Genomic DNA, 72,089 nt, shown 5'->3' with positions numbered 1-72,089 from the left:
TATGGTTAGGCATTGAAAGTTACGTATAAGCGCGCTCTCAGAACACGCTAGTTTGAATTTCATAGTTTTCGACTTTTGAGCTACTTCGACTTAGTACCGGAAAAATTTCGAACTCACCTCAAGCGAAAAGAGTCTTTGAATATGGTAAGGCATTGAAAGTTACGTATAAGCGCGCTCTCCGAACACGCTAGTTTGAATTTTATAATTTTCGACTTTTGAGCTACTTCGACTTAGTACCGGAAAAATTTCGAACTCACCTCAAGCGAAAAGAGTCTTTGAATATGGTTAGGCATTGAAAGTTTCGTAAAAGCGCGCTCTCAGAACACGCTAGTTTGAATTTCATAGTTTTCGACTTTTGAGCTACTTCGACTTAGTACCGGAAAATTTTCGAACTCACCTCAAGCGAAAAGAGTCTTTGAATATGGTTAGGCATTGAAAGTTACGTAAAAGCGCGCTCTCAGTACACGCTAGTTTGAATTTCATAATTTTCGACTTTTGAGCTACTTCGACTTAGTACCGGAAAAATTTCGAACTCACCTCAAGCGAAAAGAGTCTTTGAATATGGTTAGGCATTGAAAGTTACGTATAAGCGCGCTCTCAGAACACGCTAGTTTGAATTTTATAATTTTCGACTTTTGAGCTACTTCGACTTAGTACCGGAAAAATTTCGAACTCACCTCAAGCGAAAAGAGTCTTTGAATATGGTTAGGCATTGAAAGTTACGTATAAGCGCGCTCTCCGAACACGCTAGTTTGAATTTCATAGTTTTCGACTTTTGAGCTACTTCGACTTAGTACCGGAAAAATTTCGAACTCACCTCAAGCGAAAAGAGTCTTTGAATATGGTAAGGCATTGAAAGTTACGTATAAGCGCGCTCTCCGAACACGCTAGTTTGAATTTTATAATTTTCGACTTTTGAGCTACTTCGACTTAGTACCGGAAAAATTTCGAACTCACCTCAAGCGAAAAGAGTCTTTGAATATGGTTAGGCATTGAAAGTTTCGTAAAAGCGCGCTCTCCGAACACGCTAGTTTGAATTTCATAGTTTTCGACTTTTGAGCTACTTCGACTTAGTACCGGAAAAATTTCGAACTCACCTCAAGCGAAAAGAGTCTTTGAATATGGTTAGGCATTGAAAGTTACGTAAAAGCGCGCTCTCAGTACACGCTAGTTTGAATTTCATAATTTTCGACTTTTGAGCTACTTCGACTTAGTATCGGAAAAATTTCGAACTCACCTCAAGCGAAAAGAGTCTTTGAATATGGTTAGGCATTGAAAGTTACGTATAAGCGCGCTCTCAGAACACGCTAGTTTGAATTTTATAATTTTCGACTTTTGAGCTACTTCGACTTAGTACCGGAAAAATTTCGAACTCACCTCAAGCGAAAAGAGTCTTTGAATATGGTTAGGCATTGAAAGTTTCGTAAAAGCGCGCTCTCCGAACACGCTAGTTTGAATTTCATAGTTTTCGACTTTTGAGCTACTTCGACTTAGTACCGGAAAATTTTTGAACTCACCTCAAGCGAAAAGAGTCTTTGAATATGGTTAGGCATTGAAAGTTTCGTAAAAGCGCGCTCTCCGAACACGCTAGTTTGAATTTTATAATTTTCGACTTTTGAGCTACTTCGACTTAGTACCGGAAAAATTTCGAACTCACCTCAAGCGAAAAGAGTCTTTGAATATGGTTAGGCATTGAAAGTTACGTAAAAGCGCGCTCTCAGTACACGCTAGTTTGAATTTCATAATTTTCGACTTTTGAGCTACTTCGACTTAGTATCGGTAAAATTTCGAACTCACCTCAAGCGAAAAGAGTCTTTGAATATGGTTAGGCATTGAAAGTTACGTAAAAGCGCGCTCTCAGTACACGCTAGTTTGAATTTCATAATTTTCGACTTTTGAGCTACTTCGACTTAGTATCGGTAAAATTTCGAACTCACCTCAAGCGAAAAGAGTCTTTGAATATGGTTAGGCATTGAAAGTTACGTATAAGCGCGCTCTCAGAACACGCTAGTTTGAATTTTATAATTTTCGATTTTTGAGCTACTTCGACTTAGTACCGGAAAAATTTCGAACTCACCTCAAGCGAAAAGAGTCTTTGAATATGGTTAGGCATTGAAAGTTTCGTAAAAGCGCGCTCTCAGAACACGCTAGTTTGAATTTCATAGTTTTCGACTTTTGAGCTACTTCGACTTAGCACCGGAAAAATTTCGAACTCACCTCAAGCGAAAAGAGTCTTTGAATATGGTTAGGCATTGAAAGTTACGTAAAATAGCGCTCTCAGAACACGCTAGTTTGAATTTCATAATTTTCGACTTTTGAGCTACTTCGACTTAGTACCGGAAATATTTCGAACTCACCTCAAGCGGAAAGAGTCTTTGAATATGGTTAGGCATTGAAAGTTACGTATAAGCGCGCTCTCAGAACACGCTAGTTTGAATTTCATAGTTTTCGACTTTTGAGCTACTTCGACTTAGTACCGGAAAAATTTCGAACTCACCTCAAGCGAAAAGAGTCTTTGAATATGGTTAGGCATTGAAAGTTATGTAAAAGCGCGCTCTCAGAACACGCTAGTTTGAATTTCATAGTTTTCGACTTTTGAGCTACTTCGACTTAGCACCGGAAAAATTTCGAACTCACCTCAAGCGAAAAGAGTCTTTGAATATGGTTAGGCATTGAAAGTTACGTAAAATAGCGCTCTCAGAACACGCTAGTTTGAATTTCATAATTTTCGACTTTTGAGCTACTTCGACTTAGTATCGGAAAAATTTCGAACTCACCTCAAGCGAAAAGAGTCTTTGAATATGGTTAGGCATTGAAAGTTACGTATAAGCGCGCTCTCAGAACACGCTAGTTTGAATTTTATAATTTTCGATTTTTGAGCTACTTCGACTTAGTACCGGAAAAATTTCGAACTCACCTCAAGCGAAAAGAGTCTTTGAATATGGTTAGGCATTAAAAGTTACGTAAAAGCGCGCTCTCAGAACACGCTAGTTTGAATTTCATAGTTTTCGACTTTTGAGCTACTTCGACTTAGTACCGGAAAAATTTCGAACTCACCTCAAGCGAAAAGAGTCTTTGAATATGGTAAGGCATTGAAAGTTACGTATAAGCGCGCTTTCAGAACACGCTAGTTTGAATTTTATAATTTTCGACTACTGAGCTACTTCGACTTAGTACCGGAAAAATTTCGAACTCACCTCAAGCGAAAAGAGTCTTTGAATATGGTTAGGCATTGAAAGTTTCGTAAAAGCGCGCTCTCAGAACACGCTAGTTTGAATTTCATAGTTTTCGACTTTTGAGCTACTTCGACTTAGTACCGGAAAAATTTCGAACTCACCTCAAGCGAAAAGAGTCTTTGAATATGGTTAGGCATTGAAAGTTTCGTAAAAGCGCGCTCTCAGAACACGCTAGTTTGAATTTCATAGTTTTCGACTTTTGAGCTACTTCGACTTAGCACCGGAAAAATTTCGAACTCACCTCAAGCGAAAAGAGTCTTTGAATATGGTTAGGCATTGAAAGTTACGTAAAATAGCGCTCTCAGAACACGCTAGTTTGAATTTCATAATTTTCGACTTTTGAGCTACTTCGACTTAGTACCGGAAATATTTCGAACTCACCTCAAGCGGAAAGAGTCTTTGAATATGGTTAGGCATTGAAAGTTACGTATAAGCGCGCTCTCAGAACACGCTAGTTTGAATTTCATAGTTTTCGACTTTTGAGCTACTTCGACTTAGTACCGGAAAAATTTCGAACTCACCTCAAGCGAAAAGAGTCTTTGAATATGGTTAGGCATTGAAAGTTATGTAAAAGCGCGCTCTCAGAACACGCTAGTTTGAATTTCATAGTTTTCGACTTTTGAGCTACTTCGACTTAGCACCGGAAAAATTTCGAACTCACCTCAAGCGAAAAGAGTCTTTGAATATGGTTAGGCATTGAAAGTTACGTAAAATAGCGCTCTCAGAACACGCTAGTTTGAATTTCATAATTTTCGACTTTTGAGCTACTTCGACTTAGTACCGGAAATATTTCGAACTCACCTCAAGCGGAAAGAGTCTTTGAATATGGTTAGGCATTGAAAGTTACGTATAAGCGCGCTCTCAGAACACGCTAGTTTGAATTTCATAGTTTTCGACTTTTGAGCTACTTTGACTTAGTACCGGAAAAATTTCGAACTCACCTCAAGCGAAAAGAGTCTTTGAATATGGTTAGGCATTGAAAGTTACGTAAAAGCGCGCTCTCAGAACACGCTAGTTTGAATTTTATAATTTTCGACTTTTGAGCTACTTCGACTTAGTACCGGAAAAATTTCGAACTCACCTCAAGCGAAAAGAGTCTTTGAATATGGTTAGGCATTGAAAGTTACGTAAAATAGCGCTCTCAGAACACGCTAGTTTGAATTTCATAATTTTCGACTTTTGAGCTACTTCGACTTAGTACCGGAAAAATTTCGAACTCACCTCAAGCGAAAAGAGTCTTTGAATATGGTTAGGCATTGAAAGTTACGTATAAGCGCGCTTTCAGAACACGCTAGTTTGAATTTTATAATTTTCGACTACTGAGCTACTTCGACTTAGTACCGGAAAAATTTCGAACTCACCTCAAGCGAAAAGAGTCTTTGAATATGGTTAGGCATTGAAAGTTACGTATAAGCGCGCTCTCCGAACACGCTAGTTTGAATTTTATAATTTTCGATTTTTGAGCTACTTCGACTTAGTACCGGAAAAATTTCGAACTCACCTCAAGCGAAAAGAGTCTTTGAATATGGTTAGGCATTAAAAGTTACGTAAAAGCGCGCTCTCAGAACACGCTAGTTTGAATTTCATAGTTTTCGACTTTTGAGCTACTTCGACTTAGTACCGGAAAAATTTCGAACTCACCTCAAGCGAAAAGAGTCTTTGAATATGGTAAGGCATTGAAAGTTACGTATAAGCGCGTGCTCCGAACACGCTAGTTTGAATTTTATGATTTTCGACTTTTGAGCGACTTCGACTTAGTACCGGAAAAATTTCGAACTCACCTCAAGCGAAAAGAGTCTTTGAATATGGTTAGGCATTGAAAGTTTCGTAAAAGCGCGCTCTCCGAACACGCTAGTTTAAATTTTATAATTTTCGACTTTTGAGCGACTTCGACTTAGTACCGGAAAAATTTCGAACTCACCTCAAGCGAAAAGAGTCTTTGAATATGGTTAGGCATTAAAAGTTACGTAAAAGCGCGCTCTCAGAACACGCTAGTTTGAATTTCATAGTTTTCGACTTTTGAGCTACTTCGACTTAGCACCGGAAAAATTTCGAACTCACCTCAAGCGAAAAGAGTCTTTGAATATGGTTAGGCATTGAAAGTTACGTAAAATAGCGCTCTCAGAACACGCTAGTTTAAATTTTATAATTTTCGACTTTTGAGCGACTTCGACTTAGTACCGGAAAAATTTCGAACTCACCTCAAGCGAAAAGAGTCTTTGAATATGGTTAGGCATTAAAAGTTACGTAAAAGCGCGCTCTCAGAACACGCTAGTTTGAATTTCATAATTTTCGACTTTTGAGCTACTTCGACTTAGTACCGGAAAAATTTCGAACTCACCTCAAGCGAAAAGAGTCTTTGAATATGGTTAGGCATTGAAAGTTACGTATAAGCGCGCTTTCAGAACACGCTAGTTTGAATTTTATAATTTTCGACTACTGAGCTACTTCGACTTAGTACCGGAAAAATTTCGAACTCACCTCAAGCGAAAAGAGTCTTTGAATATGGTTAGGCATTGAAAGTTTCGTAAAAGCGCGCTCTCCGAACACGCTAGTTTAAATTTTATAATTTTCGACTTTTGAGCGACTTCGACTTAGTACCGGAAAAATTTCGAACTCACCTCAAGCGAAAAGAGTCTTTGAATATGGTTAGGCATTAAAAGTTACGTAAAAGCGCGCTCTCAGAACACGCTAGTTTGAATTTCATAGTTTTCGACTTTTGAGCTACTTCGACTTAGCACCGGAAAAATTTCGAACTCACCTCAAGCGAAAAGAGTCTTTGAATATGGATAGGCATTGAAAGTTACGTAAAATAGCGCTCTCAGAACACGCTAGTTTGAATTTCATAATTTTCGACTTTTGAGCTACTTCGACTTAGTACCGGAAAAATTTCGAACTCACCTCAAGCGAAAAGAGTCTTTGAATATGGTTAGGCATTGAAAGTTACGTATAAGCGCGCTTTCAGAACACGCTAGTTTGAATTTTATAATTTTCGACTACTGAGCTACTTCGACTTAGTACCGGAAAAATTTCGAACTCACCTCAAGCGAAAAGAGTCTTTGAATATGGTTAGGCATTGAAAGTTACGTATAAGCGCGCTCTCCGAACACGCTAGTTTGAATTTCATAGTTTTCGACTTTTGAGCTACTTCGACTTAGTACCGGAAAAATTTCGAACTCACCTCAAGCGAAAAGAGTCTTTGAATATGGTTAGGCATTGCAAGTTTCGTAAAAGCGCGCTCTCCGAACACGCTAGTTTGAATTTTATAATTTTCGACTTTTGAGCGACTTCGACTTAGTACCGGAAAAATTTCGAACTCACCTCAAGCGAAAAGAGTCTTTGAATATGGTTAGGCATTGAAAGTTTCGTAAAAGCGCGCTCTCCGAACACGCTAGTTTGAATTTCATAGTTTTCGACTTTTGAGCTACTTCGACTTAGTACCGGAAAAATTTCGAACTCACCTCAAGCGAAAAGAGTCTTTGAATATGGTTAGGCATTGAAAGTTTCGTAAAAGCGCGCTCTCCGAACACGCTAGTTTGAATTTTATAATTTTCGACTTTTGAGCGACTTCGACTTAGTACCGGAAAAATTTCGAACTCACCTCAAGCGAAAAGAGTCTTTGAATATGGTTAGGCATTGAAAGTTACGTATAAGCGCGCTCTCAGAACACGCTAGTTTGAATTTCATAGTTTTCGACTTTTGAGCTACTTCGACTTAAATATTGGATAGAAGCAGGCGTTACTTTGCGGAAGTTCATCATGATTATATAATTATTTATTTATTTTGCTATCATCCGCGAAAAGTCGACGAACCCATGCGACAACGTCACCCAGGTCCGGCAAAATACTCTCTACGTACGTTTCACCCCGAAACCGGAGCATCCTCAGGAGATGTTGACTCTACAACGTGCAATTGCAAAGTGTCGTTTTCGACCTTTGCTTCGTCTTTTATAGACCAAATGGTAGGTGGGGCAAGAGGTGGGCGTTGCCAAGATATTCATAATATAAGCGATTTATCTCGCATCGAATTCAAACATTTTTATTAGTGGTGACTTCGATAACTCTATTTGTTCATTTAATAAGGTAATTCCTGACTTATTATGTTTTATTATCTCTAATTGTTCCAAAACGCATATTCGTAGGCCTTTATTGCAAGTGTGTAAAATGTCATACATATGATTATCTGCCAGCTTATGACCAGTATCTAGGAGATGTTTTGCAAAGTGCGACCTTTGTGGACGGTCATTTCGAACAGCGGATATGTGCTCTTTGTAACGTGTATCAAAGTTCCGACCGGTTTGACCAATATATGTTGCATTACATTCAGAACATTGCAATTTATAGACTCCCGATTTATGTTGCTTTTCTAGTTTATCTTTACCATTGCAAATATTTTTAAGAGAGTTATTTGTTCTGAAAGCCACATTTATATCATGTGTTCTAAGTGTTTTTGCAATACGTTCCGATACTGGACCAAAGTATGTTAGACTAGCTTTAAATTTTTTAAGTTTTTCTAATGGAATTCCATAAAGTTCTTTTCTAACCAACACCAATTGTTTCTTATTGATTATTCTGTTTACAATATTCGGGTTGTATCCATTCGAAATGGCCATGCGATATATTATATTTAATTCTTTGTTATACTGATCCCTAGTTAGAGGAATTGACATCAGTCTATGAACATAACTATGGAAAGCTGCTAATTTATGTTGCCATGGATGACAAGATGAAGCTGGTATGGTTATATCTGTATAAGTTGGCTTACGATAAATCCCAAAGTGATGTCTATTATTAACTCTGGTTATTGTTACATCAAGGAAATTCAAAGAATTATTCTGTTCTATTTCTAATTTAAATTTAATTTTTGGGTGCAAATTGTTTAATTTTTCTACAAATACATCCAATTGTCTGTCCGTTCCAGTCCAGCATATAATTATATCGTCTACATATCGATAGTAATATAAAATATGATTATTTTTAACAATATTTTTATGTTCAAAGTCATCCATAAATATGTCAGCCATTAAGGGACTCAAAGGTGAACCCATAGCTAGCCCTTCCTTTTGCTGGTAGTATTCATTATTAAATCTAAAATAATTTTGTTCCATACATATATGTGTTAACTCAATCAACTCAGCCATTTCAGTAGGATGCGTTTTATTTATTTCTAACAATTTCTTTAAAATATCCAGTGTTTCGTTTACTGGAACATTAGTAAATAAGCTATCGACATCTAATGATATTAATTTACAACAGTTAAGTAAATCTATATCCTTGATTTTGGTTACTAGTTGAACAGTGTTTTTAAGCGCAAATACTGGCCGAAAAGAGGTTTTTAGTTTAATTATATTATTTAATTGCTTTGCTAGTTCATATGCTGGCGCTCCAATATAGGAGACAACTGGACGCATTGGGATGTTATCCTTGTGAATTATTGGAGCGCCAGCATATGAACAAATGAATGAACAAATAGATACACGCTAGTTTGAATTTCATAGTTTTCGACTTTTGAGCTACTTCGACTTAGTACCGGAAAAATTTCGAACTCACCTCAAGCGAAAAGAGTCTTTGAATATGGTAAGGCATTGAAAGTTACGTATAAGCGCGTGCTCCGAACACGCTAGTTTGAATTTTATAATTTTCGACTTTTGAGCGACTTCGACTTAGTACCGGAAAAATTTCGAACTCACCTCAAGCGAAAAGAGTCTTTGAATATGTTTAGGCATTGAAAGTTATGTAAAAGCGCGCTCTCAGAACACGCTAGTTTGAATTTCATAGTTTTCGACTGTTGAGCTACTTCGACTTAGTACCGGAAAAATTTCGAACTCACCTCAAGCGAAAAGAGTCTTTGAATATGGTTAGGCATTAAAAGTTACATAAAAGCGCGCTCTCAGAACACGCTAGTTTGAATTTCATAGTTTTCGACTTTTGAGCTACTTCGACTTAGTACCGGAAAAATTTCGAACTCACCTCAAGCGAAAAGAGTCTTTGAATATGGTAAGGCATTGAAAGTTACGTATAAGCGCGTGCTCCGAACACGCTAGTTTGAATTTTATAATTTTCGACTTTTGAGCGACTTCGACTTAGTACCGGAAAAATTTCGAACTCACCTCAAGCGAAAAGAGTCTTTGAATATGGTAAGGCATTGAAAGTTACGTATAAGCGCGTGCTCCGAACACGCTAGTTTGAATTTTATAATTTTCGACTTTTGAGCGACTTCGACTGAGTACCGGAAAAATTTCGAACTCACCTCAAGCGAAAAGAGTCTTTGAATATGGTTAGGCATTGAAAGTTACGTAAAATAGCGCTCTCAGAACACGCTAGTTTGAATTTCATAGTTTTCGACTTTTGAGCTACTTCGACTTAGTACCGGAAAAATTTCGAACTCACCTCAAGCGAAAAGAGTCTTTGAATATGGTAAGGCATTGAAAGTTACGTAAAAGCGCGCTCTCCGAACACGCTAGTTTGAATTTTATAATTTTCGACTTTTGAGCGACTTCGACTTAGTACCGGAAAAATTTCGAACTCACCTCAAGCGAAAAGAGTCTTTGAATATGGTTAGGCATTGAAAGTTATGTAAAAGCGCGCTCTCAGAACACGCTAGTTTGAATTTCATAGTTTTCGACTTTTGAGCTACTTCGACTTAGTACCGGAAAAATTTCGAACTCACCTCAAGCGAAAAGAGTCTTTGAATATGGTAAGGCATTGAAAGTTACGTATAAGCGCGCTCTCCGAACACGCTAGTTTGAATTTTATAATTTTCGACTTTTGAGCTACTTCGACTTAGTACCGGAAAAATTTCGAACTCACCTCAAGCGAAAAGAGTCTTTGAATATAGTTAGGCATTGAAAGTTATGTAAAAGCGCGCTCTCAGAACACGCTAGTTTGAATTTCATAGTTTTCGACTTTTGAGCTACTTCGACTTAGTACCGGAAAAATTTCGAACTCACCTCAAGCGAAAAGAGTCTTTGAATATGGTTAGGCATTGAAAGTTATGTAAAAGCGCGCTCTCAGAACACGCTAGTTTGAATTTCATAGTTTTCGACTTTTGAGCTACTTCGACTTAGTACCGGAAAAATTTCGAACTCACCTCAAGCGAAAAGAGTCTTTGAATATGGTAAGGCATTGAAAGTTACGTATAAGCGCGCTCTCCGAACACGCTAGTTTGAATTTTATAATTTTCGACTTTTGAGCTACTTCGACTTAGTACCGGAAAAATTTCGAACTCACCTCAAGCGAAAAGAGTCTTTGAATATAGTTAGGCATTGAAAGTTATGTAAAAGCGCGCTCTCAGAACACGCTAGTTTGAATTTCATAGTTTTCGACTTTTGAGCTACTTCGACTTAGTACCGGAAAAATTTCGAACTCACCTCAAGCGAAAAGAGTCTTTGAATATGGTTAGGCATTAAAAGTTACGTAAAAGCGCGCTCTCAGAACACGCTAGTTTGAATTTCATAGTTTTCGACTTTTGAGCTACTTCGACTTAGTACCGGAAAAATTTCGAACTCACCTCAAGCGAAAAGAGTCTTTGAATATGGTAAGGCATTGAAAGTTACGTATAAGCGCGTGCTCCGAACACGCTAGTTTGAATTTTATAATTTTCGACTTTTGAGCGACTTCGACATAGTACCGGAAAAATTTCGAACTCACCTCAAGCGAAAAGAGTCTTTGAATATGGTTAGGCATTGAAAGTTTCGTAAAAGCGCGCTCTCCGAACACGCTAGTTTGAATTTCATAATTTTCGACTTTTGAGCGACTTCGACTTAGTACCGGAAAAATTTCGAACTCACCTCAAGCGAAAAGAGTCTTTGAATATGGTTAGGCATTGAAAGTTACGTATAAGCGCGCTTTCAGAACACGCTAGTTTGAATTTTATAATTTTCGACTACTGAGCTACTTCGACTTAGTACCGGAAAAATTTCGAACTCACCTCAAGCGAAAAGAGTCTTTGAATATGGTTAGGCATTGAAAGTTACGTATAAGCGCGCTCTCCGAACACGCTAGTTTGAATTTCATAGTTTTCGACTTTTGAGCTACTTCGACTTAGTACCGGAAAAATTTCGAACTCACCTCAAGCGAAAAGAGTCTTTGAATATGGTTAGGCATTGCAAGTTTCGTAAAAGCGCGCTCTCCGAACACGCTAGTTTGAATTTTATAATTTTCGACTTTTGAGCGACTTCGACTTAGTACCGGAAAAATTTCGAACTCACCTCAAGCGAAAAGAGTCTTTGAATATGGTTAGGCATTGAAAGTTTCGTAAAAGCGCGCTCTCCGAACACGCTAGTTTGAATTTCATAGTTTTCGACTTTTGAGCTACTTCGACTTAGTACCGGAAAAATTTCGAACTCACCTCAAGCGAAAAGAGTCTTTGAATATGGTTAGGCATTGAAAGTTTCGTAAAAGCGCGCTCTCCGAACACGCTAGTTTGAATTTTATAATTTTCGACTTTTGAGCGACTTCGACTTAGTACCGGAAAAATTTCGAACTCACCTCAAGCGAAAAGAGTCTTTGAATATGGTTAGGCATTGAAAGTTACGTATAAGCGCGCTCTCAGAACACGCTAGTTTGAATTTCATAGTTTTCGACTTTTGAGCTACTTCGACTTAAATATTGGATAGAAGCAGGCGTTACTTTGCGGAAGTTCATCATGATTATATAATTATTTATTTATTTTGCTATCATCCGCGAAAAGTCGACGAACCCATGCGACAACGTCACCCAGGTCCGGCAAAATACTCTCTACGTACGTTTCACCCCGAAACCGGAGCATCCTCAGGAGATGTTGACTCTACAACGTGCAATTGCAAAGTGTCGTTTTTGACCTTTGCTTCGTCTTTTATAGACCAAATGGTAGGTGGGGCAAGAGGTGGGCGTTGCCAAGATATTCATAATATAAGCGATTTATCTCGCATCGAATTCAAACATTTTTATTAGTGGTGACTTCGATAACTCTATTTGTTCATTTAATAAGGTAATTCCTGACTTATTATGTTTTATTATCTCTAATTGTTCCAAAACGCATAGTCGTAGGCCTTTATTGCAAGTGTGTAAAATGTCATACATATGATTATCTGCCAGCTTATGACCAGTATCTAGGAGATGCTTTGCAAAGTGCGACCTTTGTGGACGGTCATTTCGAACAGCGGATATGTGCTCTTTGTAACGTGTATCAAAGTTCCGACCGGTTTGACCAATATATGTTGCATTACATTCAGAACATTGCAATTTATAGACTCCCGATTTATGTTGCTTTTCTAGTTTATCTTTACCATTGCAAATATTTTTAAGAGAGTTATTTGTTCTGAAAGCCACATTTATATCATGTGTTCTAAGTGTTTTTGCAATACGTTCCGATACTGGACCAAAGTATGTTAGACTAGCTTTAAATTTTTTAAGTTTTTCTAATGGAATTCCATAAAGTTCTTTTCTAACCAACACCAATTGTTTCTTATTGATTATTCTGTTTACAATATTCGGGTTGTATCCATTCGAAATGGCCATGCGATATATTATATTTAATTCTTTGTTATACTGATCCCTAGTTAGAGGAATTGACATCAGTCTATGAACATAACTATGGAAAGCTGCTAATTTATGTTGCCATGGATGACAAGATGAAGCTGGTATGGTTATATCTGTATAAGTTGGCTTACGATAAATCCCAAAGTGATGTCTATTATTAACTCTGGTTATTGTTACATCAAGGAAATTCAAAGAATTATTCTGTTCTATTTCTAATTTAAATTTAATTTTTGGGTGCAAATTGTTTAATTTTTCTACAAATACATCCAATTGTCTGTCCGTTCCAGTCCAGCATATAATTATATCGTCTACATATCGATAGTAATATAAAATATGATTATTTTTAACAATATTTTTATGTTCAAAGTCATCCATAAATATGTCAGCCATTAAGGGACTCAAAGGTGAACCCATAGCTAGCCCTTCCTTTTGCTGGTAGTATTCATTATTAAATCTAAAATAATTTTGTTCCATACATATATGTGTTAACTCAATCAACTCAGCCATTTCAGTAGGATGCGTTTTATTTATTTCTAACAATTTCTTTAAAATATCCAGTGTTTCGTTTACTGGAACATTAGTAAATAAGCTATCGACATCTAATGATATTAATTTACAACAGTTAAGTAAATCTATATCCTTGATTTTGGTTACTAGTTGAACAGTGTTTTTAAGCGCAAATACTGGCCGAAAAGAGGTTTTTAGTTTAATTATATTATTTAATTGCTTTGCTAGTTCATATGCTGGCGCTCCAATATAGGAGACAACTGGACGCATTGGGATGTTATCCTTGTGAATTATTGGAGCGCCAGCATATGAACAAATGAATGAACAAATAGATACACGCTAGTTTGAATTTCATAGTTTTCGACTTTTGAGCTACTTCGACTTAGTACCGGAAAAATTTCGAACTCACCTCAAGCGAAAAGAGTCTTTGAATATGGTAAGGCATTGAAAGTTACGTATAAGCGCGTGCTCCGAACACGCTAGTTTGAATTTTATAATTTTCGACTTTTGAGCGACTTCGACTTAGTACCGGAAAAATTTCGAACTCACCTCAAGCGAAAAGAGTCTTTGAATATGTTTAGGCATTGAAAGTTATGTAAAAGCGCGCTCTCAGAACACGCTAGTTTGAATTTCATAGTTTTCGACTTTTGAGCTACTTCGACTTAGCACCGGAAAAATTTCGAACTCACCTCAAGCGAAAAGAGTCTTTGAATATGGTAAGGCATTGAAAGTTACGTATAAGCGCGCTCTCAGAACACGCTTGTTTGAATTTCATAATTTTCGACTTTCGAACTACTTCGACTTAGTTTCTAAAAAAATGCAAACTCACCTTAAACAAAAAGAGTCTTTGAATATGGTTTGGCATTGAAAGTTACGTATATCCGCGCTCTCAGAATACGCTTGTTTGAGTACATTTACTTTGTACCAAAAATATTTGAAATCACTTTAAGACATTATATATTTTCACCAACCTATATATTATAAAATTTAAATATTAAATCCTCGTCAAAAATTGTTATTGTAATTCGTCATATAATTATCCGAATTTCCACTACGATTTTAATAATCTGATAAAACCATCAAAAATGATTGTTTGCTCTATAGTCACAGATCTTTCTGATGATGACAGTAATTGTGGTGTTCCACACAGCGAATATTCTACTTCCATCATCGGGACCAAGATTATTAGACTTATCTTGATGGAATAACAGTCACCAAAATTCATAAAAAAGACACCCCAAAAACACCATGAATAAAGCATGATATTAGAAAAAAAAAACCATTGTACGTATTTGATTACATGTATTAAATGCACATCACAAACGGCTAAAGTTAAACGAACGTTCACAAAACAAAAAATGAACGGCTAACACAGAACAAAACAAACCACAAGCATCCACAAGTAGGTATGAACTTTACCAGATTTTATAAAAGCATGTCTGTCCGTCGCAGGAGATCTCGTTGTAAAATAAAACAGCTTTCAACCGGAAATAGAAGATTTATTAAAGAAGAGAACAGAGAGCTTACATCTACAATTACCTATATTGTACGTCACACTATCACACGTCAATGTTCATTCGCCGCGCCGGCCTGTTAGCGATAAGTTCAAACAATGCTGAACCGAATTTCATGCGGCTTTCACCAAAGGATACATTGCCTTAAGATGAGGGTTTAGGACAATAATTATGTACCAAACTAATTATAAAGATTACTTGTTGAAATATATGGCATTGTCAGTCTTATAAAGAACAATATTTCAAAATTCATTAAAAAAGAAACCCTGGCTGAGTGTGTTGTTGGCCCTTCTCGGAGCAAACCGCGTTTGGAACCCTCGTAACTTTAATTTAAAGTTTTTGATGTATTAATTTTTTATCACCATTACCTAATGTTTCAAAATTGCTTATAAACTAAGCCTAATTGACATAAATAAATTTGGACTTTGCATTTAGCAAGGAATAGTTAGTGCTGCCGATACTTCTATCATTTATTATTATCGTTAAATTTACATAAATTTACAAATAATCCTCACAAGTTATACACCAAAACTTTTCTCGTGGAGCACGCTATGTAATGGTGAAATCCGCATGAAAATCCGTTCAGTCGTTTTGGAGTTTATAGCGAACAAACAGGCACGGCGGAGTTCTTTGTTTTATAATTTCTTTACCAAAATCAAAAATTGTTATGTGGCAGAAGAGGACAGTATCTACGAACGCATACAATTTTAAAATACTTTTATATTTTGTATGCGTTCGTTTGTTTGTACAAAATAGGAGAAATAAACTCACTTTTATCTGTTGTATTCCTAATATAAACAATTATTTATTATACTTACTATAATTATATAAAAAATATTACATTAAATTAATTGATTAATATTACTTTTTTAGATATTATTATCATTAACACAACAAATGAATTACAATTTATATGTAATCGAGCGAAGTAGAAATACATTAATATGAATAATAATTTCTTAATTTATAACTCGTCTATAATATTTATTAAGAGCTTGAATATGTCCCCGCTGTTTCTCGATAAAACAAATACTTTATTTGAATGCTGAGGTAAATTGTTTTATAACACATCCGCTCGTAAAGTATCTGTTACTCCAACAATTTCATTATTGTAATGTATCTCATTACGTACATGTGCCGTAATGTAAAGTAAAATGCACATGTGCTGTAATGTAATATAAAACTTTTATCATCCGTCTAAAAACGAACGGTACATTTTTGAAACCTTAGCAAAGAGTTTTTATGTAAGAAAAGTACTCAACATTTTATGACTAAAATTAATTTTGTGAGATAAAATATAATGAATAAATATTTAATTCTGTAATTCTAATAATTTTGCCAATAAATGACAACTATTTATCTGTGTCAGAAACACAAAATTATTAATTACAATTAATTACAAAATCGCAAAAAATTATCCGAATCTCTTTTGAGCGCCTCATTTTTCATGTGCTAGTAACAAAACTAACAGTAGATAATATTGTAGCCAATTATAGACCGGATATAGTGCTAGACGATCGGTCAGTGCGTCGTGCAATAATTGTTGATATTACTGTTCCACATGACGATAATCTGGTTAAAGCCGAAAAGGAAAAAGTATCAAAATACTTGGACCTTGCTCACGAGATTACCGCCATGTGGAATGTTGAGTCAACTATTATTGTTCCGATAGTTGTTTCAGTCAATGGTCTTATAGCGAAAAGCTTCGACCAACACCTTAAGAAGCTTTCACTTAACTGTTGGATCAAGAGTTGGATACAGAAGACAGTGATTCTTGAGACGGCGCGTGTTGTGAGGAGGTTCCTCACTCTGGAGCCCTGACCGCCGGTTGCTTGGACACTCAAATGTCCTGCAGCGGGAGGGTGAATTTTTTATTTATAAATTTTTAATAGTGTTTTGTATTTTATATTTATATTGACATTGTTAGAAATTTAAAAAAAAAAAGAACTAATAAATAAATGAGAGATTTAATATCATTGCATAAAAGTGTAAATTGAAGTTGTCATGACATCGTTTAGTACAGAACGACGAGAACTTATTCAGGGTCTTTTATATAATATTATTAATAACATTAATCTATTAATAAAATATTAATTAATTATTGTAAATCGTTTTTTTATTATTTAATAAATGCAAAATCAATGACAAAATGTTATTAAGTTATGTTGTTGAGTAAGTAGATGTTATGTAGGTGGCTTCAATACATTGAAGGCTTAGACAATGTTACCGACTCTCAGGGTTATTCTGTTTTCGAATGGTACACCTAGATACAGAATAGTCCTTTCCGCCCCGTCGCCCGCATATCATGGGAAAGACCAACGTCGACCAATAGCGATGTATATATCGCTCTCTCTTTTGTTATATTTGATTTAAATACATACTTATAAAGTCTAAACATTCATAATAAAAGATAAAAAAATATTTTTAACAAATAAATTTAATCGACTTCAAAATCACAAAAATAAACTAAATAGCGGAAAAATAACGTCGTATGTGATACCTTCTGATCATTTTGACACTGACACACAAAATTACTGAACCCATTTTCATGAAAATTAAATGGGACCAAGCTGGAAATATAGAGTATATTTCAAACATAAAAGACTTTCAAAATTGGTCAAAAAATTAAGGATTTATGAGGTAACAAAAAAAAAGTATCTCCAGAGATGAGCGACAATAACTGCAAAGCAGTATTATCGAATACATGTTAGTCAAAACGATATTTCTGGTTACTTCCGCTATTGGTTGACATTTGTCTATTTCTCGTCACCACATACGTTTGATACGTTAGCGCCACAGAGGGCCTAACATGCGACCAAGAAAATAGTTTCATGTAGAGAAATGAACAAAATTCAACCGATGGCGGCGAAATACCCGGGATGAGTCTCGGACAACTGCACCGCCATTGGCCGATATTTTGTCTATTTCTCTTCACTTGACCGCATGTCAGTGCCACTGGTCGTTGCGTGACCGTTCAGTGTGCGAGGAGCCTAATTATTGCTAGTATACCTCAGGGGTGAATATTTTGAATCTTATAATGTAATTATTTATATCATAATTATAGTATTTTTGGACCAAAATTGTTAAAGCTAGCGGAAGAATTAGAAATAGTTAAACTCTTGAAGACGTAATTTCTGAAAAATATGTTTTTGTTTTGTGTTTGTCTCAGATCGCGAAGGTAACAATATAATTACTAACCTTGATTACCTAAATTCTGATAAATTATCAAAAAAATTGCCGTATTAGGGGGAAAGTGATAAAAATACTCTATCGCCCATCGTTGGTCAATCATAGTCAAGTCATGATATACTTTAGTGCGGCACTTTTGATAGAGTCCAAGTGGAATGAATCACTTATAACACTCTTGTTCAACATTCACTTCACTTGTGCACCTTTACAGAACTATATGGAATAAAATGCATTCTACTTTATGCAATAAAACTCTAAAATGCAGCAAATCAATGAATATAAACTAACCTACAAACGCACAGGTTGTTATAATTATATTGTTATCAACAAGTATTGAGGATGCATTCAAAATAGACGCGACTCTGGTGAGGAAAAACAAAATGCACACAACTTTTTTTTTTATTCTTTTACAAGTTAGCCTTTGACTACAATCTCACCTGATGGTAATTGATGATGCAGTCTAAGATGGAAGCGGGCTAACTTGTTAGGAGGAGGATGAAAATCCACACTCCTTTTAGTTTCTGCACGGCATCGTACCGGGACGCTAAATCGCTTGGCGGTACGTCTTTGCCAGTAGGGTCGTAACTAGCAGCGATCGAAGCCTTCCACCAGCCAGACCTGCTGGAGATCGAACCCAGGACCTCCGTCTTGTTAACCTACCGCGCATACCACTGCGCCACAGAAGCCATCAAATTGAAAAGTTGGAGGTGCATGCCCCAAACCGGATTCGAACCCACATCCTCCGGAATTAGAGGCCATATCTACTGAGCTATCACGGCTTGACAATTATGTAATAAATACTGTTCAAATTGTATAAACACTTTTAACTTCGACTTTGAAATAAACAATTCGTGGGAGAGTTGAGTCTAGTATGAATGCACCCACAAGAGAGAGAGCTAGTGAGAAGTGTATCGGTAAGAGATAGAGAAATAGTTAAGAGTTCAAATGTCAAACTACTAAATTGAGTGAGATTTGAAGAGTCAGTTTAATTAAAAACGTCATTTGTTGCCTGTCAAAATCTACTGGGTGTCTCAATAGAAATACAACTGGGTGTTACAGTAGAAATACAACTGGGTGTTGCAGTAGAAACACCCAGAATACACCTCAAGTCACACATTGAAAGAAGCTCAGTATCTAATAGCTTTACCCAGGACTCGAATCCAGAACCTTGTGATCCGAAACTATAGCCTAACCACTAGACCAACAAGGCCAATGTTGATTACCTATAATGAATTATTAGCTATTCTCTAAAAAATCCGACGAACTCAATCGGCTACTTCACCCAGATATAACAATTTCTATTCAATACTTTAACGACCATATTCATAAACCTGGATAAATTTAAACATAAATTTTCGTAGAGTAAAGCGGACCTATACTATATCCGCTGTAGCATGGTGCGGTTGACAGTTGCCTTATGACGTTCACAATACGTACTATTATCGTGGATCGCGGCAAACTTTCAAGAGTGAAACGAATTGTCACCCGCACCATGCTATAGCACACGAAGTGTAATAACTACTATTTGAGAGTCAATTTACTAATAACATTTTTTAGATTTATTTTATATCTTTAATTTATTTTTAACATTTCTTTCTGTTTTCTTCTGTGTCCAAATAAAATAAATTTCTTTCTTTCAAAATTCAATTGTAATCCATGTTTATGTATACCACCGCAGTAGGTATATTGGACAGACAACAAACAACACACGTCGGTGTCACACACACAGTCATAAAAATATTTCTACGGATTTAGAAATTGGTTTTCGCGGAAGAAATGCCAGTGACGTCATTAGCATATGCACCGTCAATTAGCGCAGGGCCGGCTTCACCGTATGGACACTTGGGCACATGGGCAGGGCCCAAAGTCACACATGGGCCCGCAATTGTAAACGTAGTAAGAAAAAGTTGATGAAGGAAAGTTTTTGAACAAAAATTGCACTTTAATTTATTATGAAACGCGGCTTAAACTCACGTAATACAACGTCGGAGTATGCCCGACTAGTTTCGACCCATACAGGGCCCTTAGTCATGAGCTGGTTCCTGCATCGCGGCACGTATCAACTGGGAATGAGAACCTCGTTTGGCTTCGAAACTTGTCGGGCATACACCGACATCGTATCACACATTAATGTAAATAATACTTACAATATTTTAAATTCTAAAATTATCACTTATATACGTCGCTAAATTTTGGAATGAATTCTTATCCAACTTAATTAAACAGTGCAGTTAAGTAAATAATATCAATCAATCATAAACACATATACACATTGTCTTCATTCACTTTTTTCAATTTTCCCATAATTACCTATTTTCGTTTGACATATTAATTAGTTAATATTAACTTTATTTACCCGAATGTCTCTTAAAAATCAACATATTAAAACCTAGTCACCATCCCCATTGTGTGCCCGACGACAAGTAGTATGTTTGAACCATACTCTAGAACGTCTATCACGCCTGAACCATGTGCCCATAGGCCCAAGAATGGCTAACCAAGTGCCCAAAAGCCTTCGTAAGACTGAAGCCGGCCCTGTGAACGGTGAGCTTAAGAGTAGTCTATCATATTATTATCACGGGTAAGTCCATAGAGTAGCAAGTCGCAGTTTAAAGCACATTCGATTTTGATCCCTCTCTCTGTAGCGGTAAGGTCGGTTGTTCACTGCGGCCGCGGCGGGGAGGCGCGGCGCGTGCGACGTTTCGCCTTCCGGGACGAAACCTCCTCCGTCACCTGGAATTGGAGACAGAATACAATTAAAAAAAAACCGTGTGACACTCGGAACTGCCGTGGTAAAGCTACTGCATAGAATTTTTAATCAACATAATATGCAATTATGATGATGATGATGATGATGATGATGATGATGTGTGTGTGTGTACTCACGTGTGTGTGTCGCGCGGGGGGCGGCGGCGCGGCGCGGGGGGCGGGCGGCGAGGGCTCGCTTCTGAAAACACATATTGTTCATAATTATCTTCTAACTGTTTCCAACAGCCAATGACCGGAAGGTTCTCCTCCTCAGGCGTCAGCTGCTCCACTGCAGTGCTTAGAGTAGATTGCAAGCGATTCGCAGACATTCGCTGGATGCAGATGGCTCAGGATCGTGATGTTTGGAAGTCACTACAAAAGGCCTGTGTCTGCAGTGGACTCCATCGGCTGATATGATGATGATGATGATGATGATGATGATGAAAAAACTTGCAATGGTGACACTCACCTCCTCAGGCGCGGCGGCGGGGGCGGGGCTGTGGTACGTTGCCGCAGGGGGGAAGTGGTCACCGGCACCGCCACTCCCTTGGGCGAGGGTCGGATGCTGGCCACCAGCCGCCCGTCCGACAGTCGGCTGCGCTCCGACGCGCAGTCGCTGCCCCGCTCCCGACCGTCGGACACTGACGACTTGGGGCTCGACCTGATGGAGCACTCCCCCATAGACTTCACAGATAGGTCCGTGTCTTGAGAGTGGGACTTCAGATCGGTCGTTGACCTCGTGTGAGGGTCGAGAGTATCCTGGGATTGGGACTTCAGATCCAGGGTAGTGGAGCGCGTGTGGGGGTCCAGGGTATCCTGGGAGCGGGACGGGTTGGTGGTGGAGCGAGTGTGAGGATCCGGGTAGGTCTTGCGAGGGTGAGGGTCGGTGGAGGGCGAGGGAGGGGGTGTGTCGGATCACAACACCGTGTCCAGCGTGTCCAGCGAGCTGAGCAGCGCGGGGTCGCGCGCGATCCAACGCGCCAGCTCGTCGGGGGTCACCACGCCGTCGGCGTTGGTGTCCATTAGCTGCAACAAACAGCGTTATTTTTAAAAAAGGAATATACAATATATCTTAAATATGACCAACATCCCCTCCAATAAGTCGGGAAAGACTGTATTAGGAATAAACGACAATGCACCAACGGGCGGGGATCGAACTACCTCCCTTTGGTGATCAGTCCGACCTCTTTATTTGGGCTTCTTGTTTGTATCTTTAGGAATAGATGACATAAAAGACAAACAGTGGTGAGGCGGCGTGGCCCAGCAGCTCGTACACGGCTCACTCACTCACTCACTCATTCACTCGCTCACTCACTCACTCACTCACTCACTCACTCACTCACTCACTCACTCACTCACTCACTCACTCACTCACTCACTCACTCACTCGCTCGCTCGCTCGCTCACTCACATGGAAGATGCGGTCGACGAGGTCCTCGGCGGCGCGGCGGGCCCCAGCAGCCCGTGCACGGCTCACTCACTCACTCACTCACTCACTCACTCACTCACTCACTCACTCACTCGCTCGCTCGCTCGCTCACTCACATGGAAGATGCGGTCGACGAGGTCCTCGGCGGCGTGGCGCGGCAGCGGCGGGCGCGCGGCGGGCCCCAGCAGGCCGTGCACGGCGCGCACCACGGCCAGCATCTCGGCGCGGGAGATGCGGCCGTCGCCGTCGGCGTCGTACAGCGCGAACACCCACGACAGCTTCTCGGCGCGCGAGCCGCGCCCCGCCAGCGACAGCGTGCCCAGGAACTCCTGAACACACGCGATGCTTTTTTCTTTTTTTTTTATGCAATATAGGCCAGCGCTTGACTACAATTAAACCTGATGGTAAGCATTAATGCGGTCAGAGTTGGAGCGCGCTTACCTAGAAGATGCCTATTCACTCTAGCTTTGAACGTGTCCAAATAATATGTGTCAGGAAACATAAACGCCGGAGGGCATTCCAAATTTTTGCTGTACGAATTAGAAATGTAGATGCAAATCTTTTCGTACGAGTTTCCTGGACATCCACAATATATGGATGGATGGTTGCTATATTAATTTTTTTTTTTTGAATATGCAAGCGCTTAGCTGCAATCATGCCTGATGGTAAGCGATGATGTAGCCTATGGTGGAACGCGCTTGCCTAGAAGATGCCTATTCACTCTTAACTTGAAAATACCCATATTGTAGGTGGTGGGGTAACTGGGAGAACGGTAATAACATCTAAACCGGCCCAACTGTCAGCCTCACCTGCACGCGGTGCCAACCAACCAACCAACGGCGATATAACCGTACATACCTTACCGGACTTCTGGTAAGAGGAAGCAAACAGCGGCTTTGAGATTCAAATCATCTCAAAAATGTCTGGTGCAAAAGGGAACGGGAAACCACTGCACTATTTTCCCTAGTCGTCAGTATGGAAAAGTCTCAGAAAAAAATGGCCCCGAGTTCCTGGCGTCCCTTAGATAGGACAGGGGTGCTAAGAATCCCCGAAGATAGGTGCTAAGAAGAAGGAGGCAAACACAGCATCTCAAGTTACGGTACGTGGAATGTAAGAAGCTTGCCGAAGTTCTGCGACGCGTCAATCAGAAGCGTGAACTTTTGCAGACCGTCAAGTCGCGTATCTAGGGCACGTGAGATACGAGCTTCTACAGCTCATCTTGATGGGAAAGGTTGCTGGTAGAAGAGGCGTTGGTTGCAGGAAGAAGTCTTGGCTGAGAAACATCAGAGAGTGGACCGGGATCGCGAGTGCCGCACAATTACTTCGCCTCGCGAAGGATAAAGACGAGTTCAAGAAACTGACTGCCAACCTTCGCTAGTCGGAGAGGCACCTTAAGAAGAAGAAGGTGGTGGGGAAAACTGAAGCTGGGGAGCATTCCACATCCTTGCAGTGCGTATATGGAAAGAGGAACTAAACCGCTTAGTATGTGTCCGAGGAACACCGACGACGTAGCGGTGCAGATCTCTGCGATGCCTGGCAGTCCTGTGGTAGCACGGCGAAGATCGAACAGTTCCTGAGCGCACTCCCCGAAGTATATCTTGTAGGACATCAATAGGCAGGCAACCTTTCGGCGATGCTGTAAACTCTGAAGTTTACAGTCTGTCATTGCAAGCTGGTATTTGTCGGAGCCATCCCACAATTGGGAGCAGTTCTCCATACACGACCTAACTTGAGCTTGATATATCGATAGAAGCTGTTTAAGGATGTCAAGTTTTTTGCCTGCAGTTTTTGCCTTAGACTCAAAGAATTGTCCGAAGTTGAGTTTGGACGATATGGTTACTCCAAGAAGCTCTAAACTATCAGAAATTTCTACAGACACATCCCGAAAAGTTGGAATTAGATGGAAGTGACTCCTTTTGGCAGTGAATAAACATGCCTGAGATTTTGCCGCATTAAATTTAACCAAATTTGCATCTCCCCAATCAGATACCTCATTTAAGGTCAGGCACAATGAGATTGTAGTCGCGGGCAACTTGTAAATAAAAAGGGAAGGAACTCCAAAAAACCTCCACTTGTCTTTCATCTCTCAAGTTTTAACAAACTATTAGAGTTATGGCACTGAAAACTTTTACTGAATCTTTTTAATTTACAACGGAATTAGTATGCAATTTTTGATTTCCAATTACGTTTTTAAGTTGGTCGACTATAACTTTTTAAAAAGTACGGACGGAAAGACGTGGCGAAACTATAAGGGTTCCTTGTGAACTGAGGAATCCTAAAAACAAGTTGAATCTTTGTTATCTTTTTTTCAAACACCAAAACATTGTCGGTCATTTCGTGACGTCACGTATAGCAGACATTACAGTAAACACTAGCCGAGGCCTGCAACTGCGTCCGCGTGACATTCTCCGATGTTAAGCCAAGGTCGGAGGCCGTAGTTACACTGCGCTAAGTAGGATTGTCTATGGGTGCAGCGGGCGCCCAGTCAAGGTCCGTTTATATCTACAGACACGGCGCCACAGACAAGTTAAAAATTAATTAATTAAAAATTATTTATTAATCACACAGTAACAAGTTTCTAATACAATAATAGAGTAGATCCCTGGCTCCCAAACTAGCTGTAACTGTATTTTGGGAGCCAGTGCGTGTACAGACACCCACAGGCACCGTCTACTCACACTGCCTAGCAGGTAGCTAGAGAAGAAAGAGGGTAGATCGATTCTGCCCCTAACAGCTGTTGTCAACTTCTCATCTCGCAACTTCAGTCCCGTCGTGACCACGATCCATGCAACTGGGTCGAAATATCGACAATAAAAATCGTTTTATCGTGGTATGTACCCGTTTAAATAATATTCATCGTTGTCATTTGTTAATTGCGGTCTTATTGTCATTTGTGTAAGACGCTGTCAGTTCAGGTTTCATGAAAATTACTCTACAGACATGAACCGCACAGGCAAAATATTCTTTCCGCGAATACTGGCCGGGCGCGCCCCGTGTCTGATAAATACGTTAACACTGTATAGAAGAATATTATTTTGTCTGCCACGGCACGTGTCTGGCACGCTAAATGTCTGTAGATATAAACGGATCTGTAGGTATGAGCAGGGCCAGCCGTGCGCCGGCCTCTAGTAATGACGATGTTCATAATTACTAGAACTCGAGAGCGTGCTTCTGCATAATCATAATGTTCACATCACAGAATGAAGATGATCCAGAATGAGTCTTTACAAGCAGCGTGGAAAAAAAGGCACGTGTGTCCTTGAAATCCGCGTAAGCAAACTTTTTCATAATTTTCTATTTCAAAATTTAACACTAACAATAATTACGTAAATTAATATAATAATCAATAATTACCAATAACAAATGACTCTATCTTATTTCTTTAGTTTCTGTGAACAGTTTTTAAAGGATTTAAAAACATAAGACGCCATTTTCTTCAATAACATTGAAAGTTACTACGCTTCGTGTCGTAGTAACTCGAGAATGTATTCGTTTTTGAATTTTGTATTTGGAGCGGCTACGACACTGTCGTGTTTCGTGCACTCTATCTGCCTATTATTCTTTAATCTGTGATGCACGACACTACAATCCCACCTGATGGTTAGTGATAATGCAGTCTAAGATGTAAGCGAACTAACTTGTTAGAAGGAGGATGAAAATCCACATTTTCCCTTTCCTAAAACGACATCGTACCGGAACACTTAATCGCTTGTCGGTACACCTTTGCCGGTAGGTGGTAACTAACCACAGCAGAAGCCTCCCACCAGCCAGACCTGGACTAATTAAGAAAACCCCTTACTTACAAATCCACCGCCCATACCACTGCGCCACTGAGGCATTCAAAATATGTATATACATATTATATACTTACTTATAGTATTCATATAATACGACACCGTACAGTACATCAGTCATATATACCGAGGGCAGCAATAAACCACCAATGCTATCGAATTCCCATCTCAGGTTTATGGCCCATCTCGCACCGTATAACTCGTGTGCAGTAACTTGACACCGGCTACTAAACACAACCAAACAAACAGTACAAACGTCATTCGAGCCAGATGTCAAGTTAGTCCGCACGAGCTGTACAGAAGAGCAGGGGATTTTATTTATGTATAGGGGGTATACACAGAAGCCTTTATTTAAGTATATTTTATGGTAACCTAGCGGATGCTCTCGACTTCATTCGCGTGCAATTCTGCTTTTCACAAACAACCCCCGGACAAGCCTATATATTCGGATTATTTGGCTCACTGCTGAGCTCGAGTTTCCTCTCAGAATGAGAGTGGTTAGGCCAATAGTCCACCACACTGGCCCAATGCGGATTGGCAGACTTCACACACTGAAGAATTGACAAAAATTCTCTGTAATGCAGGTTTCCTCACAATGTTTTTCCTTCACCGTTTGAGACACGTGATATTTAATTTCTTAATATAACCGGATTATAACATATCTATTTTTTTTATTAATATGGCTTCGCAATACATTTAGCCAGTCATCAAGTAATAAGTGAAATGTAAAATTCTTTCTAAAATGTTGCAGTTATAAAATAGTTATTTCGTTGAAATAACTATTTTAGATGATCACTATGACAAAAATGTTTTAGCAGACTCAGAAGTGATTACAAAAATAAGAAAACTAATGTCGAACAAAGTTTATGATTCACAACATTTGTCAGGACAACTTAATTAACAAATCAAACTGTAACCAAAATATGACCCTAGAATGGCAGAGAATGACCTTGAGTGAAGTCACGCACCTGTGAACGTTGTGTGTAGGGTTAAAAGTACCTTTGACTGTTAACTAACACTCCCCTTTTCCACTCAAGTCACTCTCTCCGCCTATCTCAAGTAACCAATAAAGAATTACCCGATTGGGGTTTTCTAAATTGGTCCAGGTCTGACTGGTGGGAGGCTTCAGCCGTGGCTAGTTACCACCCTAGCAAAGATGTACCGACAAAGACGTACCGCCAAGCGATTTAGTGTTCCGGTACGATTTCGTGTAGAAACCGAAAGGAGTGTGGATTCTCATCCTCCTCCTAACAAGTTAGTCCGCTTCCATCTTAGATTACATCATCACTTACCATCAGGTGAGATTGTAGTCAAGGGTTAACTTGTAAAGAATAAAAAAAAAAATTACACTACAAGAGATGTGGACGGCTCGAAGTCGTTGCAACACGGCGATAACAAATAATATGCAAAACGAATAATTAAAAAAAAAACGATGTAGTGACTCATTATTGCAATGGTACACCGAGACACACAATAGGCCCGCAGTCATCTAACTTGTCATTTTTTTTTATTATTTACAAGTTAGCCCCTGATCCAATCTCACCTGATGGTAAGTGATGATGCAATCTAAGGTGGAAACGGGCTAACTGGTTAGGAGGATGAAAATCCACACTCCTTTCGGTTTCTACACGACATCGTACCGAAACGCTAAATCGCTTGGCGGTACGTCTTTGTCGGTAGGGTGGTAACTAGCCACGGCCGAAGCCTCCCACCAGCCAGACCTGGACCAATTAAGAAAACCTCAATCGGTCCAGCCGGGGATCGAACCCAGGACCTCCGTTTTGTAAATCCACCGCGCATACCACTGCGCCACGGAGGCCGTCAAAGAGTAACAAAAACTGTGCAGACAGCTCTTACACTATGATAACGTGATTTGATTGGTCAGCGCGATAAACGGATTACAGACGAGCGAGGGGTGAGGGGGAACATGGACGAGCGGGGGGAGGGCTGAACATGGCACGAACTATTCACTGAATTATTATTCAGTTACCTCTCCGATAAGTTGGATATCTGTTACAGATACCGAATGACGGCAGATTGATTTTGTTCGAGGAGTTTTTATTTTATTTTCTATGACCTTTCTTTCTTCCTTATCCCTTGACTGCATGCGGCAGCACGTCTAAGTTAACCGACTTCCAAAAAGGAGGAGGTTCTACGTTCGGCTGTATGTATGTTTGTTTTTTTTTTTTTTATGTATGTCCAGCGATAATTCCGTCATTTGTGGACCGATTTTGAAAATTTTTTTTTTGTTTTGAAGGGTTTGATTCCAGGGTGGTCCCATTTTTTTCATGTCAGGATCTGATAATGGCATCCTGGAGAAATCGAGGGGAACTTTCGAAAATCATAGAGACGGCTAGTGCGTTTGTTAGTGTTTCCATAAGGTATTTTAAACAACTACAATTTTATGAAGGTCTGGAGTTGGTCTGATGATGGAGCCGATACACAGACGATGGAACTCGTCAACGATTTACAGCAGGTACCTTTTGTTTGGGCTTAATTTATTTGTATTGATGAGAACTTTCCACCTAGATGGGTTGTGACTGTATTAAGGGTCTGATGATGAAGACGAAGGACAGTGAAGAGAACTCCTCGACAGTTCACAGTAGCTACCTTGTGTTTGGACTTGATAAATTTGTATTGATGAGAACTTTCCACCAGGATAGGTTGTGACTGTATTAGAGGTCTGGTGATGGAGATGAAGGAGAGTTAAGGGAACTCCTCGACGGTTCACAGTAGCTACCTTGTGTTTCGACTTGATAAATTTTATATTGATGAGAACTTTCCACAACTTGTGACTGCATAGGAGGTCTGGTGATGAAGACGGAGGACAGTCACCTTTCACGTTTTTCTGAATATTCATATTACGTGTGAATAAAGGGGGAGTGAAATTTTGTATATGAGTTAAGGTAGTATTTTTAAAATTGGGTTTGTAGGACTTAGATACTTATCATAAGAAAATAACGTTTCAACTAATTGCTTATTAATTTTTGTTCACACTCAGGTGTGCTAACACTAAAAATTAAAAAATAAAAATTTTAATAAAAAAAATTCAACCGACTTTCAACTCAAAAATTAACCTAAACTAAAAAGCAAAAAATAACATCTTACCTATGTGCTACCTTCTGATCAGTTTGAAGGCGGTGCCAATCCAGTGTCATGTTTTAATTAAAGCCGTTTCTGAATAAACCACAGAAATTGTGTAATTTAAACGGCTTGAATTAAAACATCACTGGCTCGGCACCGCCTTCAAACTGATCAGAAGGTAGCACATAGGTAAGATGTTATTTTTTGCTTTTTAGTTTAGGTTAATTTTTGAGTTGGAAGTCGGTTGAATTTTTTTTATTAAAATTTTTTCGATCAAGCGATCTGTTTGTAAAATATAAAATGTCCCTTCCCCCTACCGCCAACTGAATACGTGAAAAATATAACTGAAATGAAGTTTAAAGTAAAACTAATACAGCTGGTCGCTGACTATGAGCCTCATAAGAAGGCTCAGAGTCACACAGCGGGCGATGGAACGAGCTATGTTAGGAGTATCTCTGCGTGATCCAATCAGAAATGAGTAGATCCGCAGAAGAACAAAAATCACTGACATAACTCAACGTGTCGCGAAGCTGAAGTGGCAATGGGCGGGGCACATAGTTCGAAGAGCCGATGGACGTTGGGGTCCCAAGGTGCTGGAATGGCGACCTCGCACCGGAAAGCGCAGTTTTAGTAGCTAGATTCTAGCGACTCGAGACCGTTGTACTTGGAGGTTCATGCAAGAGGCCTATGTCCTGCAGTGGACGTCTATCAGCTGATAATGATGATTATGATGAGTCGACCAACCAAAACCACCATTCAAAGTCGACATTGCCGACGGAACCCTACACTGCGCGCGGCCGACACACACTTGGCCGGTTTACTTCGTTTCAGCATAAATACATGCGAACAGAGCGTCCTTCACAGAACATAATGTGTGAATCATCAACAAATCTGCACACAGAGCTGTCAGCTGTCAGAGTGATCGATGAGCGGCTGCTAGAGATGTGCTGCGAATGAGGGAATAAACATCGAAGTTCCGTAGAAAAAAAGTGTGTCTCCGCCTCACGAATGGAGTTTACTCTTTCAGATCGACTGTCTAAATAGTGTATGTTGTGCAGCATATGCTATGTACATCTCAATACACACGCCTGAACAGTGAAAGGTGCGCAACCGAGGAGCAGCAGGCCGCGGCGTGCGCGCGGCGTAAGGTGCGCAGAATGGGTTGCGCACAAAAACGTAACGCTGTCATTCGTTCATCGAATTTTACTGCCCATATTTTTTTCATACAGGGAGCTATAAATGAAAAATCGATTCTTAAGGAGTAAACTCCAAAAATCATTTCAACTTTACATGCAGGGGAAGTATCCTAAAAATATGCAAGTACGAGCTCATGACTATGGGCCCCGTATGGGTTCGAAACTAGTCGGGCATACTCCGACCTAATATAACGTGAGTTTTAGCCGTGTTTCATAATCAATTAATATGAGTAACACTCACGATAGTTTAAATTCTAAAATCCTAAAAATATATTTTTCCAGATTTTATTTCACGACTTTGTTTACATTTTTAATGTACATACTCGTGCTAATTTGCAGCTATCTAGTAGTGATAGTCTCTGCGCTAAACCGCGAAAGGACAGACGGACATGGTGAAACTATAAGGACTCTTTGTGGACTACGGAACCCTAAAAACGAAAACAGAAGATCATTTTGTTGTCCATCTGATTGTTTGTCAAGGTCCTTTATACCTGAAATTGGACACAGAATACAATTTAAAAAAATACGTGTGACACTCGGTATTACCGCGGTAAAGCTATTGCATAGCATTTTTTTTTTTCATTTCATCAGTATTTTTTATCTTTAGAAAATAATGAAAAATAAAAGAAAAAATAAATAAAAATGTCTACGTTGAGCGACACTTGTCCAGTTGAGTCGATATGACAACGTCGAAATGTATTAACATGATGCAAGTCTTGGCTGATAGGTTTACTTTCGTTACGGAATGTTTTTGATTCGGTCGCCGCGCTCAAAGCCCGCGATAAAGCTATGCAATATTGGATAGAAGCAGGCATTACTTTGCGGAAGTTCATCATGATTATATAATAATTTATTTATTTTGCTATCATCCGCGAAAAGCCGACGAACCCATGCGACAACATCCCAGGTCCAACAAAATACTCTCTACGTACGTTTCACCCCGACACCGGAGCATCCTCAGGAGATGTTGACTCTACAACGTGCAATTGCAAAGCCAGATAATTATGCATTAACCTTTTATTAATACAATAAACTACAGAACTAAGAGAGAAAGATATTGCTATGCCTGTGTAGTCAATGTTCATCTTTCTATGTTTCAAAGTGTCCCATCACTAGCGACTGCGTGTAAGTGCGTGTAGCCGTGTACAACACTACACGCGGACGTTAATGTGCGAACACATGTCATATGTCAGATGACTTGCACGAGAGAGGCAGTACAAAAGACATGAAGGCTGCTAATGCAAACATTTCTGTATTCTGAGGGTAAACCTTGAACGATCATTTCCATACATTTTGGCAGGCATTGTTAATAGCGAAGTTACTGTTTCGGTTTTTCATGAATATCTTGTAAACTATATAAAAAGACGTTTTTTGCAAAATGACCTATTAAATATCCTTGAGGATAATTTTTAAATGTCTTTGAGATAATATAATCAAATTTTATGCAACATAGTTTTGCAAGCATCGGGCAAACTCTAACACCCAATTAAATACTAAACAATCGGGCTAATTATATTTTTATCCGACTTCAAAAAAAGGAGGAGGTTCTCAAGTTAATCAGTTTTTTTTTGTATGTAGATTGATTACTCGAAGCCTTCGAAGAATTTGAGCCATGTAATAATATTAAAAATAAAACTTGTAAAGAATAAAAAAGAATATTCAAAGTAAGGATGATTTTTTTTATTATTTACTCCATGGTGTGTTTGAGTCTATATTTTATTTTATGTGCCTGATTACTCGAAGACGCTTCGACTGATTTGAATAGACTTTCACTGGAAAATAGAAGAGGTTATGGAGCAACATATAGGCTATATTTAATCCCGGAAAAATTAGTGATTACCGCGGGAGCGTTCGCGTATTAAAATATATTGGCATCGGAAATATGAAGACTGTTAAATATATAGAAAACGACTTCGCACTAATGGGTCATCGGCGTAGCGTACAAAAGTAGGCGGGCAAAGACGCCGCGAGACCTCTTTGTAACCGACGACAAACTAGAGCAGGTTCTCATTTGTCCGAATTTGATGGTTCTTTTTTGTTGAATGAGTATAACTCAAAGAAACTAAAATTTCTCATTTAGATATATGAATTGCTTTATTAACTTAAAGCCGTTTATATCAATAATACAATTAATATAATATTCGCATGATAATGAAAAAAATATATGTCGCCGGGGAAGCTTGGCTCACTGAAGGATCTATAACCTCAAACCTAATAATTATCATGTTTACTCTTTAGTTATTTCGAATCGACTTATTATCTAGTAATCTAATCATTTTGCAATCAAAATACTGCTCCGTTTTGATTTAATCAATAATTAGTCTCTCAAGTAATGATGACAGGTGACAGGAGTAGAAAAGAAACTCTTTAGGTTCTGTGTTGAGATTTTGCTGTCGTAATGGTCAGCAAAATCTACGTTAATTAATTTAATAAATTTAGAATCAAGTTTTCATGTAATTAGGTTTTGATTATTTACTCTTGAAGTAATTAAGATTGTAAAACGTTACCACCATAACGAACGTGGCGGCGATCGACCAATAGGAAATTATCACGTAACTCTCATCCAATGGCATCGTGTCCCAAATGGCGCGTACGCGTGTACCGTCACTGTGTATTCACTCTAGTGAGGCATCCTGCCTCCGTCTGTCTCCGTAGTCTGCTGATTTAGTAATTCAGTTCTAATCGCGTTTTTAAGATGGAATAATCGTCTTCTACTTGTTAAGTATAGTGAAATAGTGAAGTGTTAAGTAGTGTTATTAAAGAAAGGAAAAGGTTCAATTCTTTGTTGAGCAGCTTGAGGCGTCATGCTGCTTGTCGCGTTAGTGATTTTGTTCGATAATGTTTCGTGATGAAGTAATTATTGATCTTAAATTGTTTACTGTGGGCATGGAGAGCATGTCGGGCAGGGTTGGTGAGTGTTTACTAGTATTAAAAGGCGCCTTTAAACCACACCCAATGGTCACAAGTCCTGGGACTTGCTCGATGTACTTCCTCTACCACAACTACCAGGGCAAAATAGTAAAATTAAGAGTAGTTTATTGTGTAAGCGATTAGTGAGGTTAAGCATAGCATACCTATTGTAATTGGCAGAGCTGATGACCAAGCTTAGGTCAGCGGTTCTGTCCATATTTTTATTAATGACTCTACCCATTTTTACGACATATATATATGTGCGAAAAGAGAATATCATCTGTAATTAATATAGTGAAGTGGTAAATTTTGTGCTGATTAAACGTTAGGGGCATTTCGTGGGCGCGCAAGCCTTGTAACCCCTTCTCCACACCCTGCTACGTCACTGTCGCTCTCAGCACTGCAGAAGCAACGCTTCTCTCACTTTCTCACTCTCCTTAGAGATTCGTTCCGCTCATCTACTACTTCTGCCTTCGGGCCCTGTAAAGCGATGCTTCTGCGCTCGCCCAACCCCCCCGGTGACGTCGCTGAGGTCCCCTAAGGAGCCTACGGCACTTAACAATCAGAAATAGCCTCACCTCGAAGTTGAGCTTCCCTCGCTGTTTGTGCTTCACCGTGTTGAACACGAAGTGCGCGTACTGCGACGCGTCTGCCGACAAACGATCATTGCATCATTATTTATTTATTTATTTATTTATTTATCTATCACCACCACCACGTCATGATACCACGTCATGATACGCCGGTACATTGACGTATCATGACAGGAAATAGACCTTGACAATTGTAAATAATAAATTGAGATATTGTCATGATACAATATAAAAGCTGTCAGTTCCTTTCCTTATTTGCGAGTTAGTCGTTCCTCTGCTATCGCAGAGGTAACAACTGCCAAGTGATTGCGGTGCAGTGTAATATATCTGTGTTGCATTGATGAATAATACATCGTATTGAAGATCAACTGTGAATATTATTTCGAAACCTGGTAACTGGTGCACTGTTCGGCTAATTTAATTATATCGGGTAAGATTCAAATGGAGTAATTTAGTAAAATATACAAGATTTTTAGTACATTTTTAAATTCTGTATAACTCTGAAAAGTGGACCCAATTACAAAATTCAAAATTTATTTATATCAAGTAAACTCAGTTTACAAGCCTGTTGACACGTCAGTTGACTATTTGTAAAGATTCTACCACCGGTTCGGAAGGCAGGTTCTGCTGTGAAGATATCGGCAAGAAACTCAACAGTTGCTCTTTTTAAAAAAATCATTCAGTATTAACATAATCTTTGCGTCACCACTATGACTTTACAAGGCGTCACATTAGTGACGTCATCGTAGCTGGTGCACTGTTCTAATTATATCGGCTAAGATTCAAACGGAGTAATTTAGTAGCATATACAAGATTTTTAGTACATTTTTCAATTTTGTATCCTTCTGAAAAGTGGACCAAATTTCTGAATATAAAAGAAAATATCAATCACACTATCACATCACACTAATCACACTATCACACTAATATTCGTCGTCGTCATCAACCCATATTCGGCTCACTGCTGAGCTCGAGTCTCCTCTCAGAATGAGAGGGATTAGGCCAATAGTCCAACACGCTGGCCCAATGCGGATTGGCAGACTACACACACGCAGAGAATTAAGAAATTCTCCGGTATGCAGGTTTCCTCACGATGTTTTCCTTCACCGATTGAGACACGTGTGTAACACAACACAAACACAAACATACTTACACACAAAATATTGTGTGTAAGTATGTTTGTTCCTTTTTTACGCTGCGGCTACTGAAGCGATTTGGCTGAAATTTGGAATGGAAATAGATTTTACTCTGGATTAACACATAAGCTACTTTTCATCCCGGAAAAATCCATGGTTCCCGCGGGATTTGTGAAAAACTAAATTTCACGCAGACGAAGTCGCGGGCGTCCGCTAGTATTCAGTATTCTTAGCTCGACTCAAGACTCAAACCCAGTGTCTTGCAAACCGAATGTGCAAAGTTTAAAAAATACATAAATTCCATAAATCTGAGAAATATAAAAACTAAATTCTAATTGCTCTTTTTGTATGTCCGGAAGTATACTGCTTCGCTTGCAACTAAACCCTCCGCAGTTCACAGGTATTCAACTTTGTTCAACTTTGTTCAACTCGTAGCAACTGACTTTGAAAAGTTACCTTTCCACGTAAATTAATTGACCAACTTTCCAAACGATAATCCACCCTATACCCACAGGCTAAGGTACACAATAGCACAGCACTAACGGCCAGTTAACTTCGTAATGAAGTTACAAGAATGCGGTACTCTTTGGGTATTTTGTTTAGTTTTAATTAACTTTCTGTTTGAAGCGGCGCGAAGGCTTTAGCACATTTTTGACGTTAAAAAGGCGATGGACACGAACTGAATGTAGAAATGAATGCTTTTTGCAATTTCCACACTTTTTACGTTAACGACTTTTATTTGGTTTTAACCCTCGGGCTCTGCTCAGTTACTGAAAACATGGACAAGTATTAGTGTTTTCTAGCACTAAGATGGCGCTAAGATATTTGTCTCTCTTACGTGCTACTTAAGAAGAGAGGCCGTTAAAATAAACTGATAATATATACTAAAATATAAAAACTAAAACCCGACATTTAGAATTTAGTTTAAAATTCTTGAATCCAGCCCTTACAGTATAGCTGTAAAAATGCAGTAACTTCTCCCGTTTTCCCAACATTTCCCTTCACTGCTCTGCTCCTATTGATCGTAGCGTGATGAAAAGTATACTATAACCTGCCCAGGAGTATGTAGAATAATTGTACCAAGTTTCGATAAAATCCGTCGAGTAGTTTTGTTTCTATAACGAACATACAGACAAACATTTTACTGATTGCATTTTTGGCATCAGTATCCATCACTAAACCCTCTGATAGTTATTTTGGAAATATATTTCATGTACAGAATTGACCTCTCTACATTTTTATTTTAGGCACAAATAAAACCACCGATTATGATTAACATCAAATCAATAACAACCGCACTTTTCATATTCCGTAAAGTCTATTGTTAACGAAAATCACAATGCCAACTAGGCTATATTCACTAACTACTGTATGATATCAGGATACTGTTAGTATATAAATGTTATATTTCACCTAAGCCCATATTTCATCTATAACCTCGTATCGATGTACAATAAAATATCTTGGAACGTTATTCGTTGAAAATTCAAAATTCATTTATATTATTATTCAAGTAGGCTCAGTTTACAAGCACTTTTGATACGTCAGTTGACTATTTGTAAAGGCTTCCATTAGACACTGATTAGTAATTTTGATCAGTTAGCAATAAATAAACAGTGACTACAAAAACACGTGTTTTAAAAATTACTAACAATGCCTAGTTGGTAAAATTCCTGTATATCAACTAAAGATACTCAGAGTTAGTGAACAGGCCCGCATATTGAATCTCTACATGACGTCACATCACGGCTGCCGTATAGTGCCAGCTATAGCTTGGCAAGTTCAACTATGATATGCGGGCGACGGGGGAAAGAACTGCGGGGGTGTGAGGTTGTGCATTACTACCTCCCTCCCGGCCCGCGCGTGCCATCGGTAGTGTTACGAACGAATTTGCCAAGCTACTAAGTTACACAGCGGTGACCACTCACCGCCCAGTGGGAAGAACTGCGAGAAGATGTGCTTGAAGGCCTCCTCGTCCACCACGCCCGTGGGACACTCCTGCAACAACGAACTACATTATTACAAGTTACTGGCAGTGGATTTACAATACGGAGGTCCTGGGTTCAATCCCCCCGGGCCGATTGAGCTTTTCTTAATTGGTCCAGGTCTGGCTAGTAGCTAGTTACCCTACCCTACTTACTTACTACTAATAACTAACTAATCAATAATTACCAAATAAAAAATACTCCATCTTATTTCTTTGATTTTTGTGAACAGATTTTAAAATATTTAAAACTAGCGGACGCCCGCGACTTTGTCCGCGTGGAATTTGGTTTTTCACAAATCCCACGGGAACCATGGATTTTTCCGAGATGAAAAGTAAATAATCTAGGCTATAATATATCTTAATACCAAATTTCGGCCAAATCGCTTCAGTAGTAGCGGCGTTAAAGAGTAACAAACATCCAAACATACATACAAACTTTCGCGCTTATAATATTAATAGGAAGTGTGATTACTGATGCGACGCTTCGTGTCGTACTGACTCGAGAATGTATTCGTTTTTTTGAATTTGTATTTGGAGCGGCTACGACACCGTCGTGCGTATGCTCCATCTGCCATTATCGTTAATCTGTGTTCTGTGTTTACCTGTTTGAACCCGCGGTACATGAGCTTGATCTCGTGCTGCGTGAAGTGCGAGGCGCGCGCCAGCGCCGCCGGCGGCTCGGGCCGGTAGCGCGCGCCGGGGCACCAGCTGTTGGAGCCCGCGTCGTCGCACTCCTCCTCTGCAACACGACATCGCCGACATCACCGACATGGCCGACATCACCGACTTGGCCGACATCACCGACGTAACCGACATGTCAGACATGTCAGACATGGCCGACATCACCGACATGGCCGTCATCGCCGACATCACCGTCATCCCCGACATAGCCGACATCACCGACATGGCCGACATCCCCGACATCGCCGACATCACCGTCATCACCGACATGTCAGACATCACCGACATGACTTATTAGACAGGGTATTGGGGAGTATTTCCCATAACTCTGGAGTTATATGCTTTATCGAAAATTAATAAAAAATGTTTAAATGACATGTATTCTAAAATTAATATGGCCGACATCACCGACATGGCCGACATCCCCGACATCGCCGACATCACCGTCATCACCGACATGTCAGACATCACCGACATGACTTATTAGACAGGGTGTTGGGGAGTATTTCCCATAACTCTGGAGTTATATGCTTTATCGAAAATTAATAAAAAATGTTTAAATGACATGTATTTTAAAATTAATATTTCTTTTGTAAATAGAGATCAAAATGTGTCCCTTATATCGCATCGTTATAATTATGACATAGCCAAATTTTTAAATGCCATGATAATAGGCTTGTATTACATAATAGTTGATATGAGAGTCGGAATTATTTGAATTACTTTGTATGAAAACATCAAAAGATTTTACTTTATAGTTAAAAAATATATTAATGCAGTTGGGCTCCTACAAGTGGACCCATCAACACCTTGAAGTTATGGGAAATACGCCCGAGCATCCTGTATATTATGTTTGTCGGAGATTAGATAATAATAGCGCCATCTTACATTAAGTAGAGTAACTAGTTAGGTAGCGATATCTGTTAGAAACGTCAAAGTACGTGTCGCTTATCTGTCAGTTGTTTGTCTGTGGACATCTGTCAGTTGAGGATCTCAGACAAAGCGCGCCGTAGTTCTCAGGTCTATTCAGTTGAACACTTGTGTTTATTCAAGACGATCCAGTAGTGAGTCAGTGGTGAGTTAATACTAGTTGTAACTTAGTAAGGCCTTTGCATTGTTAGTTAGTTGGCTGGGAGCCAACACAAGCGGAGAATGGGGAGTATTGGTTTACCGTAAAAGACTTTAACCCAACTGGAATCGGTTACAAGTCCGAGATCCGCTGGTGGCTGACTCCTTGCAATACGATAGTTAATCCTGGTTTACATTTGATAGTATCAGCGCTGTACTTGATCAGTATTGTAATACGAGGGTAGAACAGTAATAGTAAGTTAAGCGGTCGTTCCGGTAACAATTGATAGTGTTACTTTGTATATTTGCCATCCCTGACATACCACGATATCTTGATATTTAGTCCGTTCTCCGACAATCAAAAGTGGAATTTAGTCTATCCCACGTCATATTTTTGTGTTCTGTTGCTCATTTTTAATCGCCCAACTCGATTTTAGTTAATTTTGTTCAAAGTACTCGATATCTACTCTCTCACTTTAGTATAGATAGATAGATAACGGTTGAGTTTTGTGCAGATTAAGCTGAGTTAATTTGAATTACTTTTAGGCGATAAATTGCCTAAAATGAAGGAGTACATCACAAGTGTTTCACAATGTTAGTCGCACGTTAAACTTGTAAAAATAAAAAATAAAACACCATTTGCCAACAACAGCAGTTAGTGAAAGGGTAACTGCGACAGTTAGCGGAACACTTGCAGTTTGCTTTTGTTCGAGCCTCGGGCGGGGGCGCGGCCTGAGCCACGAGCGGGAGCGTTTTACAGCGGTAGACTCCGCGTCACGAAACAAGTCCCGTAGACGCGGCGCTATTCTTGTTTTTTTATTATTGTTAACAAGTAAGCCCTTGACTAAAATCTCACCTGATGGTAGATCCACACCCCTTTCGATTTCTACACGACATCGTACCGAAACGCTAAATCGCGTAAAAAAACGTACCGCATGCGATTTAGAGTTCCGGTACGACGCCGTGTAGAAACCGAAAGGGGTGTGGATTTTCATCCTCCTCATATCAAATTAGCCCGCTTCCACCTTAGATTGCATCATCACTTACCATCAAGGGAGATTGTAGTCAAGGGCTAACTAGTAAAGAATAAAAAAAAGCTGAAAATTGAACCCAGGACCTCTCAGTGAGAGTGACAGCAGAGTACCGACTGCGCCAAAGGTCGACAGAAACTACTTCAATACTATGAATACAAATACAATAAAGTGCTTAAATAATTCGTATCACAGAGCCCGCTGTCGCTCACGGCTTGGGACACACGACACTTTAAGCGCTGCACTTGACACATACACATACACACACACAGCATGCGGGAGGGGGAGGGGGGGGAGTGACACGCTTTGTGACATTGACTCCGTTTCCAGTGTGACAGAGTTTTGGAGTACAGGTACGTAACAAGTAGTGTAAGAGCCAGCAACAGAGATTTAATACAAGCAATATCAAACAAAAGCCGTGATAGCCCAGTGGATATGACTTCTGCCTTCCAATCGGAGGGTGTGGGTTCGGATCCAGTCCTGGGCATGCACCTCCAAGTTTTTAGTTGTGTGCTATTTAAGAAATTAAATATCACGTGTCTCAATCGGTGAGTGAAAAATCGTGAGGATACCTGTATACCTGAGAATTTTTATAATTATCTGCGTGTGTGAAGTCTGCCAATCCGCATTGGGCCAGCTTGGTAGACTATTTGTAACCCCTCTCATTCTGAGAGGAGACTCGGTCTCAGCAGTGAGCCGAATATGAGTTGATAGTGAATATCAAACACTGTCCCATTGGTTCAGTGGTAAATATATATGATTTTGGATCGCAAGGTCGTGGCTTCTAATTTCAGCTCGGAGTTTATGTCATTATCAGCCTACTTTAACGGCCTATTACAGTACTAGGCCTTATTATAGTAGAGGGGCTTTGGTGCTTTGACTTAAATCTGTACTGTCCCAATTATAAGATATAAGATCGATAATGTTTTTTTTTATTATTTACAAGTTAGCCCGTGCCTACAATTACCTTGCCTGATGGTAAGTGATGATGCAATCTAAGATGGAACTTGTCAGGAGGAGGATGAAAACCCACACCCCATTCGGTTTCTACACGATATCTGCGTATGAATCTGCTACTCTGTTATAATCTCACACAAAATACACTCGCGTTTATATAACCCTTCTGTAACGTTTCATAATCTAGTATAAATACACAGCAGAATGCAAGCATCTGCTCGCGAGTCACGTAACGCGCCGCGCGCACGGGGCATGCTTAATGACCCGGGGACAAATGGAAACAAAACATTCCAGAATTGAAATCGTTTATGTATGCCGACATATACGTACATTATGTAGATACAGTTGAATGCCTAGTTGTGTTTTATTCTTTACAAGTTAACAAAACAATCTCACCTGATGGTAAGTGATGATGCAATCTAACATGGAAGCGGGCTAACCTGTTAGGAGGATGAAAATCAACACTCCTTTCGGTTTCTACACGACATCGTACAGGGACGCTAAATCTTTGGTGGTACGTTTTTTCCGTTAAAGTAAAACTAGCCACGGCCGAAGCCTTCCACCACCACCTCGTCGGTGCAGTCTACGGTTTCGGATCATGAGGTCTCAGGTTCGGGTTTTTTCCTGGCCCAGACCTCCCCTAACCACCCGGCAATTTACTTATATCTAAAAAAAGTCTAGATAATTCTACTTTCATAATGAAATCATCAACTTTATCAAAAAAAGTTTGCTACAACATTGTACGATATTTTTAATTCATCTTGAATTTTAAGCGAGCAAGGACAAGCAAAGATTGTTGACCATACGAGTTTAACGTAAATGACATTTCTCAATTGATCTGATGTTTATTTTAAAAGGTTGCTAAAAAAGACCAGATTAGTGAATAGGCCAGCGAGCAACTATCATTAACATCAGACAGTGGCCATCTGTAGAGGCTAGGCTCAATAAAAACACAGCTTTTGGTAAAATCGGCTTATTTCTTTGGAGACGTGTGTGGTGACCGTTGCTCGGGTGGAGGAAGAGTCGTTAGTTTTCAAATTGTCGGTGAGTGACGTTTGCTGTCACCACACGCGTTCCATTTCACCCTTTATTTAAACTATATACATAATATATTTAGGTACATAATATTATTAATACGCGTCGTTAACACCATCAATATAACATTATCATCATAAGAATAATTTGCACGGAACCCTCGGTGGGCGAGACCAACACACACTTATCCAGATTTTCTATCATAGGTATACTTAATATTTGTTCTGCTAGACACTGTAACAACAACAAAAGCATAAAGTGTGTAGTTTATTGTGTTGTTTGTGTGTTAATGTTATTCTGTCACATTTGTTATGTTTCCTCGTCGTAAGCGTGACACGGATCCAAAAGGACAATGTCACCCTTATGTAACTTATCTTTTTAGGGTTCCGTAGTCAACAAGGAATTAAAAATATATAGTTTCGCTAGGTGAGAAATTGCGTAAATTGATTGGATTCGTTGATAATGGAATATCATCATTATCAACCCATATTCGGCTCATACAGCGCGTGCTGAGCACGAGTCTCCTCTGATAATGGGAGGGGTTAGGCTTTAATTCACCACGCTGGCCCAATGCGGACTTAACACACGCAGAGAATTGAGAAAATTCTCAGGTATGCAGGTTTCCTCACAATGTTTTCCTTCACCGTTTGAGACACGTGATATTTAATTTCTTAAAATGCATACTACTGAAAAGTTGGAGGTGTGTCGTGAGGAAATTTGCATACCAGAGAATTATCTTAATTCTCTGCGTGTGTGAAGTCTACCAATCCGCATTGGGCCAGCGTGGTGGACTATTGGTACAATCCCTCTCATACTGAGAGGAGACTCGAGCTCAGCAGTGAGTTGAATATGGATTGATGATGATGAGTTTTGTGTTAAAATTAAAATAACGTTTCCCGTATGCTAGATATTGTCAGAAGATAGCACATACAATGTTAGTTTTCGCTTTTTAGTTTATTTTTATGATTTTGAAGTCTCACTGAAATTTTTTGTTTAATTTTATAGAAGAACTTGCTGACGCCGCGTGATTTCACCCGCGTGGTTCCCGTTCCCGTAAGAATATGGGGATAATATATCACCTATAGCCTTCCTCGATAAATGGGCTATGTAACACTGAAAGAATTTTTCAAATCGGACCAGTGGTTGCTGAGATTAGCGCGTTCAAACAAACAAACAAACTCTTCAGCTTAATAATATTAGTAAGATAAGAAGCCACAAAGACAACTAAAACTTTTGAGAACATCTTTTTTACGTCAAGATTTAAAAAAAAAACTAATTAGAAACGATCCATCCAATACAAATACACAAACAAGAATCATACTCAGAGCATTCTTACCTTCATTTTGAGTCGCCTTCATTATGAGTTGCCTTCATCCCGGCAGCTGCTAATTACACTGTAATGAGTGTCACTCGTCAAAGCGACACTCACACTCTACTGCTTTGGTTTGGGATTAAAAAAACAGGACAAGTGCAAGTTGCAATCGAGTGAAGAGGGTTCCAGACGATGATTTATTGTTTTTTTTTTATTTATTTATTAGGTTTATTTACAATCACTTACACTAAGTAAAATAATAAAATGTAACTAAATTATAAATCACTATAATTGTAGTGATTATTTACAAATAAACACAGCATGAAATGAAGAAGAACAGTAAATAAAAGATAACTTAAATATCACAAATAAAGAACATACACACTAGTATTATTAACCGAAAAAGAAGAAAAAATGAAGAAAGAAAATGAAATAAGGTTTTTTAATATTCTTTCAAGTTAGCCCTTGACTACAATCTCACCTGATGGTAAGTGATGATGCAGTCTAAGACGGAAGCGGGCTAACTTGTTAGGAGGAGGATGAAAATCCACACCCCTTTCGGTTTCTACACGACATCGTACCGGAACACTAAATCGCTTGGCACATTTTGGTGAGCACATTTTAGTCATAAAAGTACCAAGTAGAGATGATTTTTTTTAATGTACCCCTTAATAACTAAAATAAGTTTGGGCTACTTTCTATTTGTTAATGTTATAATTTAACTTGTACTATTTCATTTAAATTTGACATACTTTTTGACACATTCGCTGCGGTACGAGGTCAATTGACCTCGTACGTCGAGAGGCTTCAAGAGTTACGGGGTCTATGGACCTCGTACCGCACTACAAAGCTTTAGTACGAGGTCAAAAAACCTCGTACCGTATCAGAGGAAAGTACAGAAAAATCAGTGCCGCAGCGAATGTGTTAATATTATAGTCAGTCGTTCATTCTATGCATGCCCCGGGCCGGATTCAACCTGCGCCCTACGAATCGAGAGCAGAGGTTATATCCACTGGACTATCATGACTATAATCTTTATATGTACGGAACCATAAAAATAATTAGAGCTCGTCTCTACTGGCGCGCGCTACACAGTGGGAGCTCTCTGAGGTAGTCGGTACTTCATACAGGTCCCGGGTTTTATTATAGTTCTAAAAGTCATTTTTAAGGTGGCAGCTGAGCCAACAGCCTCCAGCCATCTTTATCACTATAAGCCTACTAAATGTCTTTAACATATTAATTGATTACGAAACACGGCTAAAACTCACGAGATATTAGGTCGGAGTATGCCCGACTAGTTTCGTTTTAGTTTAGTCTAGTTTTTAGTAGTTTTGTTAGTCTTTAACATGTTGCTGTAACTTATACATCGGTAGGACCACAACTGCTTATGTCTCTCTTGTTCTGTTGAAATCTATGAAATAAATAATCTGCCAGTCTTTAAATATAGTTATAGTAATGATATCTGAGCATTAATGTTCAAGTAATCAGCGAGTCGATCTCCCCCGCCTCCCACCGCGGGGAGTTTAATCACACTGAGTACAGCTTGCCCGCGCCTCCCCTGCCCAATGTGCCGCTATACCTGACGCCGACGCTCCTGGCGCGAGCGGTCATTTAAAACCAAGGGGCCGCAGCTTCAGTACAAAGACTTTTGAACATAAGTGATAATGCATTTGTTGATTGCGGAAATGAATTACTATCCCGTAATTAATCCCGACTTCGATCCCGGATAACATTAGAAAAAGATTATTGTCTTTATTTTTTTTTTCTTAATTGGTTTCTTTAAATATTTTAAAATAAGTACATTAGCGTTAAATTAAACTTCGGTAAAAAAAAATTAAAATAAAAAATCTCCATTTGAAATTGCCGCTGACTTTAGTGCTAAAATATTGCGATCGTAGAAAGAGAATCGACGTGCCCCATGGCGAGGGGGGCTGGTGAGATTGTAGTCAAGGACTAACTTGTAAATAATAAAAAGAATAACATCTTGAACTATTTTGAGCCAAGCTATAATATGTGTAGTACTACATTTGTAATCATCATCATCATCAACCCATATTCGGCTCACTGCTAAGCTCGAGTCTCCTCTCAGAATGAGAAGGGTTAGGCCAATAGTCCACCACGCTGGCCCAATGCGGATTGGCAGACTTCGCACACGCAGAGAATTTAATTCTCATGTATCCAGGTTTCTTCGCGATATTTTTCCTTTACCGTTTGAGACACGTGATATTTCATTTCTTAAAATTCTTCATTTCTAACCATTACAAAATATGTACTTAATGAAACAAAACCTCTAACGTTTGTTTTAAAATCAGTTTCTTGTACCTACTGTGTCACTCGCGATTAAAGTGTCACGGGACGTGACAGCGTGACACGAGACACGTGACAGCGTGACACGAGACAGTGTGACAGCGTGACAGGTGACAGGTATGGGGACTTATTGCACGCTCTCAATAGTGCTATATTGGGATGCGACGAATGTTTTACACTATTACGTAACGAGTACTAATATTATAAAGAGGTAAAGGGAGTTGTCGTAAGAATAATAATAATATATGATAAACGCAAATATCTAGATCTGGCTCACGAGGTTACCGCCATGTGGCATGTGGAGTCCACTGAAATCATCCCCATCGTTATATCTGCCAACGGTTTGATCCCAGTCAGCCTCGCTCACCATCTGAGGCGGCTGGGGTTCCGTGGCAGTTCGCTCGCAGGCAAGACGCAAAAAGCGGTCTTGCTGGACTCAGCTAGGATAGTCCGCCGGTTTCTCCACCTGTCGCCCTGACCCCCGGCCGTTTGGTCTCCCTGCCGGGGTGAATAATCCGCCCGGTACATTATGTAGTGTATATTCAAGTTTATTTATTTTGTGTAATAATAATAATCGGTTATTTAGCACACAACTTTTACAATTGCTCTTCTGTAAGAACTGGCTATCCTAGCTCTCTTTTTATTTTCATTAGTTTGTTTTAATTTAAAGTTTTATTGCTTAAAGTAGAATGCATTTTATTCAATATAGTTCTGGATAGGTGCACAAGTGAAGTGAAGGTTGAACAATAGTGTTATAAGTGATTCATTCATTCTATCGAAAGTGTTAGTAAGGTTGCCTTCGTCTTACTAAACATGACATGACTTGACTGACTGACAACGACGGACGATGGAATATATTTGACACTTTCGCCCTAGTGGATCAAAATCTTTACTTATAAAAGCTGAAGAGTTTGTTTGTTTCTCAATCTCAGAAACTACTGGTCTGATTAACAAAATTCTTTCAGAGTTAGATAGCCCATTTATCGAGGAAATAATTAAGTAAATTTTATTCGCGTAATTCTGCGGGAACGGAAACACGGAGTCTACTAGTACTTAATAAAAATTGTTACTAGATGACTGGTTAAATGTATGCAAAGCCATATTGACATTAAAAAGAACTAAAGTTTGTGCGGTCGTAGGGAGCAATCTACACAACCGATTCTCAACATTCTTTTACCAATAGAAAGCCATACTATTTGCAAATGTTTAAAGTTATACTATATTCCCGTATTGTCACGGGAACGGGAATTATGTGGGTGAATCCACGGGGCGTCTGCTAGTCTAAACTGATTTTATAAAGTTAAAGAGTTTGTTTGTTGAATCAGGATGAGAGGGGTTAAGCCAATAGTCCACCACGCTGGCCCAATGCAGATTGGCAGACTTCACACACGCAGAGAATTAAGAAAATTCTCTGGTATGCAGGTTTCCTCACGATGTTTTTCTTCACCGTTTGAGACACGTGATATTTAATTTCTTAAAATGCACACAACTGAAATGTTCGAGGTGCATGCCCCGGACCGGATTCCACACCCACCGCAATCGAAGGCAGAGGTCCACTGGGCTATCACGATGAAATACGTATGTTGTCGAATAAATTTCCAAAAAAAAAGTGTTTTAAGGCACTATTGCCAGCACAATATATTGTTAAAATAAACGTAATTTCTAATAATAAATAAATGATGTTTGATTGATCATATTTCGTGAATATTTCGCCCATTTCTTGCTTGCATATTTTAGCATTTTGACAGTGCTAATCTCTGATTGACAATGACTACTACTAATGACTTCACATGCTCTCCGAGGCACGGGAATGTAACTTCACGTGCTCTGTAAGACACGGGGATGTATAGCTATCAACACACTAACACCGGAATAGAACTTTACTCGAAAGAAAGAAAACTCAATATTACACAGCCCAACCTCGAACCTTGTGACCTCGAGCACACAGCACAACCGCTGCACCGCCGCGGCGCTCATTACATAATGCAGCACATCCAAATATTATCTCTCAATTAACCCTCATCATCCCCTAACTACGTCTGATCCGCCCCTCCCTCCCCTTCACCCCTCCGCTAATTACTTACACATATTAAATCACGGCGAGATAACTGACATGTGTTACACATACTACATGTAAACTGTGATATGTTAGGGTTAAAGCACACTACAACTTAGCAAGGGATTGTAACCGTATCGCTGCGGTTAGACAAAGACGTACCGCCAAGTGATTTAGCGTTCCGATACGATATCGTGTAGAAACAGAAAAGGGTTTGGATTTCATCGTCCTCCTAACAAGTTAGTCCGCTTCCATCTTAGATTGCATCATCACTTACCGTTAGGTGAGATTGTAGTCAAGGACTAATTTGTGAGAATAAAAAAAAACAACGAAAACAAAGAGAAGGTTCTCAATTCTATGCGTAAGTATTTTTTTATGGTTGTTACCTCATAACTTCGCGATTTCTTAACGAATTTTGATTGAGAACAAATTCTTTTTGATTAAAAGAGTATACTTCCGTCGGTCCCATTTAATTTTCATGGAAATCGGTTCAATAATTTTGTGTTAAAATGTTAATAACCAAACTGTTCGTACTGTGGCGCTTTCGTTACTTATACTAATACACACTAAAACCAGAAAAATTAAATCTTTTTATTTATGCCAAGCCAGTGACGTATTAATTAAAGCCATTTCTACAAAAACCATCAAAATCTGTTTGTAAATCCTAAAACTTCATGATTTAAACGGCCTGAGTTAATGCAACACTGTGTCGGCACCGCCTTCAAAGTGATCATTGAATCGATGTTATTTTTCACTTATTGTGATTGATTTTTGTGACAAGTGGGTTGATTTTTTTTTTTTTTTAAAGTATTTAAGTGTCCCGACTCGTTGATCTACGTTGGTAACTGTTATTATTTTAGGAATCTTATATCTAGTTCTACATCCTTATCATATTCTAGTAATTACGTTGGTGACTATGGTTCATTTAGAAGTCTTATTTATCTATAACAAGTTCATATTCTAGTAATATAGAAGAGTTAACATCTCACCCAAGCTCATGTCTGCTCCGCTCGCCACCAGGGGGCGCTGTAGCACTGGTCGGTAGGCGCACTACCACTGGTATACACGACACTACACGTTCACTTGTTTTATTATTTTGTTAAGTACCTAATTTAATCACTGGAAAATGTACAAAATATATTTAAAATTAAAAGAATGAAAACGAAATTGTAAAACAAATAATAATTTAAATAAAGACCTTGTTTTGTCTTATGAAAGTTTTGGTTAGGTCCACTCTTATCACTTATGGGGTGTGAAAAATAAAAACCACCTTTTTATTTACGAAAATTCTTGATTCTGGTAGCTAACTGAGTTATAATGAAATGAAATTTCAGAGCGTCGGAACGAGGTAATGTACTTCGTAATTAGTAGAACAATGTGGCTGTTAAATTGTATAACTATTAATTAAGCAACAGTAAGGAAACAGCTGATTAGTAACAACTTTTAATAATCTCGTTATTGATACAAGTTGGGAGGAGGGTAGAGTAACAAAAGTCGTTACTGATCAGATGTTTTATTACTGTTGATAAGTTAAAGCTATACAACTTAACAACCACATATCCTACAAATTGCGTGGTACATTATCTCGTTCCGACGCCCTAAAATTTTCATTTCCTGGTAACTCAGTTAGCTACCAGAATCAAGAATTTTTGTAAGTAAAAAAGTTGATAGTCTCATCGAGATGAAGCTACTTCAGAAAAATTAGCTTGTTAGTAATCAGGTGTACAAAATGTTCTACGGATCCCTGAATAATATTTCAATATTTAGACAGGGCCGTAATCCTTTTCTAAACACCATCAACCGTAGTCATCCGTAGCCTCGGTAGTAGTCTACGCTTGTCTACGGCGTAGCATGTCAATATACGTAGTGTAGCGCTACAAGACATCTACGAATTCATGCCTCATATCTCACATACTACATACCACATATAATATAAAAAAAATAATCGCAAAATGCGTTGGTAAGCGCATAACTCAACAACGCCTGGACCAATATGGCCAATGGGGATGATGACTAGGGTTGAATATATTGATTTTTATGATACATTCAGGTAAATAGGGTCAATGTTAACTAGTTTATACATAAAAAGCAAAGATTGTCTGTATGTTTGCAAAATAAATGAGATTATAAAATTTCAAAATCTATTAAAAATATTTTATCGTAATTAGATGAAAATTCATACAGTTTTAGCTTCCTTACATTAAATGTGACATTTTTTAATATTTAAACAATAAAGATAAACGCACAAATAACAAAGATATTAGTAATTTTGTTTGAACGCACATACAAATGTAACGATCATTACATTGCCTACGACGTCACTAGTTCGTACCATTTTGTATGGGGCGTTTTTCAAGGATCCGCGGCAGCGCCGCAAATCTGACCCTTTAAATCCCTGTAGCTCCGAAAGTAATGATCGCAGATACCCTGTTACTTTTAGAAAATTGCTTTACTATTAGCATACTCTTAATTTATATACAATTTAAAAAACTGTCATCATCCCTATTCTTTTTTTAAAATGTTCCTTAATTTTTTTAACTCAAACGTTGTCAATTTGTGCTTTAGTCTTATTGTATAAAGTTCATATTAATAATGGTTAGAAAACGGGGTAGGGGTAGGGTAGGGGAAGGATAGAGGTAGGGTAAAGTAGGGGGTAGGATACGGGTAGGCTAGGTTTACATTTTTTATTTACATATTCATGCAAATTTACAGCTTTCTAGTAGTAATTGCCTCTGCACTAAACCGCGGACGGACGGACGGTCAGATGGACATGACTAAACTATAAGGGTTCCTTGTGGACTACGGAACCCTAAAAATTAATGTGTTGGCTAACAAACACTGAGACGAATCGAGTGCTTTGAAAAAAAACCTTTGATTTTTGAAACGGTTAAAAAAATTGTTTTTAAACCACAAAAATCTACAATTTTTTCCTATTATTTATATTTAAAATCCAATAAGTTTCAGCGCCGCTCGAGTTGGTACATGTTAAGCATAATGGAGTAAAGCAAATAAACGAACTGCAAGTGCAATAGCTAACTGTCACATATAAAACATTCAGTGTTGCTCAGCCGGATGCAATTACCCGTCCCGGGGCATGAGGTGGGGGGCGGAGCGGGGCAAGGGGGGGGTGAACGATTTGTAGCCAGCATACATTCGTCGGAGTCGAAGTTATTGAATATATTGAGATCTGTTCATCTTATTGTTGACTGCCTGGTACAGTGGTTGACTATGTGACTTCTGATAACAAAGTCTTGGGTTCGTGTCTTCGATCAGGCAATGAGGTATTGAGCTTTTTTTTGTTATAAGTAATTTTCATAAAAAATGGGTTTTCTCGGACCAAGGCGCTTTGGAACATTCGTAACTTTAATTTGAAGTTTTCGACTTTAATTACTACCATTATATTATGACATATACTTGACATTATGACATATACTTGACATTTCAAAAGTGTTTTAACTAAGCCTAATTGAAATAAATGAATTTTGTTTTTTTTTTATTTAAGTGTATAAATAAAATATTCAGTGTAATTTCGCAGAGTTGGGAAGTTGATATTACACCTCCGTGCTAAAGAGAGCATGTTAAGTCATCGGTCCCGGATATTGTCATTTGGACCACCACCCCGCTCTAACACGGGCTGGTGGGCTTAGGGTTCAGACTAATTGCATAAGGACAAGTATCACATCCAAATTCACGAACAAAATTGTCTGTCATTTTTGAGGAAAACGAACGAATGAAAATTAGGCATATGTATATCTCATACGACCTCCGTGGCGCAGTGGTATACGCGGTGGATCTACAAGACGGTGGTCCTGGGTTCGATCCCTGGCTGGGCCAATTGAGATTTTCTTAATTGGTTACTAATATTATAAAGCTGAAGATTTTGTTTAATTGCTTGAATGCGCTAATCTCAGCAACGACTGGTCCGATTTGAAAAATTCTTTCAATGTTAGATAGCACATTTATCGGGGAAGGCTATTATAAGCTATATATTATCACCCTACGGGAACGGGAACCACGCGGGTGAAACCGTGCGGCATCAGCTAGTTTGACAGTAAAATGTCTACGTAAATAAATTCATAGCAAATGGTAATATTGATAAGTTAATAAGCCCATCCCGATGTCGCGTATGGCGGCGAGTTGGTCCGGCGCCAGCACCGCCCGCCCGCTGCCCGCTCTCTCCTACTACCCGCTACATGTATAGTCTGAGAGCCAGCGGCAGAAACACATTCGTCATTATATAAAAGCTTCTTTAATATGGAAGACATTATGGCTCGTTCTAACAGATACAAAAATAAACTTATAGTTCCAAGGCAGTGAATAAATATATTTAAAAATAACACATATTGTATAGCCATACGGATATACAATCATATTCCAGAGAGTTTGAAAAGGTTAGATGCTATGCAATTCAAAGGAAGAATGGTCAAAATACTCCTAGATAAAGGACACACACACAGTAGCAGAGTTCCTTAATGACAAATTATTTTATATCAATAAAATGTAAATGTATACTTAATGTTTTGACAGTATTACTTTGGTTTAATTTTATTTTATTATTTCTGTTATATGACTTTAATTTATGAAATGACATTGTAAATAATTGACAATTCTAATACTAGTAAATAAAAATCATAATACTCGGCTTGCACGCCTATGAGGCAGATTGTGTATGAACATTAAAATGTAACAATATCTGTATATGACCACATTCTGGCAATGATTTATGATTTATGAAAGTCTGTCAGTTCCTACTGTAATCCTACTAATGTATGGGAGCCGAATTTGCACCGTGGTTACTTTAGGAGGTTGCAGGATGGAGGGTTAGGCTTATAGTCCACGCTGGCCCAAAGCGGATTGGCAGATTTCACACATGTACAGAATTAAGGAAATTCTCAGGTATGCAGGTTTCCTCGCGACGTTTTTTCTTCACCGATTGAGGCACGTATTATTTAATTTATGAAAATGCACACAACTGAAAAGTTGGAGAAGCATGACCCGGGCCGGATTCAAACCTACGCCCGAATCGAAGGCGAGAGGCATATCCACTAAGCTGTCACGGCTGTTTGACAACGTTTATGACCAATTCTGAACATTGAAAATATTTTGAAAATTTGTAATGTAGAGCATTATACATATAATTGATACTGTAACCAACAATATTTTATTTTTTGTGTGTCTGTTTGTCAGTGTTTTTGTTGATCGGGCATCACGCTGAAAGTACTGAATGAATTCAAATAAAACTTTACATGATTAGAGACCATAATATTATGGAGAAGGCTATAGGATACTTTTTGGCAAGAAAATTATATCAAAAGGGGGTGAAAAACGGTTGAAAGTATGTTTGGAAAGTCCTTCATTTAAAAGTTACATTTGTAAAAATTGATATATAACTACTAAAAATAATGTCATCCAAGTTTTTTCAAAATTCTTTTGAGTTATAGTTCTGTAAAATGATTATTGGACTATGTATTATACATAAAACATGCGAAAATATAAAAAGAACGAAGGGCAGGCGTCAGCTAGTGTATACTAATATTATAAAGCTGAAGAGCTTGTTTCTTTGAACGCGCTAATCTCAGAAACTACTGGGCCGATTTAATAAATTCTTTCAGTGTTAGATAGCCCATTTATCGAGGAAGGCTATATATTATCCCCGTATTCCTACGGCAACGGGAATCATGCAGGTGCATGTCGAGAGAATCTGCCGCCAGCTCTCGGCCAACTGTTGCCAACCGGACATTTACCGTCAGATTAAGTTTACTCGACCGCGCGCTCCTCTCGCGCTTCCATTACTTTTATGATGCAGTTCATTTATAAAACAGTTACTGATTGTCTATGTATAACTTTGGCCTTTAATAGCCTGTCCTCTTAAGGTGTTGATAAACTTGAGCATTCACTTGTAATGGGCATTCGTTGTTACACCATAGAAAAATACGCGAGCAACGAGCATTCCATCGAGGGTCCTGGCGAGCATTTCAGTGAGCAGATTTGCTTGGAGCTTTTGCCGAGGCAAGCTTAACCTTTAATAAGTTTATGTATGCACCTTTTAATGTACCTTTGTATTTGTTCAAATGTGAACATAACATTAGATTAAATATTGATTTAGTACTAGCGGACGCCCGCGACTTCGTCCGCGTGGAATTTAGTTTTTCACAAAAAAAAATTCTTTTATATGGAATCTTAAATAGATCCGGGAATCAAAACTAGAAACTCTCAACAGAAAACCACATCAAATCAAAAATCAATTTCAATATTATAACAAATCAAAGCGGTATTTACAAAATATGACAATGCTTTAATTATTAGCAATTATTATTCTTGTTGGATGAATATATATTTCTGAACCAGTGGTAGAGTTACTAAAAACAGAATAAATATTTTAAAATTGCTTGCAAACTAAATCCACATTAAACAAATAAGTTTCCATTTGAAACTTTCGAAATACGTAAATATTTTAACATAACCCGCATTGGTGTCGCGTCTGAAAAAAAGTGAACCCATTTGAAACAAATGCATTTATTCAAAATTATAAAATAATTATAAATTCTTTACTAATATTATAAAGCTGAAGAGTTTGTTTGCTTGAACGCGCTAATCTCAGGAACTACTGATTTGAAAAATTCTTTCAGTATTAGATAGACCATTTATTGAGGAAGGCTATAGGCTATATATTATTCCTGTATTCCTACGGGAACGGGAACCACGCGGGTGAAACCACGTGGCGTCAGCTAGTAATGTATATACACATATGAAAAAGTCGTGTTGGTTATAGTATTTATATCTCAAGATCGACTGAACCGAGAGATACGTGGCGTGAAGAATTACACTTCTTCTGCTTATAATATTAGTATAGGCTAGCACACGCTCGCGACTTCGTTCGCGTGGAAAGCAATGTAAAGTTTCAAGCTCTATTTCACCACTTTTAAGTTTGAATTTTAAAACTTTTTGAATCCGTATTATATTTCGTATTTTTTTATGATTTATGAACAAATTTTAGTGTAACTCTAAAAATGAAGGACTTTCCACACAAACTTTCAACCACTACTTCACCCCCTTCTTATTTTATTTTCGCAATAAAAGTATCTTATAACCTTCTCCGTATTATGGTCTTAAACCGTGCCAAGTTTCATTTGAATTCATTCAGTAGTTTCAGCGTGATGACTGAATAACAATAATAAGACAAAAAATCGAAAAAAAATATTTTTAGCTTCAGTATCGATTATATAATGCCCCTCAACAAAAATTTACAAAATATCTTCAATGTACAATATGTACAGAATTCGTATTATAAATATAGATTCTAGATGGCGCTAGTAGTACTCTATCCCACGCTAACGTTTGTTGTTACAAATGGTATAAATAAAATTGCAAATTCCAAATGTATGTAATTTAACCCGTTATATTATAAGTATGGATAGATTACGCTAATGGCGTAAAACTTCATACAATCCCGGCTATACATTGGACCAGTAACCAGTTCAACAATGCTGATAGAGTAACATTTCAATTAGCTATTACGTTCGAGTCAGCGATCCGACAGTTCGCAACAGTTCGGGTCAGCCAATTACGTATTAATTATTCTAACTTCATTGTGTTGCGCTACAGCACCCCTAGCCAAGTGGCGCGTCGACTCTATTTCTACGATCGCTAACGCTTTGAAAACTAGAAAAATGTATGGTAATGACATTTGCTGTCGACAGGTCACGTGATCAAGATCGTTTGCGATCGTAGAGAGAGAATCGACATACTTGGGGGGAAGCTTGCTATAAAGTCCTCTGTGGGCGGACAGACTATCACTATCAACCTATTTTTGTTTTAATTTTACCCCCAACGCAAAAAGGGGAGTATTATAAATTTGACATGTCTGTCTGTCGGACTCCATGGCGCAGCGGTATGCGCTATAATAATAATAATAATAAATCTTTATTTCAGATAACAAAATCCATAAATTACATTCAATTGATTAAATTTTAATATCCTATTGTTAGTAATATTAGTAGTTATAGGTACTTGAAAAAACTAAATTAAAATATGTTAGTGTGTTAGTAATGACAGTATCTACCATTTATGAAGCACCGTGAGTGCATATGCAAGTGCACCCAGTGCTTCATAAATGGATTTCCACCATTTTCCACCAGCGTTTTTAATATGCTGTTGGAGCTCTATGCTATGGACTTACAAGACGGAGGTCCTGGGTTCGATCCCCGGCTGGACCGATTGAGGCTTTCTTAACTGGTCTGGCTGGCAGCCAAGCGATTTAGCGTTCCGGTACGATGTCGTGTAGAAACCAAAAGGGGTGTGGATTCTCGTTCTCCTCCTAACAAGTTAGCCCGCTTCCATCTTTGATTGCATCATCACTTACCATCAGGTGAGATTGTAGTCAAGGGCTAACTTGTAAAGAATAAAAAAAACATAAAAATACAAAAATCCATACAAACTTTCGCGTTTATAATATTAATAGGATCACTGCAAAAGTGAGTAGGTACCTCACAGCCCGACCCAGGATTCGAACCCAGGACAGTAGAAACCACTGGCTATCCACCGGGCAAACGAGGCAGTTAATTAGATATTAATGATTCCATCGTGTTGCTACAGGCGCTACAGCCTGAGCACCGACAGTCGGACTACGAACAAACACCAATCATTGCCAGCTTTGTTATACGCACAAACGTGCCTTTCCAATTAAAAATGGCTAATACGAAAACGTTTTAACTTACTCTGTAGCTACTATTAAATCTATGGTTTTAACAATACTTAGACCATTAAAAAGAAAGGACCTGCCTCGTAAACCGTTACCCCTCTGTCAAAGATCAAGAATCAATCATCTAACGCGTTTATAAAAACTGTTGCTATAGCATCGATGTTTCATTGTAGTAATCGTTTTCGTCGTGTAAAGAGCTCCCTAAAAATGCCGGTTTGTGTAGTTAGTAAATAGATGGAGTAACGTTTCATTTGTAAGTATTTCTACCATAATTTTATCAAATTTGTAATAAAAACGATTTCTAAAAAGAATCGATTCTTTTGACGGAACAGCAAAAAATCGATCAAGTAATCGAACATTATAATTTATTTTCATTCTGTGGATAGTCTAAGCGATGTGTTGATTAGTCTGTGTTAAAATTACGCGTGTGTGTATTGTGAGTCAATCATATAGTTGTGTGTAGTGTATGCACAGAATATACTTAATGGTGTTGGTGTAAAATGTTTTCGATGTGTGAGTTTACCTCTTCCCCCTTTAAAAAAGCGACAGACTTTTTTGTTGGTGAATTTGGGTGCGAAATAGGTTCATTCTTTTTATTAGTCTAAGTAACAATATAATTAGGCAATAGTCGTTTCAGTCAATGGTCTTATAGCGAAAAGCTCCGACCAACACCTTGAGAAGCTTTCACTTAACTGTTGGATCAAGAGTCGGATACAAAAGGCAGTGATACTTGAGACGGCGCGTATTGTGAGGAGGTTCCTCACTCTGGAGCCCTGACCGCCAGTTGCTTGGGCACTCAACATTGTTAAAAATTTTAAAAAGAGGATAAATAAATAAGAAATTTAATAATGCAATAGGATGCCACATATGGGCAAATAGAAACGTCTTCAATCGAATCGAATCAAATCGATCACTCACTTGAAGCCCCCACACTTACTCGTATGCACGATGTTATAATGAGTCACTGCATTAGGTGTTATCATATTTCCGTTTATGTACCGGCCTGATGCGTGATGTAAAGTAATGGTGCATAGCATGGAATGCACTCGTGTGAAGATGTGAACTTGTGGTAGGAATTGTCTATTCAGCCTCGAAAGTATTTATATTATAGGCAGCAAAACACAAACGCCGGAAAGGCATTCAAAACTTCAGCCGATCCGAGTTCCAATATGAAACTTAAGCCACTGCTTACCCTACTTGAAACCGTAGTGCACACAGCAGCAATGCAGCAAAATTGAGTACATAATATAATTAATTGAAAATGTTTTTATTTGCGCGCATTCAAAGCCAACACGCCACGGAATACGCAAAACATTCCGCACACAGAACTCATTCAAATTATGTTATTGAAGCACGCTCCACGACTTTAACGATCACGTGCACACCGAGAGGCTGCCACTGCCACACTTGCCTCATACAACTACGATATTTATACTGTTGTTAGATATACCTAAGCCAGGGACCTCAGAGCCGGTCAGAGATTATTATAAATTTTTATTGACATAACATTTGGGCTCGCTGTGTAGTATTAATTTTGACGAAGGGTAAGCGAGTTTATTTTTGTTTTTTTCATGAAAACGCCGTGGTTTATAACTAGTTTCAACTTTTTTATAAAATTTGAAATTTTTTCTGATAAATTTGCATATTTCAAAGATATACATGCAAGGCAGGGTCAATATTTTTAGCTTTTTGAAATACGAATTACAGCCGAGGCGATATTGCAGCTCGAGCCGTAGGCGGGAGCTATAGTAAGGAAGCAGAGGCTGTAATTATTAAAATGCACGTATGTTATACGACGTTTCAGTCGACTCAGATTCTACTAGTTAATGACATATCTAATAGTATAAAATCTTTGTCATATAAGGTTGTCCCAGATTATTTTATTTTATTAACCCCTGATTCAAAAAGAAGGATGTCATAAGTTTGACGTGTGTGTCTGTATGTGGCACCATAGCTGCCGAACGGATGACGTGATTTCAATTGAGTTTTTTTTAATAAGATGACTTATGTGCGAGTGTTCTAAGACGTGTTTTATGAAAATCGGTCTGCAAATATACTCGAGTGGGGTCTCAAATGAAAGCGCACTGGAAGAGAATATTGATGACTTGATCGAGAGTGTTCTTAGCTTTAATGGATGAAAAAATTGGTGGTGGAATCATAGAAATCCGATTGTTTATATTGAAATGAAAATAGGCAATTTTCTTTGATCCGTCTCACATATAATGACAAAAAGAACTTCTAGCATAAAAGTCTACGTATAGTGCATACTCTAATTAAAAGTACCACGCACACCATGTGTGTGCAGTGGCGTGCATGTGCCGCACAACACGAGCTCAGTCATTTGTATCAATGCGAATATTTTAATCACACAGACCACATATCGCTACAAATTCAACCTTGTTTATGTAAATTACTTTTTACGAACATTTAGACACAAAATTCAATCGACTTTAAAAACATAAAACATATTTACTTAACTAAAAAGCCAAAAATAACATATTTTTATCTGCTGATCAGATTAAAGGCGGTGCTAAGCGGTGAAGGAAAAACATCGTGAGGAAACCTGCATATACCAGAGATTAATTCTCTGCGTGTGTGAAGTCTGCCAAATCCACATTGGGCCAGCGTGATGGACTATTGGCCTAACCCCTCTCGTTCTGAGAGGAGACTCGAGCTCAGCAGTGAGCCGAATATGGGTTGATAGTGATGATACTTATATACCTGGGTTTCCTCTTGTACCTGTTTACCTACTTGCCTCAAACGGAAGTACCTATGAGTGTTAATTAAATATTATATGTTTCGCTTTTTAATTTAGTGGATTTTTGTTTTGGAAGTCGGTTGAATGTTAAAATTTTTTGTATCGTCAAGTTTATCTGAAGTGATCCTACGATCAATTCCTACAGAAGTAATTAATATTCAAAGGTAACAGGAACAACCCCCTCACCCCATTCGGAACGGAAGCAAATAAGCCAAGTTGGAGCAAACTCTGCAAACTACCCTCTAACTGCCGCTGCGACTCAAGTGCCGTTCCACGGAGAGCTATTTTACTTTATACCACAGATTAAAGATTAAACAGATAGAGCGTACGGCACACGACGGTGTCGTAGCCGATTCAAATACGAATACATTTTCGAATCAGTATGACACGAAGCGTCACATTTTCAATATTATTCAAGAAAAATGGCGTCTTATGATTTTAAATAATTTAAAATCTGTTCACATAAACTAAAGAAATAAGATGGAGTATATAACGCTTCGAAAACTAGAAATATGTATAGAAACGACAGATCTTGATCACGAGACCTGTCGATAGCAAATTCCATTCCCATACATTTGTCTAGTTTTCGAAGCGTTAGCGATCGTAGAAAGAAAATCGACGTGCCTCTTGGCTAGGGCGGCGGGCTCGGAAAAATGTAGTTTCTAAAGAAAAAGCCAAGCATTTTCTTTCCCATTGAACCTAGGCCTGTCTGAAACGCAAAACAAACAACACGAAAGGCCTATTAAAAAGCCGTATTAAAAAGAATAAAACATCCCTCCCTTAAAACAACGTAACAGTTTGAAAGGGTGCTGAAACAAATATGATCTGCTAAATATTAATTAAACCCTCCAAACTCACGGCAAATTGTAAATATTCATAAATAACCATAAATATTCATAAATCTCTGTAAACTGACGCGAAAAGAATGTTAATATCAGCGGACAAAGGATGAATTGAAAATTTTAATAAAGTGAAACACTGTGCGAACGTTTTTGGAGGGAAAATAATTTTACAGCCGATCGCGCGGTGAGCGCACTGTTGGTTATTTGGTACCTGATTTACAGACGAGGGGTTTGTTTTACATTACTTTAATACAATAAGAAACATAAGCTAAAATATAATAATTAATTTATTTTGCTATAATCCTCAAAAAGTGTATGGCTGTAAAAATATTTAACAGATTACCTGATGACATTGGAAAATTAAGCTTGCCTCATTTTAAAATGAAATTAAATAAATGGCTTATTGATAAGTGCTACTACGACCTTATGGAATATTTAACTTAATTTTTTAATAACATTCTTACTTTTAATTCTAATTTTTGTATTATTTTGTAATTGTAACTTTATAATTTTATAATTTTCTCGTTTAATTTGGCAATACTGTTTGTGTTATTTCTTTTTTTTTTTTGTAATTTTATTTCTTTTAATTTAGTACTGTGACTTTTTGAATTTGTAACTGACTTATTGTAATTTTTTTTTCTCTTAATTTTATTTCATTTATTTTAGTAATTGTGACTGTTTGTATTTTTTCACTGTATGTATAATATTTGCAAACTATTAATTTAGTTGAATATTGTAAAGAACAATAATTCTTGCAAAAAAATGATTACTATTATTAAAAAAAAAGAAAAAGCCGACGAACCCATGCGACAACGTCACCCAGGTCCGACAAAATACTCTCTACGTACGTTTCACCTGTTTTGCATTGCACGTTGTAGAGTCAACATCTCCTGAGGATGCTCTGGTGTCGGGGTGAAACGTACGTAGAGAGTATTTTGTTGGACCTGGGATGTTGTCGCATGGGTTCGTCGACTTTTCGCGGATAATAGCAAAATAAATAAATTGTTATATAATCATGATGAATTTCTGCAAAGTAACGCCTGCTTCTATCCAAAACTTAAGCTAAGGTGGCAAGAATACTGACCAATGATTATTTTATACTATAGATATGTTACGTGTCTCCAACACCGCAAACAGTGAGCCTAATTGAGCGACCCCACTGAGCGCACATATGCACAATTGTGTGTTTACTTACATTATATATTCAAGTATATATAGTTTGTACATTTCTTGTACACACAACTCGACCGAATTGTCGATATTTAGGCATTACGTGATTAAATAACTTTCGTTGTTTAAAAAGCGACTCAATGATATCAAGACAATCTTTGATGCGCTAGTCCTCTAGCATAGAAAACATATGTACTTTTTATTTTACTATAAAAAAGCATGCATAAATAGAAGGGTGTGAAATAGGGGTTGAAAGTTTACATCAATTTTCACGCGAACGAAGTCGCGGGCGTCCGCTAGTCTACAATAATAATATTAAAAGGTACCTACAGTTTGTGAGTCTTTGAGGCTGAATGGGGTAATCTCTTTGAGGTTGAATGGGGTTTACCAATAGAAAGCTACATTTTCACCGAGTAAAACAGGCTATACTTCATCTTCATATTCCCAATGGAACTACGCGTGTGAACCAGTAATAAATAATTAAATACGTTAATAAGTAATGCACAATTAAAGCCAATTAATGTAATATCCGCTATTAGCATCAGAAGTGGGATGCGACTACCTGTTGGTGCAGAGGTTAGCCTGTATCGTCGGATCACGAGGTCGTGGGTTCGAGCCCGGGCTGGGACCTAGATACTCAGATTTTCTTTCTTCTAAGAAACAACGTCAGTCCTGGAAACCCAGGTATACCCCCGTATACAAGTATATGGAGATGATAATATGATGTATAAATAAGGATCTGGATAAATAATTGACTTAATAAAAGTATGTTTCTCGCTCAAAAAGTTTGCCAGAGTTGTACCAAAGCAGCGAAGTGATATATGAAGTTGTATGTTATATTTTTCTGTTATCAACAAACATAACAAACAAGAAAACGAACAAACAGACAAATCATAAGTTTAATAGTAGTAGTATTTATTAATGAAGATAATACTTAAATTAGCTAAACTTATTATAAAAATAAAATATAAGGAAATATAACTACAACTACAAAATTAAAATAAATTAAAATTAAAACTAATACCTAGAAATAATTATCGAAATTTGCCGCCCTTGGTAGGGTGCCCATCACGCAGGCAGCATTCCCGCGCTGAATTGCGATAGAAATTCTTTGCGCGAGAAAGCTGCCCGCCCGAGGGTCGCCTGTTGCCTCTCTGAGGCGTTTGCTGATCTCCTTGTGGAGATTCTGAGCGCTCCTGCCCCACGGACCTAGTGTCTCGACGCCAAACGGGACGAATTCATATTGGGCGCCGAGACAACTGTATTTTAAAAACTTTTGACGTTCCCGCATGTCTGCCGCCGCCCCGCCATGTCTGCCGGTCGACTGGATGTATGAAGCAGCTAAAGTGTCTGCACAAGTGGCATCCCACACCAGCGCACGACCCATACTCCAGGGAATTAATGACATCCCGTCGGGACGCTTGCCATCGTTGCGCACGATCTGAGGCTCCAGAACGTCAGGTACGTTAGCACTGACGAGCGCCCTTCTAAGGATGTCATTAAGCGCGGAATGGCGGGACAAGCGGCCGGCGCCTGAAGGGCAGGCGAGTCCGTGGTGGCCGAGCTCATCTACGCGAGCTCCGCAAGATGTGCAATTGTGCTCCGCGCATAGCACAGCTCCAACCCGAAGAGCAGCGGCAATGCGGAATGATTCTGGGTCTATTAAAGTGCCAGTATTAGGTGATGGATAAGCATGGAGCAAATGGCCTGACTCTGGTCTAGAAAATGCCAGAAGCCTCGCCCGGTCCCTGCCAGATGTGACTTCAAGCAGAGAATTCAACGTTGAAGCTGATATTATAGTGTCCCAAGCCCTTTGTGTTTTTGGTCTGGTCGGGAAATGATTTGATCCAGTTAGCCATGCATTCTTAGCCTCATCCAAGCATGCAATCTCGCAGTTTGTAGCCGAAGGGGCTTTGAGGATTTTACCTGCGAGATCGAAAGTGCTATGGATTGAAGCCAAGAATGCTGGCAGAGCAATATCGGAAATTTTGCGAGTACCCAAACCACCATACCTAATCGGTAGAGTGGCTTGGGTCCATGCCTGTTCGTTCAAACTAATATTTAAAATGGATTCGATTTGTGATTTTAAAAGCAAATCTATTTGTAAAATTAGATGGTCATGTTTCCATATAGGGCAGCAACGGAGCAAGTATGTGAATTTTGGTATTAGTAAACAGAATTTTACAATAAAAAGAGCAGAGTGGCGGCTAATTTTGAGGAGGCGGTCCGAGTGGTTATTAAATTTTGAAATCGAATTAGTTAGAAGAGGAGGGATGGCTTCATCAAAGACGGGTAATCCAAGGAGATGTAGACTATCCTTGAAAACGGTTTTAATATTTGGCGCGACGTTACTGAAATTTTGATGAATTTGTGATGCCAGATGAGAATCTACGGAGTCAGAAATATACAACTCGCATTTATTGAAGTTTAGCTCAAGGCCAATATCTCTAAATTTATTGTAAATTTGTAATAAATCAGCTAAAACTGTTTGTGAATCACCACCCAAAGTGCCGTCATCGAGGTACCATACATTTAATTTTGAATTTAGACTATGGATTATTGAATTTATTGCCAAACTAAATATTGCTGGACCGAGGGGATCACCTTGTTGACAACCTACTGCCGAAAGGATTTCGTTGTTTTTGTATAATAGTTTTGATGGATCGTGATAACACTGCATTAAAAAATTGTAAATTTCCGGAGCCGTAATTTTGATTTCGTTTAACAAGGTGTCTCTACTTATCGAGTTAAATGCATTTTTCACGTCTAATTTTAAAAGTACCTCGCATGAGTCGCTCATCACGAATGTACGTACAGCATGCACAGCCGCCTCGCAACCGCCGCGGGTGCCGAATCCGACCTGTATTGGTTCAAAAAGATTTTGAAATTTTTAACGAGTGTGCCTAACGCAGACTTTCGCCGCTAATCTCCGTAGAGTCGATCCCACAGCGATAGGGCGCACGCCACCGTCTTTTTTTGAAAGTGCAATGAGGTTTGCTCCGTAGAGCACTGGTGTAATTTCTTGATACACATCTCCCAGCAGCATAAGATTGACCAGCTTAGTGATGCTTGAAGCAAGGTGTTCCCCAGCAATACCAGTTCCATGACTAGTTAGGTCAATCAGATGCTGCGGAGAAATGCCGTCTAGGCCCGACGCAGACCCTTTTGGGAACGATGTGAGGGCTGCTATAATATCCTTTTCAGAAACTTGAAGACAAACTGAGGGATCAGAGGGTGGGTCCACAAAAATAGGGGTGGTAGGGTCCGAAGGATGTTTTGATAACAATGCCAATGCCGCTGCGGTCTCCGGTGTATCAGGTGCCAGGGTGTCGTTAGAAAAAAGCAAGCGTGTTGCACCCCTGAGATCACCGTCGTGAATTTTTTCCTCGACCTTCTCAAACAGGTTATATTTTCTTTTGCTGGGTCTGGGAGATAGATTAGGAATGGCTGTATTACTACGAATATTATTTTTTATTTTCTGTGTTAGAGATGTGATACAGGATTTTTCATCGGAAACATGGAGTATTTTATAGGAAAAGGTTAGGAGATTGTGCCAAGCTTCTTCATTGTTGTGCCGAACGCACTTACTGATGACATCACTAAGTGCTTCAGCTACTGTGGGTCTGGCTCCACGTGGAATGCGTTTTATTATCGATGTAGTCTGTTTGAGCCGGCCGAGGAGAGTATGAAATGGGATTGTGGTATCGGATGATGGCGAAGGAGTACTTGGGTTTATGGGACTTGGGTCGGATATATTATTTTGTAAAATACGAACCTGATGAATCCGTGATTGGTGTATATGAAGGCCCCTCGTGGATGCAAAACGTTTCTTGCATACATTGCACTCCATAGGAGGCAACAGACAACGGCAAAATAGATAAGATTACTACATAATTTCGTTTTAAGTACAAAAAACCAAAGAAAATTAGCTTAAAATATATAAAATTGAAAAAAATGTTTTCTAAAACTAAACAAACACGAAATTGTCAAAAAACTGTCAGCAACACGAGAATTTTCGTAATAGGGCGCAGGCGTAGAACTCTTGGCGCATCTATTCCAGATATCTGGAGATCCAGCTTATGTCGTGAACATACTCGTAAATTGTCTCGACATCATCTCATTTTTGCTCGTTATTCACACTTCATACTTCATTACATAGAAATATTAGTGACCTGCTTGTTAGCAATTTATTAGTTCGGCGTCCAATAAATAAACCGCTTCAGTATAGAAGAAACATATTTGCCCGTGATGCTGGGCTTATCACGATAAATTTTCTTTCTTAAAACATTTCATAGCTTGAATGGGGGAACAATTTATTAAATTTTAATATTTTCGGTTTTTATCTGGTTACTTTTGACACGTGTCAACGTCTGATTCCCAAGTATATGTTCACACGAAGTGTAAGTGTATATTCCCAAGTATAAGTTTAATTAATTTAATCGTAATTTTTAATTACTAGCTCACGCCGGTTTCACCCGCGTGGTTCCTGTTCCTGTAGGAATAACGGGGATAATTAACCCTATAGCCTCTATCGATAAATGGGCTATGTAACACTGAAAGAATTTTTCAAATCGAACTAGTAATTCCTGAGATTAGCGCGTTCAAACAAACAAACTCTTCAGCTTTATATTCAAAAGTATAGATTTTTTCATCACCATTAAATCATAACTTGACGTTTCAATAGTGCTTGTAAACTAAGCCTAATTGAAATAAATTAATAAAATTTGAATTTAAGGCATCAAAAAATGTCGCAAAACTCAAACTGTATGGTCAACGATCTTTGCTTATCCCCGTTATGGACAAATTAAAGATGAATTAAAAATGTCGTAAAACGTTGTAGAAAACTTTTAATCATAATGTATTGATTTCATTACTAAAGTAGAATATAAAGATTGCTTTAGATATAAGTAAACTGCCGGGTGGTTAGGGGATGAGCAGACCCATTTTTAGTTTTGACGACCTCTGTGGCGCAGTGGTATGCGCGGTGGATTTACAAGACGGAAGCCCTGGGTTCGAACCTCGGCTGGGCCGATTGACTTTTCTTAATTGGTCCAGGTCTAGCTGGTGGGAGGCTTCGGCCGTGGCTAGTTACCACCCTACCGGCAAAGACGTACCGCCAAGCGATTTAGCATTCCGTTACGATGTCATGTAGAAACCGAAAAGGGTGTGAATTTTCATCCTCCTCCTCACAACTAACTAGCTAACTTGTAAAGACTAAAAAAAAAAGTTACATTCTCAGCACAAAAGTGTGTGGTTATACTCCGTGCTTCGGAGAGCACGTACAACCACTGATCCCAGTCACTATCATTAACACCTGACAGTAGCCGTTAAAAGAACGTCATGGACATACTCGTAGAGCTAGCACCCACCATGCTGCTACAATGTTCGCCTACTCGCATTGGAACAGCATGCTGGGTCTACACTCTCTTTTTTTTTCTTTACAAGATAGTCATTGACTACAATCTCACCTGATGGTAAGTGATGATGCAATCTGAGACGGAAGCGGGCTAACTTGTTAGGAGGATGAAAATCCACACCCCTTTCAGTTTCTATACGACATCGAACGCTAAATCGCTTGGCGGTCATCTTTGACGGTAGGGTGGTAACTAGCCAGACCTGGACCAATTAAACCTCAATCGGCCTAGCCGGAAATCGAATCCAGGAACTCTCCTATCAGGAGAGAGGCTTGTCCCTATAGTAAGCCAATAAAATAGGCTTACAGTCATAATGAATTAACAATGAGTAAAAGTCAATTAAAAAGTAAAATCCGCTATCAATATCAGAAGTGGGATTCAAGCTCCAATATCCACAATCAATCGATCACTCCATCTTTTAATAGAGAATATAAAAAAGGCTTTACCTTAGACAAAGACGGCTCAAATCTGCTGAATACAACAAAAATAATAAAATAAATTGAATTGTAAATAAAAATATATTAATGCAAAATGTAATTAAATTCAAAATAATTTACGTGTGTGTCAGAGAAAGTGTTTGTTTTTGTAATTCGAACAGGTGGTTGCGCGGAGCAGAGAGACGCGTCCGCCCGCCGCGAAAGCTATCGCCAGACTGAGCTAGTGAGCTAGGTTGTAGCTGCCTCGTAGCAGCGGCCCGGGCTGCGATGTCCTGCCATATCGATAACTGTGTCACAACACTCGCTGGAGTTGTGCTGGGATGTAGTCGATAGTTTGACTATCGCTGACAGACATCGATGACACGTGCAGGACGCGTCAATGGTCGTGAAGAGAGATAATGTCGTTATCAACCAATCGCAGCGGAGTTGAAAAATCGCTTTTTTTCTCAGAAATATTTTTTTTTGTGTTCTTTACAAGTTGGCCCTTGACAACAATCTCACCTGATGGTAAGTGATGATGCAATCTAAGTAGGATGAAAGTCCAGACCGTGGGACCCTAAAATCAGGTTCTTCGAACCATACGCCAAGCCTATTCATACTTAAACTTCACAACTCACTGTGCTATGTCGGTGACTTTGGTTCTTCTGCGGATTCATTTCTGATTCGATCACGCAGAGATACTCCTAACATAGCTCGTTCCATCGCCCGCTGTGTGACTCTGAGCCTTCTTATGAGGCTCACAGCTATTGGCGACCAAGAATCCGTAGATCCGTAGGTCATCGCTGGTCTGCTGAATTGCTGAACCGATTTTGATGAATTTGCAGTTTTGCAGAATATTAGCTACTTTTTATACCGGCAAAATTCATAGTTTCTGCTTGATGTAACGTGCTCTCTGGGACACACGAGTGTAACAACAATGACCTCCCTTCCTGAGACTGCGACAGAAATAAAAAAATCTAAAATTTTGAAAACAACCCAGAACTTGAACCAGAGCCACATAAATCGTAGCTGTATTATGATAATTTATTAATTTTACGTCAAAATTATCAAAAAAAATCAAAAGTATTTTCTAAAAGTTGTTTCTCACAATATTTGATTAAGTATCACTTAAAATCTTATTTGGAAAATCCTATTAATATAATTTTATTAAAATAATAGTATCGATTAAAACATCGATACTTTTGTATTACTCACAACCCTGCGCGACTAGATTCAGCATCAGGACCGCACATGCGTAGTGCCTTTCTCGGTATCTCTACACAAACTAAAATAAACCTTATGCCCAATACAAAAAGTGTACTTTACTTTGAACAAATCTCGGGACATCCGCATAAAATGTAGCTGAATAAAAAATTGCTTGCATAATTCAAACTGTATATCATAGACGGTAAAGTATGTTTTACAATAACAATAAATTATTTTGCAACAAAACAAATTTTAAAAAGACTTATAATACTACATCATACGTACAAATTTATACTCTATTGCAAAATGATAAGGTGGATTTTAACTTGATCGAATCTATATAAAGAACGATAACAAAAGACGTCTCATTTTCCCGTCTAGTGATTATTTCGTTCGAGCAATTTTAAATTATTTCCGCTTGACTTAAAGTCGTATTTCCTTTGCGCTCGGTTGGTAATTACGTTCATTTCTCAATTAGGCCGATAATTATTATTAACAAAGGATTTTGAATCGCTTTAATAGTGAAATAAGGTTAGTTTTCCTTCGTAGTTTGTTGGGTAATTTGAATCATTTGTTAATTAGAGGCGTTTAGAGCAGGGGCGCGAAACCTTGCGCCGGTGTTATAAACATTTTAATTGTGAAATGATGTCGTGTTTAATTTGTGTCCAAATGTTGTCAACAACTGCGACGGCCTATTTTTTTTCTTTTAATTAAGAGATTCTTTACACCTACATAAATGACTAAGTTGTTATAAATATTAATTTTCACTTTTTTCGTCATTATTTTTCTTGAAAGAACTGTTTCATCGGCCCAGTGGCTAGTCTTAATGTTTTCAGATCTCAGGTGCTAGGTTCGACTCCCGAATATACTTTATTATACGACACTGAAACATGGAGCAGCTTTTTTAAAACAAAAATATTTTTAATTTACTATGAAACACGGTTAAAACTGATGTGATACATCATACAACGTTGGAGTACGCCCGTCTACTTTCGAACACATATGGGGCCCTTAGTCATGAGCTGGTTCTTGTGATTATTTTAAATTCTAAAAAATTGTTGTGTCTGTCTGTCCGGGCTAATCTCTGGAACGGCTTAACCGATTTTGATGTTACTGAAAACTGAAAGTTGCGAGCGTCCGTTAGTCATCTATACTAATATTATAAAGTTGAAAAGTTTGTTTGTTTGAACGCGCTAATCTCAGGAACTACTGGTCCGATTTGAAAAATTCTTTCAGTGTTAGATAGCCCATTTATCGAGAAAGGCTATAGGCTATTATCCCCGTATTCTTATGGGAACGAGAACCACGTGGATAAAACCGGCGTCAGCTAGTCTATACATATAAATAAAAAACTCGGGAGAGAAGTGATATGTGCTAAATTAAAAGTAATTGCTTTCACAATCATCATCATCATATCTTCTGTAGGCACTTCCAAACATCACGATCCTGAGCCACCTGCATCCAAGCGAATACCTGCGACTCGCTTGATGTCGGCAGTCCACCTGGTGGAGGGTCGACCGACACTGCGCTGTAGTACGGGGTCGCTCAGCACTTTGGGACCCTTAACTACTATTTGCCACTTCAGCTTCGCAACTCGTTGAGCTATGTCGGCGACTTTTGTTCGCCTGCGGATCTCCTCAATAGCCTACTTGCCTGTTTGTAAACAGTGTTTAAACTGAATTATGGAAGTGTTATAAGCTATATTTTATTCGGTCCCGTCAATAATAACCAGTAAAAAATTTAAATTTTTGCCGCCAAAACACAACATATTAGCAAGTGACGTCATTCATAGAGATAACAGCGTGATTGGCGTTTGCAGTGACCGCAAGCGCCAATCACAAACCGATGCCGTGTAGCGAATGACGTCACAGTTTATGATTGGTAGAGTTTCTAAGCATCAAACTGTTTATATACAAAAAATCTTCTTTGTTTTGTACAGCAGGCGAGTAGCCTATTTTAATTCGATCTCGCAGAGATACTTTTAACATAGCTCGTTCTATCGCCCGCTGTGTGACTCTGAGCCTTCTGAGTAAAAAGACAACAGCCGCCGAATTGCACGCCTTTGTCGTGCCAGTGTGTCACGTGACGTCACACTACCGCATGTCAAGGTGACAGTACAGTACAGTAGGCGACGCGCATCAGCCGATTGCTGCGAAGTGACACGGCGTACACAGTTGTGCTGCATTATTGAAGTGTTAGGCTGCGGACACACTGGGCGGGTACAGATCCGACTTTTACAATTTCAAATTCGTTTAATTAGTTTAAGTTCTTTTTCCAACCGTTCGTACATTTATCGTTATATTTCAATCAATTTACATAACATCTTAACATACACATTCTTAAAAAATCACTATCTATTGATGGAAACGGCATAAAAATGCCGCTCACTGGACAATGTGGTAACCACTCCTAACCAACGATATTTTACACTAGAGATAGCGCATCAAAACCAAGGCGGACCTTGGCTTGGCGCTATCGCCAGTTCGGAAGGCAAGTTCTTGTTCAAGTGGTGCGACCTGTTTCCGTAAAGAGTAGGGAGTTAGAGAGGGGTAGCGATCGGTTGGCGGGAACGACTTGCAATATAAGGCGCTCGTCGTACGTTTGGCTTCAGTATGCTCGTGGCGTTCGAGCCGTCCACATTCCTTATAGTGTAATTCTTTATGGGTTACTTGGGATAGGCAGGGAAAGTCTTACCATTTGGTGAGATTGTAGTCGAGGGCTAACTTGTAAAGAATAAAAAAAAGAGTGACTTGAGTGGAAAAGGGGAGTGTTTTTTAACAGTCAAAGGATCCTTTAACCCTACACACATCGTTCACAAGTGTGTGACTCAACTCAAGGTTCAACTCTGCCATTCTAGGGTATTATTTTGGTTACAGTTTGATTTGTTAATTAAGTTGTCCTGACAAGTGTTGTGAATCATAACCTTTGTTCGACATTAGTTTACTTATTTTTGTAATCCATGTCTAAGTCTACTAAAATATCTTAATCCAATTTTTCGTAAAAGACATTCATATAACCCCTTTTATAATATAGTGGAATTCCCCCGCCCAGTGTGTCCAGGGCTTTAGCACAAGATGATCAGCTTCCACCAAAGCTTTCAAAGTTTAAAACTCGAAGCTGAGCAGTACGAGTGTGAGTCTTTGTAGCTTTAGCCATCATTCGCACGAGAACTTTTTTAACGGACGTTAAAAAAGCAGTCAGCACACTATCACACTAATATTATAAAGGCGAAAGTTTGTGTGTAAGTGTGTAAGTGTGTAAGTATGTTTGTTCCTCTTTAACGCCACGGCTACTGAAGCGATTTGGCTGAAATTTGGAATGGAAATAGATTTTACTCTGGATTAACACAAGGCTAATTTTCATCCCGGAAAAATCCATGGTTGCCCCGGGAATTGTGAAAAACTGAATTCCACGCGGATAAATTCGCGGGCGTCCGCTAGTATACAATAAATGTATTTAAAGTATATGTCCACACAACAGCGTTTTTAAAACACGACGACGACAATTTTGGGCATTGGAAATAGACCTTCATTTCATCATCATCATCATCATCATATCAGCCGATGTTCGTCCACTACAGTAGGCACTTCCAAACATCACGATACTGAGCCGCCTGCAGCCACCCAATGTCTGCGACTCGCTTGATGTCGGCAGTCCACCTGGTGCGGGGTCGCCACTCCAGCATCTTTGGACTCCAACGTCCATCGGCTCTTCAAACTACCTTCATTTGACTTCATATATTTCAACGCATTTTAACGTCCGTTAAAAAAACTCTCGTGCGAATGAGGGCTTACAAGAACGCGCGATGTCTGAGAGCGCATTATTTATTTATAACTGTCATGTATTATGCATTTCAGAGATCATCATCAATATATATAAATAAAATTGAAGTGTCTGTCAGTGTTTGCTAAATAACAGTGTTGTTAATAAAAGTATTTAGCTAGTTTTACCAGCAAATAAAATCTTTAAAATACCTGCATGTAACAAAAATAATTTGAGAACGATATAAATCTATACTAATATTATAAAGCTGAAGAAATTGTTTCTTTGATTGAACGCGCTAATCTCGGGAACTACTGGTCCGATTTGAAAAATTCTATCAGTGTTAGATAGCACATTTATCGAGAAAGGCTATAGGCTATAAATTATCCCCGTATTGCTTCGGGAACAGGAACCACGCGGGTGAAACCGTGCGGCGTCTGCTAATTATTAATAAAGATACTTATTACGCAAAAATTGGCCATATCTTGAGCTTAAATATATTCTGTTAGGATTAAGCAAACTAGATTCA

General features: G+C 38.7%; 1 protein-coding gene across 1 annotated transcript; it reads right to left on the bottom strand.

Moving 5' to 3' along the window:
- Positions 1-21,190: 21,190 nt before the first annotated feature.
- LOC112047802 (neuronal calcium sensor 1-like) lies at positions 21,191-66,813 on the bottom strand. Its single transcript, XM_052890220.1, has 7 exons — positions 66,623-66,813; positions 48,281-48,410; positions 37,447-37,583; positions 36,786-36,855; positions 33,707-33,777; positions 22,261-22,473; positions 21,191-21,741 (listed from the first exon to the last, which is right to left on the bottom strand). Exons 2-7 carry the CDS (start codon positions 48,288-48,290, stop codon positions 21,631-21,633), a joined length of 612 nt encoding a protein of 203 aa, XP_052746180.1. The 5' UTR covers positions 48,291-48,410; positions 66,623-66,813; the 3' UTR covers positions 21,191-21,630.
- Between the last annotated feature and the right edge of the window lie 5,276 nt (positions 66,814-72,089).

The sequence above is a fragment of the Bicyclus anynana genome, chromosome 27 (assembly GCF_947172395.1).
Source record: "Bicyclus anynana chromosome 27, ilBicAnyn1.1, whole genome shotgun sequence".
Taxonomy (NCBI): domain Eukaryota; kingdom Metazoa; phylum Arthropoda; class Insecta; order Lepidoptera; family Nymphalidae; genus Bicyclus; species Bicyclus anynana.
Note: the sequence above shows the minus strand (reverse complement) of the source record. Positions and strands in the feature narration are given on the sequence as shown.

Excerpts from the sequence above, each read along its gene's own strand:
- LOC112047802 (XM_052890220.1), bottom strand. Across the intron at positions 36,856-37,446 it reads TGTACCGCGGGTTCAAACAG|GAGTGTCCCACGGGCGTGGT; the intron begins GTAAACACAGAA and ends TCGTTGTTGCAG. Across the intron at positions 21,742-22,260 it reads TCGTCGACCGCATCTTCCAT|CTAATGGACACCAACGCCGA; the intron begins GTGAGTGAGCGA and ends TGTTTGTTGCAG.